Source organism: Labrus bergylta, chromosome 22 (assembly GCF_963930695.1).
Source record: "Labrus bergylta chromosome 22, fLabBer1.1, whole genome shotgun sequence".
Lineage (NCBI taxonomy): Eukaryota > Metazoa > Chordata > Actinopteri > Labriformes > Labridae > Labrus > Labrus bergylta.
Genome location: NC_089216.1, coordinates 16,555,615 through 16,627,703, shown reverse-complemented (window position 1 = coordinate 16,627,703; position 72,089 = coordinate 16,555,615). Strand labels below are relative to the sequence as shown.

Genomic DNA, 72,089 nt, shown 5'->3' with positions numbered 1-72,089 from the left:
GATCTCGTTTGTTTTGTAATAGAATCTTAAACTTTAAAACAGAATTTTGGCTTTTAGACCCAAATAAAACATGCAAGTTATTTAACGAGCTGAACAAGACTACAGACGGTCAGTTTGATAACCCATTAGATAAGCTAGAGTGCAGACAGTTGACAAGGAGACAAAGGAGGTTGAAAAGAAGCGGTAGATATGATAGCTTCGTCCAGTTTACACATGAAAGATTGCACGCAGTTCCAGATTTTTGGTGTAAAAGTCATATATAGATTAACTTCAGTGATGTTTCAGTTTATTAAGGCTGATCATTGACATTTGTTTGCATCAATCCTCTTAACTTAGAAATAATTGAAATGCATATTTTTGCCCCGACAAAGAGGTGTATTAAGATATGCACGTTGGTTGTGCTGCACAGTCTGAGACAGTGTTGTAGCGATGGAAGCGGGCAAGAGAAGTGGTTCAGATAGAAGTGATTGTACCCGACCTAAAAAGCCTCTGCATGTTTCTAATAAGCTCCACGAGCAGAAACGTGCTCAAACTAGGATCAATATTGGAGATGCTTTTGAAAAATGGAGAGAGGTTAGAACACAGAAAGGTTTACAGACCGATGCAGAGCTGGATAAACACTGAAGCTTCAGTGTCCACCACATGGTGACCTGTGTGAGCATGGACTCTAGAGAGGAGGGGGCGGGGCACAGCTCTCTACAATGTTTGTTCAGAGTACGGACTGCAGTACTCGTTTTAAACACTAGGTGTCAGAGTTACATATTGCTACTTGAAAGTAATTGTGAAACAAACTATTGAACTGAAAGACTTTTACAATATGTTCAGCATGTACATTTTTCATGTGATTTTGATTTGTGACCATCAGCTGCTGTTATCCAGAAGTTTTACTTGCCAGTAATTCTGCATTCACACAACTTACTAACCAAACTACTAAATGGTTAATCACAAATTCTGACTACTTGGCAGAGCATTGAGCACACACAGTCAGATTTTACCAAAAACAATTAGGTAGATCATTCACTACGACATTAAAACCCTGCATGGTGAACTATCATTTAATAAAAACAAGACACAAGTTGTAAATTTCTCGATGACGTAAAGCTGAGTCATCATTTAAGACTCCAAAACCTTAAAAAGAAATGTAACTGTCCGTCGTTAGAGGGTAACAAGTGGATGAAATATTAGACACACCTGAGGAGCAAAACATCAAGATACATTTTAATTTTAGAATCCGGAGTGGATGAAAAGATGGTGGATGAAATCAACAGAAGAGAAAAGAACAACGTCTTAAAGCTTTTAGATTCTTGTTGAGTGTCGAGACAAGCAAACCCCAATAAAGCCGTAGAAAAGAGAGCAGGAAAGCCAACAGAACAGATACATGTGTTTTTGGAAGATCAACAAAGCCTCCGCAGACGTTTACAAGGTGTGTGACACAATGAGATTAAATGAAAAACCTGATATAAGGCTTTACCCACACAAAAGGGACCAAGGTTGTTTTTCTCGAAGTGCTAATAAAGCCAAAACTTCTTTAAACATTAAAAGGCCACTGCATCATTTTACAGTTTTCATTTGATCTAAATGCATCGACCTAGCAGCCACATTTTGTCACAAGGTCACATATTCTCCTCCTCTTCAACCAGTGTATTTTTTTCCCATATTTTGGGGTCTAAATGGGAACAATAAGTGTTGGACTCACTCTAGTAGATGATTTATCCGGCAGCTGAAAAGCTGCAAACTTGCCTTTTTGAATTAATAAATCCAATCAAATATGTCAACTACATGTGCCTTTTTTTGTCTGACAACATTACAGAGAGAATCCCTACAGAAATATAACGTTTTGATAAGGTACAAACGTATTCATTAAGGCAGAAACAGCTGTTACATCGTTCCCATCAGTGCCACCAAACTCCATTGACAAAATTGGTAATTTTACCTCCCAGAAGAAGGGAGTTGCTGTGCTAGGGCTGCCACCATTGGTTCATTTCAGTAATTCAGATGTTTAAAATGGGTGTCAAGGATCCTAAACAATATTTATAAATCACAAAACACTGATTGAGGCAGTGGTGGATAAACACATGCAATGCACGCTGCTAAGGTAAAATAAGTGTTTTTATAAGAGTCTGGTGGCCGCAAAGGGAGTGATGAAGTGTTTTTATTTTTGTTTCAAGATTCAAGGGTTCACTATGAATCTGAAATTTGTTACCCAGAATTTCTAAAAGCTATCTCATGGTATGTTACTTCAACCCATTAATGAGATTGTATAATCCTTCAAATACAATGACTAATGGACAGATCAGGACCTGTTCTAATACCACACTTGTATCTGTCTTTTAACTGCAGCAGCTGATTCAGAGTGAATAAATGGGGAGTTGTCTCAACATTAACTATATATGAAGCGTCAGCGAGATGCAGAAAGCTGCTGAAAGCTGCAGAAAAGCCACAAAAATTCATCCACTCTGTGAGAGCCACCAAAAGCCCTCTCATCAATCAGCCAAACACATCAGAGACTTGGTCGAGGGCCAAAAGACACCTTGGCAGGAGGTCTGAGTGTGTCAGATCACACACTGTCTGTTCTCAACAAGCTCGGCTATCACAAAGACACAGAGTGCAGCAGCAAAGAGCGGAAAACGAGATGCAAGCAGGGACGCAGTGGAGGGAAAAATCACCTGGTTTAGCATCCCAAACAGAGCAGATAAATGATGAAGATTAGATTAGATTTAGTCTAAACCTTGCACACTTTAGAAAAATGCAATAATTTCATTGCACCCAATACATTAAATACAAATGAATTATGTCAATTAGAAACTGCTGGGGGCGCTACAGGAAATTCAGAGGGTGACCAAAGTTTATTAGACGCATCTTAAAGGGCAAACAAATGGATTTACCAAATTTCAAGGCAATCCATCCAATTACTGTTAAGATATTTTAGTCTTGACCCTGCACACTTTAATTTTGTTGCTGCCAAATCATTGAAGACCCAAAAATGGTGTTCATTTTATACTGTTGGTGGCACTACATGGAAATGCAGAGGATCACTACCATCTTGAAGGGACAATGAACAGATGTACCAAATTTAAAGGCAATCTATACAATCATTGGTTCGATATTTAAATCTAAAACATAAAAAGAGAGCGACATCATCATCCTACCATACAGACATCGGACAACTAGCTGATTCTGATCTACCTGATGAGACTGTAAATAATTCAAAACTTATAGGAGTTTGGTAGAGCAGTGATTCCCACAAAATGACGCGATACCTGGGCGGTGGAGATCGCGGTTTAGGGGGGAGTTTGTATTTTAATCAAATGTGTTTATTTCCTCTTAATTAATTTAGTTTTTGCAACAACTTTTATCTGCTCATCTTATCCATGCACGCGCACAGACACAAACACCAGGAGTACGCCTCGCTTTTTGAAAAGTTCTGTTATTTATATTAGTTCAGCATCAGCAGCAAGCAGCTGAACATTAACATTATTAAAACAAAGCCATGAGAAGCTTCAGTTTTGATCGGAGCAAGACACCTCCATCTGTGCTTTTACGAGAGGGATGTGCAGACAGAACCTTCTCTTTCTCTCTGACGCTGATGTGATTCTGCTCTTTAGGTTTTGCTGCGTCTTATCTCCCCGCAGGAGTCGAGAGGGTTTTTTTTTTTCTTCCAAAAGTTTGAAAAGCGCTGTGTGCAGCAATTTTATAAATAAATAAAAAATAAATAAAACACGCTTGAAATATACTTGGGCGGCCCGCCCAGGTATCGTCTATGTGTGGGAAACACTGTAGAGGAAGTAGAAAGGTACTCCTAATATAAGACCAGACTCTCAGGAAATATATTTAACTGCAGATTACCTCAGAGGTGAAGATGGAAAAGCAACAGAGAGCATGATAGAAACAGCAGGAGAAAATTCAGATGAAGAAGGTAAAATCACAGAATCTTCAAGTTCAACCAAACTATGTGATTAAAAAAACAATCATGGTCTGTGTATAAGAAAGAGAACATCCGCTGATTAGTGGAGATTAGTCAACAGTTGTTCTTGGGGGGGAAAGATGGTCATTACCATTATCATTGCTATAGTTCATCAGCATGCCACAAAAGACAGTCAAGAGCTTCTCATTTTCCGGCTCAGTATTTTGGTAGAGCGATTTAATGTGATCAGCTACTATCTGAGCGCCTCCTGCCAGGTCAACTGCACTCCTGCCCTCATCTGCAAAACAAAGAGGCCAGGACACAAATCAACCACAAAGCAAAGGATAAAAAGTAAATAAATTAAAGTCAAACACAACCTGAAAAATACATGGGAAAGGAATATTACGTAAGCAGTACAAAAACATACAAATTAATGCAAACTAAGGTTGAAAATACATCCAAATACTGAATAAAACATTACAATTAACAAAATAATTATGGCCTCAAATATTCATTCATGGAAAACATGTTCACATGAGGCTTATTTTATAACTTTTTAAATATTTATATCCATGTAGTACAGCTTGGTTTAATAAACTTCAACATTAAATTGTTGGCCATAATGTTTTAACTTCTGCTGAATAATTTTGTGTGCTAACAGAATAAAGCTAAAGCTCTCCCTGCACAATTTAGGAAAATAAAATCACATTAACATGAACTGATGGTGGCGCTACAGCAAAAAGACAAATTCAGATCATCACCAAGATTGATGAAAAGCAACTTAAAGGGAAATAGTATGGATGTACCAAATTTGAAGGCAATGTGTTTTATCACTGAAGATATTTTGGGCTTAACCTTGCCCACTTTAGAAAGTTGTGTAAATAAGGTGTAAAGATTCAACAGAAAACTCAAAGTACTTGGTCTTTTCAGATTCTCTGATTTTTTTTAAAGGCAATTTAAAGGCAATTTAAAAATCTTGTTAGTTCACCCTTCGGTGACGTCTTTAAATGTTGGCTCATCTTTCTGTCATTTCTTCTCTTTGACTTGAATTGACGCAGCGTAGAGTTACAAAGTTCTAGCCTGCAGCCAAATCATTCAAACCCAAAAAACGACATAAGTTTGAAACTGGTGGTGGCGCTACAGGAATTTTCAGAGGGTCACCAAAGTTTATCCAAGGCATCTTAAAAGGGAAAATGAATGGACGTACCAAATTTCAAGGCAATCTATCCAAATATTGTAAAGATATTTTAGTCTGAACCTTGGACACTTCAGAAAAATGCAATAATTTCATTGCACCCAAAACATTAAATACAAAAGGATTACGTTAACTCCAAACTGTTGGTGGCACTATAGGAAATTCAGAGGATCACCAAAGTTGATCAGAAGCATCATTACAAGGAAATGAATGGATGTGCCAAATTTCATGGCAATTTCTCTACTCATTGTGAAGATACTTGGGGCTTAACCCTGCACACTTGTGAAATATATAATATTTTTGTTGCAGCCCGATCACAAAAATTACATTCATTTCAAACTGTTGGTGGCGCTACAGGGAAATTCAGAGCGTCACCAAAGTTGATCAAAAGCATCTTAACGAGGAAATTAATGGATGTGCCAAATTACACAACAATCCATTAAAGGCAAGGTGCGAAAACTAGCATGATTTTGAAAGTAGCATTCCCCAAGTGCACCGTCCACACCCACCCCCTCCCCTCTGTGCTCCCTCTAAAGCCACGCCCCCTCACTTACATGCACGAGCGCCGTTGCTCCAGAAGTGGACCTCAGCTCATCTCTTGCATTGCGTAGAAACTACGTTGTTTCATGTCTCATTCAGCGGCAAGTAAACTCACAGTATAGGTAGACAACGAGCAGGGAGGCGTCTGATTGGTTCATCAGATTGGTACCTCGTGGCAGACATTGGTCAAAGTTTTTAGAGGCTTACAACTGATACAGATGACAGATTTTCTTTGTTCCCTTTTCAGAGAACATGAGTTATTAATGTCTGTCAGGAACTAAAGACAATTTCAACCAAAATCTTATTAAGTGGATCTGGAGGAACCTGCCTTTCAATTATTGTTGAGATATTTTGGTTTAATTTCTGCACGCTTCAGAAAAATACAAGAATTTTGTTGCAGCCAAACGAAATACCGTCAATGGCATCAAAAGAAAGGGGCTAGTATCTTTAAAATGTTGAAGTAAGTTACAGATTATTGAGTTTGGATATGTTTAGTAAAATCAAGCCTTTGTTTTCAGGGTCTGTTTCCGGATCAAACCCCCTTTAATGACCAGTACACTTTACTTTGGAGAGACAATAAATTCACAGTACTGCTGACTGTCTCTCTGGGAGGCTTTGTCTGGTAGAACAGCTGCCAAAGGAAGCGTTACATGAGTCAGCCCGTTATGTACCAGTGCGTCTGCTACTTTCATTCACTCTCGGCTGCCTCAGCAACACAGCAACGCCATGTGGATGACATTTTCTGTTTCTCTTCTGTTAATGCTATAGCAATCAAGTTTTTGTTTTTTATAGCACTTAACCGACGTTACAAAGGGCTTTACGACACAAAAAACAAACAATAAAATAAATACAATGTAGGAATAAAACAGGTTAACATACAGATTAAATGATGGTTGATAAAAATCGTCTCGATAGAGGTGAAATAATCAAACTCCTTGATCTCTCAGCGTTTAAGAGGATTAGAGGTTTCTTACTCCTTAAAGATGAAATGTCAGTGTACACTCTAGAGAAAAGCAGTAAATTAAACCTTATTTCATCATGTCGGTCTGAATAGGTTTCCTTTTATCCTCCTGAAGAAACTGCCGCAGCTTCTTCTTCACTACATCGTGTTTCTTTAAGATGGCGAGCAGCTGCTTCTCCACACTCTCCCCCGTGCGTCTTTCATAAATCCACGCCAGCTCACGGAGACCTCCCTCCACTCAAACAAATGTCACTTCCCAGCAGATTCCAAAGATGTCCGGCTTTTCAACCCGAGGAGAAACCATGCACCAGAACTGACAGCTGTGATTAAAGCCTCTAAAGCTGGCCGCAGAATCAGGCTTTAACTCTAATTCTCTCTCCCCCCCCCCCCCCCCAGGTCAATTTCCAAATTCTCAACGGGTTCTCTTTCAACCGATAAGTTTAAACATCACTTTAAGATACAACATGAATAATTTTTACACTGAAATATCTGAACCAATAAAGTAGTAGCGCCAGTAGTGTGCTGGTTGGTGCTTGCGCCCCATGTACAGAGACTCTTATCCTCCAAGCGGGCAAACCGGGCTCAAGTCCGACCTGTGACGCATTTCCGGCATGTACCTCCCCACTTTCCTATCTCTAAAAAAGCCCCCAAAACAATGTAAAAAATGTTGTATGTTGTATGTTGTATTTTTTTGTTGAGTACCTCAAATATTTCCAACAGTTATCAAAACCAGAGAAATACATAATTTTAGAGATGTAACAGCGAACTCTTGTCTCACCAGCCGCCGTGACAGATACGACATGTTTATCGTCATTATTTGTGTTTAATAATGCAGCTGAAAAATTGTGCAGAACTGGACTGAAAAATGCAACTTTTTGGCTTTTAGGGGACAGCCGTACTCAGCTTGAATAAATCTCTTATGTCTTGTATTTAACTGCTGGTTATGTGTTTGTGGTATTGATTCTCGTTAATATGTGTCATCACTGTGTTTGTTTTCCTCCAGACTCCAAAATACAGCCGCTAATGAGGGTCAAATAAACACATTGATCTCAGAGTGTCATTTCCCTAACCACTGCATTTCCCTCTCTGTGTCTGCAGTATTTCCCAGCATGCACTGCTACAACCCTGTGAAAGGTTTCTGTCTGTGAAACACTTTATTGAAGATCAAAGCTCGGTGTGCTGCAACAACAATTTTACGACTGATTTTCCATTAGCTCTGTTGATGGTGTTGACGGGGCTCATGAGGGATTCAATGTTCCCTCAGAAAAAGCAAACTCCTACTTACGGCTGTCGTAACAGATGTTGCCAAGAGCTCTGCCGGTCTGCAGGAGAACCTCCTGGTCGCTGGAGTTTAACAGCTGAATGAGAGGAGGGATGAGACCGGCTTCCACACAGGGACTCCGAATTAACTCTGAGGGAGGGAGAGGAGTAACAAAACAGGTCAGTGTGAAAACTTGAAAAGTGAAACTTGTTCTAGGAAGTAAATACCACCAATCTGCTCTCTACTCAGGTAACTGGAGGAGTCTACACGACCAGGATATCCAAAAGAGATGAAATAAAGGAAAAGGAAAAATTGACGCTGATCCAAAACCAACATGGTCTATCAGCACATTCTTCCTCACCATCCTCCCCCATCCCCACCAAGCAGTCCGGATTGGTCCAGTACAGTTTGGTAGGGTAAATCCTGATCTTGCTAATGTTTCCACTTGGTAAGCGGAACATACGCCGGATGGGGATAGCCGTGTCAGCTACGTAATAGTGTGACATCATCACAGCAGAGCAACAACATGTAGCCCGCCAACAAATTCAATGAAGAAGAACGTGACACGGCAAACAAAGAGCAACAATTGAGGACGTCCAGCACAGGTCTGCACCTTTGAGGTCAAACATTTTTTTGTAGAAACATAAAAACCGAATGTATTCGTCGGTTTGGTGTGTTATCATGTACAGCAAGGTCTCTGAGTGCAACTGACTTGTAGTAAAACACACTCATATGTTGACATAACCAGCTCCTCTGAGGAAAGAATAAATTATCGAGATATCACGACAGGAGACTTTCCATGTTGGAGCTGAGAGGAGGAGAAGGGTGTCTTCCAAAGGCAAGGAACAAGTACAAGGAACAACTTTGACTTTCTGTGGAAGAAATACCAGGAGGCTTGCAGGAGTCAGAATAAAATAAATGTGGCTGTTTGCTTTCACACATTCAGCTTAACGCTAAAACTTCAGGAGTTTTGAGCATGTGTGAAAGTGCTATATGTCTTTTTTTTAGTGCCTCAATTGCATTAAAAAAAAAACAAGGTTTACAGCTTTGGGGGGGCGCGGGCAGACGGACGCCAACTCAAACACTTGAAGGAATCTTGGTGGTCAAGTGTTACTTTTAATGACAGCTGTCCTTTTCTATCGGAAAGGTATCCTTAAATGACTTCTTTCCCTGATTTCCGACTCTATCCACTATCCTATCCCTACAATAAAGACACAAAAAGCCCAAAAATAAATCGGGCTGCCCCCCCTCATGTAATGGTAGGGGAAACACTGCTATAGAACATAATATTCATCCAATCCACACAACTGGATGAATTTTTCACCACTTGTTAACAGGGACGTAGCCAACAGGATCATTTGCCGTCTGTAGCATCCTAATAACAACCATCGAGCTAAACTAGGATGCTTTATCACAAAGCCCCGAAAGGAGTGAGAGAAAACAGAAAGTGTTCATTTATTACGTCTAACACCAAGTATACAGCTCTAACTTAAAGAGGACATATTCTCCCCCTTCTCCACCTTTTCAAACAGTCCCCTGTGGTCTAAATGAAACATCTGTGCTGTGGTCAAAATATAACATGAATCAAGCACCAGAGGAGGTTTGTGACCCTGTATAAACCAGCTCTCTCAGAACGCTCCATTTTGGTGTGTGTGTCTCTTTAAATGAAATGACCCCCACCTTGCGAGAATAAAAATGGCCAACCTGTGAAAAAGTTGTGTTCTAGGCTGGGGGGTGGAGTCCATGGGTGGAGATACCAGGGGAGGGGAGGGGATTTTTTTTTTAAACCAGAATCCCACTGTGACATCACAAGGAGAGAAAATTTGAAACGGAGCATTTTTCTCTGTGATGTAAGACTTACGCAGACCACAAACAAAGGACTGGATAGGTTTATTTCACATTTTGTGGGTCTGTAGTTACCCAAATATATGTTCAGAAACACTGTAGAAGTGGATTTTTCATAATATGTCCCCTCTAAGACCAGAGACGCCATGTAATGAACGTGGAAAAGTTCACATTTTAACCACATTGTTATTTGGGCAGCCATGTTGGATCCTCTGCATTTGAAATTGTCTTTATCAACGGTGATTAATGCTAATCAGACAAAGAGGTTTGAACATAAAATCTCAGCTGGTGCCGCTTTACACAATCGAGTCGGTTCAAACTGTCAGACAGAAAGGCGGTCGTCTTTAGCCCAGCAGTCACTTGGCTGCTCGCAGACTTTTCCGGAAGCGGTGACAGATAAATGCCAGCGGGTTGCTGCCAAGCTTGGCAAACTGCTGGGGAGTGATCATTAGCTGCAGACTTGCAAGCTGCTAAAAAAAAACATTCATTATCCCGAACCTTTTCTTCCCCGAGTTCCATTCGAGACGGCTTTTTTCGACTTTAAAAGCTTCTCCGAGCTCACACAGAGTCATTATGAAAATGGAAGCTCTCTGACACAGCAGTTATGCAAGGTTTGAGTCCTTACACAATAACCCCTCAGTCACAGACAGCTTAGCTTTGAAATGCCAAGCAGGGTCGCTAAAACGATGCCCAGGTCTGAAACAGCCCGTCAGTCAAACCTGTTATTGTTTGATTCTTCAGATTTATCTTTTATACACGACGGCGTCACTTTACCATCAACGTATTCACAGAGAAAAAAACTAAAAAGGATGAGAGCAGGAGGAAGTGTAAAAACTGAAAACTGGAGGAACAGAGAGTCAGAGTGCTTCTGGGTTGAGAGGCTTTGAAAAAAAAAAAAAAAACACAAATCTCACCGTTTTTGGCCAACTCAGCTATGATGTTGGCTACTTTTGGAGTGTAGGAGGACTCAGGCTTTAGCAGGCCGGGGAGCAGGGGCAGGACCGCCATCTCCTGGATCTTCATGCTGGCCTCGGTGTCTGCAGGCAAAGAGAATGAACTGTAGTCACATCAATGCATGCTAAAGTCAAGGACGGCTGAATAATCACAGCTCTAACATGTACATATCATCCTGTAGCCAAATCGTACTGTACAGGTTTTTAAAATAAATGAATTATCTTGAGCTTGTTTTGTAGGCAAAAGAGGAGGTGATTCTGGTAATAGCTTTGCTTCAGCACCAGGCGCTGTCTGCTGTGTTGTTAAAAAAATAATAAAATAAGTAAAAGTCACAACTATAAAAATATTGCAGGCCGGCTATTTTTTCTGGCAGGCCAGTTTCTGACCCCTGACCCACAAACAAATGTGCTAAATACATATAAAAAGGGCGGTGCAATTAAACCGCGCCATTGAGCCACCCTGGATCACCGTGCAACAGTCCAATCATGCACTCGTAGTTTAGGATAATTCCTGTGAAAGGCCTCCTCATATGCTGATCACCTGATGTGAAAACTGACTATCGAGTGGAACTTTTCAAAACGCGAGTAATCTCATTTGAGCGTCTTGAGCGAACTTCCGGTGTGTATGCCTGTGTGTGCGCGTGTGGATAAGAGAACAGAGGGAAATAAGATGAGCAGATTAAAGATGTGTGTTACCAAAAGCACAACCCCATCGAGGAACACACAACTACTGGTACACAATTCGGCTCAGCAGATACTCAATATTAAATGTCTTGGATCTTGGATGATGGATGTTGATTCAGACTCTACTCACTGTTGTTGGCGAGAGCTTTGAGCAGGCAGTCCAGGCAGCCCTCCACGCTGTCTGTGGCGCTGTCTGAAGACGCTAGCTTCAGCTTCTCCAGGGCGTCACTTAGGTTATCTGGAAACAGAAACAGTTCATGAATAAAGACTGAGAGATGTTTTCATCTAGAGGGATGATGGCATTTACGTAACATATAGAAAGAGACAACTTTGGCCAGTATGTTTTTCAAGGTCTAGGATTGAAAATTTTGGACCTTGGTCCAGAACTTGAGGCCAACATGGTAGAACATCAAACTATTTTTTTTTTTTTGCAAACAAATGAACCAAAGGTGTGAGAAAACCTCTAAAGCTTCAAAGTGTGAGCAGAGGTGTCAAACACAAGCAAAAAAAAAAACACTCCAGCATGTTCTGCAGACCAGAGATAAACTGGCAACTGTTCAAATGTGTGCTGGGATCGAGTCCAACTACCTGCAACCCACGACAGAATGAATGGCAAAGAGATAAGGTGGCAGAGGAATATCTTAAGATGTTCATCATTTGAGACTTTGCATTCGATATTGATGTTGATTAGATCAACTGTATGATAGATATAGTGTCAATAAATTCACCTGCCTTCTACCTGTAGGAGATAGTGCTGGTGTATTAGCATGTTTTATGACACAGGGTACCAAACCAACAAATGTTTTCTGTCTTTCATTCCTACAGAAACTCCATCTCTAACCCAAGCTCCAACAAAACAGAGCACAACAGAAACCCAAAAAACAACTGTGAACCTAACGACAGACTGAGAATCGGAGCTGAGGTGGGATTTAAGCCTCCTGACGAACTGTTACAACACGCCCAGCTGTCAATCATGTCAGCTACGCGCCTTACTATGGATAACACGTATCGTTCATCAAATCAAAATGGAGCAGTTTAAAGAAAATTCCCCCCCCCTATACAGTGTGTGCCGATCGAGACATGAGCTAATCAGACCTATTTTGTTTTTTTTGTAACATGTGAGGGGCTGTGGTGTGTATGTGACTTCCTGTGCTTCTGCAGCCAGCCTCTAGTGGACACTCAAGAAACTGCAGGATTTTACACCGGAGGATGCCGCTTAGTGTGACTTTGACAAAAAAAGAAGTGTTGACAAATATGCAAACTGGTTATATAATTAAAGCAATAAATACAAAAAACAAAGAGTGCAATACAACAGGAAAATAGAAGCATACAGTTGTTTCTCCTTATTGAAGCACCCAACGAAATGTCCCACAAATACTTAGATTCTACCAACAGAGAGAAGTTCAGGAGGAAGATAAAGCAGCATGGTCAGCACTAAAGAGCAGCTATGGTTATGTATGCGTGTCTGTTTGTTTAACTGCATGCCGGTCTATGCCATATGGACTGATGGTATGCTGCAGCAGCTCTACAAACATGCGTTACAGTTGTCATCCATGTTTTACTGACAAACACCCCCCCCCCCCCCCCCCCCATTATTCAGTGTACTGCTGCTCTGGTTACATTACACCTCATTAACTGAACATGCTGTATCACTGACACATCTTACACTACAAACATACACAATGACATCATGCAGATTGACATACAGCGAGCGGTAAGGTCAAACTGAGTTCCAGGCCATGCTCTCTGGCTGCGAGCTTCATGTGGCCACACTCAGCGGTTTTCTTCCAGTTTAACTTCATGACTGAACAACGTCATCATCTCGCTAAGAGGTGAAATCAATTTATCTGGAGATAGTCGTGATGGTGATAGTTAAAATGTAATCAGTGTAACAATCTGTCCTTAAAGAATGCGATGCCAGGGACTAAATCAGCTTGATTCAATTGTTTCCTTTCTGAATGTCCAAACTGTCGGGAGTGACGCAGCATGAAGCTGCCCCCGACGCCCCCTTTCTAATGTCCTTTCTGTCGCTAGTGTAGACATGGACGAGGAACGAGGGGGCTCTACAAGGCACTAGCTTTTATCACTCAACAGAGCTTATTAGCTTGTTTGACAGAGATTGGAGATAACAGTGGATTAATAATATCCATGTCTGTGTTGAATGTTGAGCTTTGACGTTATATCAACCGTTTATTGACGAGCGTCTGAGCGTTGTGATTTGAGTCACCACTCTTCTGTTTGACCACCTTTAATACAAAAGCTCCGCATGTCAGAATGTATGCGAGGGGAAACTGAAATTCACAGCGCAAAGAAGGAAATATCTAACAGATGTAGTGTGGACAACGAGCGCTCCCATCGTGCACGATGCAACGATATCGTGTGTTGTTAGGACACGATGTTAGAGCAACAAAGTGTTTAAAAAAAAAACAACCTCATACAGTCTTTAAAAAAGGAGAATCAAGTTAAAGACGGCATCTGAAGGATGTGTATTCTGACACATACAGTATCTTGTTCTTGGCTTCTTTATATATTCAGAGTGGTGAGTCCACTCTTCTGACTTCAGGAAAAACAAACATGGAGGCAGACTTTAGTTCATGACCAGCGCGCCTACTGAGAATCATGGCTTGAGCGTATTTATTTCCCCTTTCATTTTCTCTGTAATCCATTATCAGGACGATGAGTGAGGAGACGGCTTCACTGTCAGCCACATGAAAGTGAACCAACGATTAATAACTGCTGCTCATCCATCCATCAAATGTTATGGATCAGTTCACCATTCCTGTGATTAATCAGCATCATTTGTTGCTCCTGACTCTGTGAGATGAAAGCAGCTCGTGGCCGTCCTCGGAGATGCTTGATAAAGATGCAATTTGTGATATTTGACAGCTGATCAACACCTCATCAACAGGCTTCATATCCTGATTAACAGTCTGATATCACACCTGTACATCACAGTAGTGCTGGGCGGTTTACCAGTTCGTATTGAATACTGGTAGTTCTTGTATGAAATTATTTTTTCATACACTGCAAATGCAATCCCGGTGAATGTTGCAAAAGGCTGTGTTCTCTATTGAGGGGGGGAAACTTTTTACTGCTGCACGGCTGAAGGGCACACTGGGTAGAGTGCAGGTACAACCAACTGAGCAACCTAAAGGGGGCAACACTTGCAATTTACTCCACCACCTCAGCAGAAAAAGCATGTCTTGAAAAACCAAGAACATGATCTGCTTTGACCACATCAAACAGCCCTGGTGAAAAAGTGAAACCAAAGACGGGTCGGAGGTCGCTTGAATACGGGTTTGCTCGCCCTCCTGCCTGTGCCCAAGCAAAAAGCAAATACTGCGATATACCATGAAACCGGTATAACTTGGATAAATACAGTGAGATACGTTGTTTGTCATACCTCCCAGCATTATAAAATATATCTTATGAAAGCACGCATCTTAAAAACCCTTTTCTTTATGAGCTACAGTCTGGTTTTGGCAGCATTTTAACTCACAATCTACAGTCTCAGCAAAACCTGAATAGGACTGACCCGTCAGGTTTGGTCCAGCTTCGGCCTCTAATTACTCTGGAGGCTGACACGCCGCTTTCTCGCTCGTTTTATCGATCGTAGAGAAGAAGATTCATTTTAATCATCTCAGATTGTTACAATAACACTGGGATTTCAAGCCATGCCAGCACAGTGCCTACAAACCAGATGATGATACATTGCATAATGATTGCAGACACTGTTGCATTGACCTGGTTGGTGCCGTCAGTTGCGGCGCGCAATGCACAGCAGCACACATCAATCCACAACGATAAGACACCAAATGAGAACATGAGGGATTAAACATTGTGTAATATCTCCTGAACTGTCGAAAGAAGATTGTTCTGGATGTCATTCTGAAATAAATGCAATCTGTTAACATGCATTTAAACTCAGAATGAACCAATATGAGTTTATAACCATTCATCAGTATTACAGAGAGCAGTGCAGTATAAACAGCAACACAAAGTGGGCTGCTGGATCCTATTGCATAACAGCTGTGGAGATGGAGGAGTGCCATCTACACCATCAGCAGCTCATCAGGGGGATGTGGCTCCATTCATTTAGCATCTCCAGTCCCAAATGAATCACATCAGACAATTAGACATCATATCTTCAAATTAAACACGGCTTCAAGGCGGGGGGATCACGACCAGTGATGGAGGAGAGAGTGGATGGAGAGTCAGAGAAGCAGCAGCTACCCCACCCGAGATCTGAAGCTGACACGCAGGCGCACACTTTAGCTAGTCAGCCTTTTTCTCCCACTAACGTTAAAATAACAAAACTAAAGTCAACAAAAGGCAATACAGTGGTGGAATCACTGTAAGGATGATTAGAAAACTGTTAACATTACATGGCTGCTAATGGGTGTCTTCATTCATCAGGAAAAACACATTTAGGGGGTTAAAATGAACGTAAAACAGTTCTTGTTAGCTGGGTAGGCTGGTGTTTCCGTTTAACTAGTTACCGTGTCATTTGGTGACTCTCAGTCGCATATATCGGTTGTTGTCGTAGTTCCCTTCTTTAAATTAATCTATATCTCCTAGGTTGTACCTTCGTTGTTGTAGATTAACCGCCCTTCAATTACAAATTACGAATTGCAACAACCACCGATACATTCTTCTGAGAATCATCAGTTAGCAGGGTAACTCGTTAAACCGTAACACTGGTTAGCGCTAGCTGGCTACGTTACTCACCCATCTCAGCGTGATGTTGATACGTATAAGAAACGGGGTGTTTAGCTCTCCAGGGCAGCTGGTAACGCAGTCGTACGTTGCTAGCCAGAGGCCACGCTTTCCCCTCACCGTCGTCCCTTAAAACGCCCCTAAATGATGAAACTGGGGGATTGAGATTAGCGAGCTAGCCGGTTGGTATGAAACGGCAGCAGGCTCCGGGGCGGTCGGGCAGTCCCGCTCTGATGGATGCTGCAGCGGCCTGTTCACCGGCTGATACGCGGTTAACACATCTGACTTCCTCTCATATCCACACCGACAGTCAGTCCTGCTGGCTGGCGCTCCCTTGGACGACTGGCTGAGTGTGACATGACACCATCAAGTCCGCCAACATGGAGTACCAGTGCCACTTCCGGTCCCAGCCTTCAAAATAAAAGTAGTCGTGAGAATAGAATAGATGTTTATTGCCATTTGCACAGGTACAGGACACTACAGGTACATTGGAATTCTTGTGCGTTTCTCCCTGAGCCAGCTTCTACAAAAAAAAGTTAAAATTATATATAAAATAGAATAGCATTGTAAGAAAAAAAAAAAAAGTAAAAGTAAAAATAAATAGGTTGCAGTAACAGCTAAGTGATTTAAAATAAACTGTACCGAAGTTATACACTGTATTAAAGCAAAGATATGATACGAAAAAAAATAACAAGGGGAACACTGTACACTGAAATGAAAATATAAATACATTTTCTTATTGCACACATATTTTTCACATTATATAATTGCACTGTTGTTTGTTTTTAAGGTTAATATTGCACACTGTGAGGAAGGATGTGGCTGCCAAACAATTTCTACCAGCAGTGGCGATTCTAGAGTCTGTTGGGGCCCTGGGTAAAATTGGGGGCCCTACAACCCACATGTAACACTCAGGATACAAAATTTACTTTAAATCAAACATGTATTTATAAATAATACATTTTCAAAAAAACAAGACATAACAAATTAAGATGTGACTCTTGGAGCTGGTGGAGAATTAATTAAACACACGACACAGAATGTTGATAACAGGTTGTGTATTTCAAAGTTCAATTTGTAACAAATAACAAAAAAATACTTGAACTTAATCAAGGAAAATACCACAAGTTAAATAAAAGAAAATAGGCCTTCAATTAACAGATTCTGAAGGGCACTTTTTACCCTCCATACAACATTGGTTAAATATTCCCAATTCTAGTCGTATAAATCAATGCACCAAACACATTACACGTACTGCAGTTATTTGTCATGTGTGTGCAGATGTCCAACGAATTCAAATGTTTATTTAGGTAGGGGAAATCCTACCACACCCTTTAACCAGATAGCTAGGCTTGAGGCCTGCCTTTTGAGGGAATCTTGAGTCTTTTGAAGTTGCTCCTTTAGCTCGCCATCTTCTTTGCTCCAGCAATATGGCCTGACCAGTGTTCAGTCCTGACACATTCCTCCTCAGCAGCACAGCAGCTCCTCAAGGGCTTGAAGTCTCAGTTCAGTTGAGTCCAGCTTTGTGTCCAGGGTTGTAAGCAGTGTTTTTCTTTCAGAAGTTCTCCTTGACTGTTTTAGGAATGACTGTCTCCTGCTGCCTTCTCACTGACTCCTTGATTGGTTTCTTGATTAGTGCACCTGGTGAAAGGGGGTAGATGCCTGTTGGCTGTAGGCTGCATCCAATTGGCTCAGGATTTGAATGACAGATGCTGTTGTCCAATGTCAGCAGTGTTACACACATTTATCACCATAATTTCTGCAATTGTCCTGAAGCTTACTCCCCTTCCCCTACAGTATTTTACTGTTTCTTTTTTCTCTCCTATAGACGGATAATTCCTCTTTATTTTCTATTTTTGGTAATCACACCAATAATGCATGCAATGCTTTGCAAGGCAACAAAAGTGGATGCTTTTAAACGGGGACCCTAATGGAGGTTTCCTACTGTCATTTTTGGGTCGCTGCTGTGGTTTTATGAGCCCTCAGGGACCCGCTACTGGTCTGGGCCCAAAGCAGTTGCCTGCCATGACTGTAGCAAGCAGTGCCTCCATCTGCCAGGCCCACTCTTTGGCAATCCAGTGAAAGTTTCTTGTCTCCTATCACAGATTTTTCTAAATACAATAATCAAAATGACTAATATATTAAAGTGTCTTAATGCAATTTGAGTTGAACTTACCTTAAAAAAACTATACAGTAAAATCTGCTCAGAATTCTCAGGACTACAGTCTGGGACATGAGGAATAAGAATCCATTGATATTTGAGTCATATTTAATATTTTATTTTTAAAAATCTGTGACAGGTGACAATAAACTTTCAATAAAAGTGTCATAATTCAATTGGAGCAGACTTTACCTTTAATTATCTCAAAAACTATACAGTAAAATCTGCTGAAAATTCAGCAGTTATTACTGATCGTCCTCATTTCCAAAAGCCTCTCTGCTCCTGAACTCAGCAGCGAGACCAGTTAATTAAAACGGCCACTAGGTGGTGCTGCTTCTTTAGAGATTACATCTGATTCTGAGGAGCTGTAGAGGTTTGACCTTTGACCGGATGGTGCTGCAGAGAGAAGACCCTTAGAGAAGGTATCTCTTCAATATCTCTGTTAATACAGCACAAGAGTGATGCAGTGATTTATTCTCCTCTGACGTCTTTAAATACTTTTTATCTCTTTCATCTTTGTCAAACTAAGTCATTTTCATACTCTATACACATTATTTTAAATTAATGTTTGGCTTATCTATTCCACTATCTTTCCACTTCCCCTCATTATTACTGCACAAATGGAGCCCTGGTGTACAGCACCCCCTGCAGGACAAACCATTTTAGATCAATGTGCGTGGTCATATGTGCACTGCATACATGCAAACCTTTTCTGGCTTCAGAAATCCCTGTTGAGTTTTTTTTTTGAGCTGTCTCAGCCAATTAAAAAGCTATGATACATTTAATTTTCTCTCCTCTGCGTATAGTCCCTCCGACTGCACGTACCAATAGTTTGTTCCAATATTTATAAGTAGATAATAGAAATATTTACATCATTATATTCTTGCATGCATGGCTTCTGTGTATGTATATAATGCATCCTGATCAAAAGTCATTGTCCTCTGTGTCAATGTCAGAGTCAGAGCAGGCAGGAAGGTGACAGAGTGATCGACAGCTCCGTCTGTTCCTGTGACTGAGACGCTGCACACGCAAAGTTCATGACTTCTGAGGGGGCTCGGTTTGGACAGCAGGATGTGACAATCAAATTTCTCCAAAAAGACAGAGTCAGTGGGAGCTGTTTGTCAGGAGGTTTATTCATGTTATGTACAAGCATGTGTGTCACCGAGGCGGTAACTGTCTGAGAATACAACAGAGTAGAAAAATGGATTAAGGTGCAAAAAACAAACACTGATGTACGAGACTGTACCCCTCCCCCCACACCCTCCCACACCCCACAAACCCCTCCCACAAACCCAAGCCATGAACAACAGCAGGTTCCCACATCGGACATGTCGCTCAGTTTGAAGCCACACGGAGCCGACGGGGGATCAAAAAGAACAAAACACTTGCAGATAAAAGTCCCCATGTGCCGCTGTCTTCACGCTAACATGCTGACTAGTGTCTAACTCACAGATCTGTTGGTTATCGGTTTGAAAGCAGGTTGAGGATAGAACATATTTACAAGACTGAAGAGGCGTCGGCGCCTGTGTGCAGCATGAAGTCCCAAACTGGAGCAGTATTACAGGAAGCACCTTGAATACACAGACTGCACAGAAGAAATGGACGTTACATATTGGTTCTAAAAGAAGCTAATGCAGAAGTCATTTCTTACTGCATTACTTCTAATGGCCAGCAGGGGGGCGACTCAAGTGGCTGCAAACAAATTGTCGGATTGTTATGAACCCAGGTGAGAAATAAGAGCCGTCTGCTCAGTAAACCTAACCAAAGCATGCTAAGAGTCTCAATCTGTCGTTACACGTCTTTTTTTGTAAATTTGAGTTCAGGTTTTGAGTCAAAAGGACAAAAACTATCTCAGCGACGTTCCAATCACGAGAGAGGTTTCCACCCTGACATCTGGATATGTCACTTAAAGGGCCTGTGTCCACTTGCCAGGTTTTTTTTCGGACAGAAAAGCGCTGGCTGTAAACCAGGGAGTGATTGGATGAAGCGTTTGTGCGCTGTGAATAAAAGCGCTGCATGTGCCAAGTCTCCATGACAACAGTGTGTATGGCTGACACTGCTCCACTGCTTTTGACTGTATGTTTAATTTTTTTTTCCCCTTCACCTTGAGCATCAAATGGAGGATGTTCGTCCTCTGGAGGATGACGGCCCCACTACCACTGACACGGAGGATGTGGGGACACGACGTGATCCACAGGTGACTTAAATACCAGGAAGTTGAACGATTTTCAACTAGAAGAGCTCGGAGTGGCTGCTGCGAACGCTCTTTCCTTAAGGGGAACAACTAAAGTAAGACGCTGCCGATAAAAACGTCAGGTGGACACCGACCCTCAGACACCCCCCCCCCCCCCAAAAAAGATGGCGACCGTCACAAACCAATAGGTTGATACGTCCACTCCTTTGACACAGTCTGAATACTAAACAATATCAACATGTTAGCAAAGCAGATACAGGGAAACACAAAACTGTAAAAAAGCACCATAACAATGTGACATTGATGGAATATTTGTGTGTGTGTGTGTGTGTGTGTGTGTGTGTGTGTGTGTGTGTGTGTGTGTGTGTGTGTGTGTGTGTGTGTGTGTGTGTGTGTGTGTGCGCGCATGAAGAAGTCTGGACTTTAAGACATTGGGTGCACACACACACACTTGCACACACAGTTCACAGGGTTACAGTTAACCAGTGACGTGATTGGAGGAGCTGGACTGAGGCTACTATTATCAGCCATGTTGGTCGAGGTTTGAGAGTGCGAGCTCTAAATCTGAGGGGAACTGTTTAAAACACACCAGAGTCCTGCTTTAAAACTGAGAAGGAACACGATTCAAAAATCTTCACGCAACTTTAACCTCATCTTTAAAATATAGATTTTGTGTTATTGTAACAGCTCCCGGTCGTAACGCAGAACTACAGCTGACCTCTGTGACTTATCGTGTTTATCGTGGTTTTATGTCTTAATTTGTCGGCTCTTTGGAATCATTTTGTTTTTCAGCAGAGCCACATTGATGCTCATCTGGTGCGTCTTCAAACACGCACCGTGTACGAGATCCGTCTAAGGGTCTGTGGAGCGCCGCTAATCGAGTGAAGAAAGCTTTAAATATATAGAGACATAAATAAACAAAGGGAAGCTAGTATTTCCTTTAAACATTTACAAATAAATACTTGGTTTCCACCTTTTTGAACCCAAACTGACAAAATGGATTTGAATGGAAAGAAAAGAAAAAAAAAGGTTGACTGCTTGAAGAAAAGAGCACGGCGGACAACAACAAGTGGCACAACTTAGCACACTGAGCATGCTCGACAGTAAAGACGTCTGTATGTTGAGGAGCCGACAGGAAGCTAAAAGCAGCGACTTGTTTTCAGGTTCATGTGGATGTGCTGAGCTCGTGTCCTCCTCTCTCAACACTCTCACACTGTAAGAACAGTCTTAAATAAATATATACACAATTTCTAAAAAAAAAAAAAAAAGAAAAGAAACAAAGGAAGTGAGACAGGTCTGATGTGCCGGGTGATGATTATGTGCCGCTCTTCTGCTCCCACTCCTGCAGAACAGAGAGAGAGGGAGACTCTGGGTTAGCAGGAAGCTACACACTTTAACATAATCACAGTCACACCCAGGGCGACCTCTGACCTTGGCCTTCCTGAGGACGTGTCCCCGGACTGTCGAGGGCTTCTGGGCCCCCCTGCCGGCGGAGCAGGGAGGCGCTGTTGACCGGCAGGGAGCAGGACTCCGTGTCGCTGGTGTCACAGCTGGAGAAAGGAGAGGACCCCTGAGTCCGTCGCGTCATGGCTGGTGACTACACACACACACACACACACACACACACACACAGATACACACACAGACGAAGGAAGGAAAAAGAATCAGCTTTTAGATCTACTGTAGAAGTGTTCCTGGGACCAGAATAACAATAGACTACAATGCAGAGGTACGGGGGTCTCAGGTGTTCCGACCTGGAGTCCAGACGAGCCTGTTTTGGGTTCGATGGTGAGGCCCAGGGTGACGCCGCCGCTCAGGGCTTTCTTCAGGCTCTCCTTCACCTCCGTCACCTCCAGCTCCAGGTTCACGCGCTCCTCCTCCTTAAGCCTGCAGTCCTCCTCCACCTTCTTCAGGCGCTCCGACAGCGACGCGAGGGAACGCTTGCCTAAAAGGAAGGAGAGAAGGGGATTCATTCTCTGAGTTTGATCACTTTAATAAAACTTTTGTATTTAACTCCTTTAATCAACCTCTTCTTCTTCTGAGTGTCTCTCTCTCTCTCTCGCTCTCTGTCTCTCTCTCTCTCTCTCACTCTCTCCCTCTGTCACTCTCTCTCTCGCTCTCTCTCTCGCCCTCTCTAGCCCCATCTGTCTCTCTCTCTCTCTCTCTCTCTCTCTCTCCCTCTGTCACTCTCTCTCTCGCTCTCTCTCTCGCCCTCTCTAGCCCCCCTCTCTCTCGCTTGCTCTCTCTCTCTCCCTCTCTCTAGCCCCCCCCTCTCCCTCTCTCTCTTTCTCTCTCTCTCTCGCTCACCAGCAGCAGCCTCCACAGCAGTGCGCAGGTCCCTCCTGTCTTTCTTCAGCTGGGTCAGATGGTTCCTGATCTCCTGCTTCCTCTTCATCAGCTCGTCCTCCTTGGACTGCAGCCGCTTGGCGTCGGCCTCCACGCGGTTCTTCCCATACTTAACCTGCTCTGCATCTGCACAGAGAGATCACATGTAAAGGCGCTGGAAACAGAAGGTCAAAGCACGATGAAAACGTTCTTAAGTTCGAACCGTTCAAATGTGGGACTTGTTGCACAAGCCGACCATGCAGTAGCTCTGTTGAAAAGTGCGCAACAAATAAGACATGATGTTAACGTTCTTTTCTATGCTGATGATACTCAGGTATACCTGCCTGTTAGAGCCACTCACCCAGCATGCTCAGTTCTGCTCATATGTTTTAAAACACAGGATGTCACTAAAGTTTCTGCAGCCCAACTCATACAAAGCTCAGATTGTCATGTGCTCCTTCACACCTTGCAAAACAGCTCCTGCCATCTGCTGGCTGCCCAGTGAATTACTGTCTGGTTCGATAGTAACTGAACTAGTACGGTCATGCAGTGGCGTCAGAATGAGTTTTAAAGTGGGGGGACCTCCCGCTGGATGACGTAGTAGATCCTCTTTATACCTTTATTTTCTGTGATCCGACTGCGTTCAGATAGCACCTGACCACTTACACGTACACCTGGTATTACTCAGAATCTCCAGTGTCCACATGGAGGTTCTGATCTGATCGCACTCTTTCCTGCTCAGCTCTTCTTCTACTACTTCTTCTACTCTGAGGCGATGCCAGCGAGCTAGTTCAACGTCAGTAAAAAGTCCAACTTCCACAGGAAGTCAGGACCCTAAATGAAGCCCTCTGACAGAGTTTTCTTAAACGATAAACTTTTATGATCTTTACTAGGGGAGTGAATAAAATGCTGCAGAACTGAGAAAAAAATGCAGAATATTCTCCAGACCGTCGCTTGTGACGCCGCTTCACTGTTAAGTCGTGAAACTAAAAAGTTTTACGAGGCAAAAGGAAACAAAAACCAACACGTGTTGTGGAAAAAAGGGTTTTAAAGTCGTTAATATCAGAGCGCTGGTGAGCATGAATTACCCAGAAACCCCCTGACCTCACAGCCTTCAGCAGTTATTAATTACACGATGCCTTTCCCTTACTGGAAAATACACTGAGGGTAACCATCAGACGTGTGTGTGTGTGTGTGTGTGTGTGTGTGTGTGTGTTGCAAAGAATCTCTCATAAAAACCGCTGCTGACATTTTCAAATTCTCGAAATATGAGCATTGTGTCACTTTCTCTGAATCCAGCATGGCACATTTTTCCATTCCGACATCTGGAGGAGTGACAACCCTCCTCGTTCACACATTAGGCAAAAAAAAAGAAAAAACTACTCCGCACCGCAAGGATTAGCACGACCACACTCCAGCCTCTCCCCCCCAAAAAATCTGGGCTCCACTCCTGAGACCTGCCGCGTCTGTTTGAGTCTGAAACCCTCGACCCTGGCAGGAGGTTTTCTCGAGTCTGACCCACTTGCGTCACACGTTTGGTCCTGAGGGTTGGGAAGCTTTTAGGATTTCAAGTTATTTACCAGCGCCTCTTCTTAAACCTCAAACCGTAACTCTCAAACCCTGCAGTTTCCAAGAAGCTGTGGAGCAGAGCTTTGCTTGAAAGTGAGGTGATGACGCCGTCAGTGTGACGAGACTGTTTTTGTTGCTACTTACTCGAGCTGTTGCGTTTGAGCGAAGCCGTCCCGTTCATGGCGTTGACCCCGTTCTTTTTGGTCTGGTTCTTTTGATCGGCCTTCTGTTTGGAAGTGATCCCATTGGTGGCCGCTCCTTTCTTTCCCTTCAGCTGATTGGACAAGAGAGGAAGAAAGACTTTTCATGTCAGTATCATCATCAGTCCCAAATCCCTCATCAAAATCACCCGTTATTTCTCCCTCTCCACCGTGCTCCCCCCCCCCCCCCCCCACACACACACACACACACACGTCAGTAACCTTGGTGTCATCTCAAATCGAACCCTCTCCTTTGACCAACACATCAAACACATCACCACAACAGCCTTTTCCCTTCACAGAAACACTGAACGCCTCCGGCCAATTATTTTTATTACCACTAGAGGGCAGCAGAAGACGCTTGGTGATGTTTGGGGGAGTCATTACATCTGGATCAATTCTGGAGCTCCTATCATCAATGTGATCCAGCGGGTGCTGTAATGCAAACCTCTCTGTACTCAATTCTATTTCTTACAGTTCAGCGGTTCTTTGTGGTCTTGGAGGCGATGTTAACACTCCCCCGGGACACGCCACACACTGCACACACATCAAAAGGTTGGCAGGGAGGAGGCGGAGCTCCAAACAACAGCATGTGGTGACTTATGTGGCTGTGAAGGCACGGTGGCACTTAGAGCGGGCGGGGTTTAAATATAAATCACACACAGCTCATTGGTTAAGGAGAGGAGGAAGGACACACACACACACACACACACACACACACACACACACACACACACACACACACACACACACACACACACACACACACACACACACACACACACACACACACACACACACACACACACACACACACACACACACACACACACACACACACACACACACACACACACACACACACACACACACACACACACACACACACAGAGCGCTTCACTCAGAGCGCTTGTAGTTCTCTTTTAATCAATAACATCAAGGCTGTAGGTGTTCATAAAGAGCTGGGTCTTTATCTTTTTCTTAAAGGTGCAAAGGGACTCTGCAGATCAGATAAAGTTTGGTATTTCGTTCCACCACCGGGGGGCGACAGAGGAGAAGAGTCTAGCTAGAGACCCTGTTATGAAGGGCCCTCAAAAGATAATTTCGTCATTGGCTGGAGGAAATGCCCCAGCTCCCCACCCAGAACACAGATACAGTCACCACCACACATGTACGGAGGCTCAGAAGCTTCAATTCTGTTTAAGTCTGTATTTTCTTTTCTTTTGTAGGAAAAAGCCTCTGACTGATATGACTCGAGTGAAGTCAGGGTTAAGACTTCACTCTCAGGGTTGGAGGTGAAGCACATGTCGAGTGTGTTTTCAAAGACTGAACATGGGAATGATTCCGACGCGGTCATGGCGATAATCAAATTACCTAGATCCACAACAGAGGGATCCACAGGCTGATGGGAAAGAGACAGAGGTAAGCATACGGGTGTCCAACATCAACACCTCATTTGGTGAGTGAAAAGTGCGCTCCTCCAGGAACAATAAACAACATATTCTCCCTTTTCCTTCAGCCTAACATCTCTGACTTTCACATGTTCACAGCTAACTTTAAACATGATGAAACACTTTGTTAAACACGATTCACTGACGGGCGCTAAAGCTGAAATATTCAAGCTTTCCTTATCAAAATAGTTCAAAAGACTGTGTGATGTTAGCGACAAACCAATGGAGGTGTTGTGTTAGCATGCTAATGTTAGCGCTCTTTAGTTAGCTTGTAGCTTCACCTTGCATTTAGATTGACACAGATCTAAAAACGCTTATGTGACATCCAAATAATCAGTGAGTATGTTCTTCTTGACTAAAACAGCTTTTATACACAAGGGGAGGAGCCAACCGTCCCGTCCATGTAAACACAGCTCTAACAACAACACAGCCAGCGGGACTCGAGCTTCTCACTCATTGTAGACAGTCATGACTCAGAGACACATTTAGACTGGATAGACTGGATTTCTTATGTATAAATGTTGCTTTGAAACCCAGAAGAGTCATAATAGACTTTGAAATGATTACCTACTGAACAGTCAGGTGTAAGAAAAGAAAAGGGAAAGAGTAAAGACAAAGAGTGTTAGTCACCTGCGGCGTCTCTTTAGCTTTAGCGTCAGCAGCAAGGAACTTAGAAGAGACTTTAGAGACGGGGCTTTTTTTAGAGACGGGGGTTTTATAGACAGCAGCAGAGGGAGAGGAAAGCTTTGCAGGGAGACGAGACGCCAGCTTGGGCGAGGGCATGTTCTCATAGAGGTCAGTGTTCTCATAGAGCAGCTCCTTTTTCAGCTGGTGCCCCCCTGTGCTGGGACTGGAGTACTGCACATCAGGGTCCTTGTGTTAGAGCGAGTGGGCATGCAAAGCAAGTAGAGGAGAGAAGGGGAGAGATATGAAATGTTCCAGGAAGTAAAGATAAAGAAGGGAAGAGAAGAGGCGGATGACAGAGGGTTAGGGTTAGTTACACTACAGTTTGAGTTAACAGTTCATAAATGACACATCATATTATTAGATCACATCGGAGGAGGGAAAAATGAAAGGTCACATATTCTGTAAAAAACACTTCATCATGTTTCTCTAACTCTAATATTTGTCTCTAGTCTGTCTACAAACCCCCCAATGATGAGAAAAGTCCATCCTCTCCGTCTTTTGCCTGCTCCACTTTTTAGAAAATGTGTGCTCAAACAGGCCGTTTGGAGATGTTCCCTTCATGACATCACAAAGGGCAGGAGCCCCTCCCCCAGGTGGGTGACACTCCCACAGCTAGGTGTTTGTTCTGCCCTCTGAGTCTGCCTTCTCACCGTAAACAATAGGACATGGAGCGAGAAAGCCTGAGTACACCCAAGCCCTTCCAGAGAGGGGGCGTGGTCAGACACAGCTCATTTACATATTTAAAGCTGCAGACATAGAAACAGCCTGTTCTGATCAGGGCTGAAACAGGGGGGTTTATAGACATGATCAAATACAGGATCAGAGTGGATTTAGAACAAGAAACTTCACACACATGTTTTGAGGAGCTCTGAGACTTATTTAAACTGGTTGAAGAGGAGGAGAATATGTGACCTTTAATGCCGTACTTTAGAGTGAACTAAGAAAACGACGTTCACTTTATAGCTCAGCTAAGAGTTTAATAAAAACAGTGAGCAGGTGCGTCCTTACCGTCCCGTTGATGGGCACATCATCGTAGTGCAGAGCCATACCGGAGGGGCAGGCGTAGCCATTGACCGGGTTGTCCAGGTACGGGTTAGGAGAAACCGCTCGCTTACTGGTGAAACTGGGATGAGAAATAGATCAATTACACCGTCACACACCCTGTGCATGAATCAGTGAATGCAGTAATGTCAGGATTTTAGGTCATACGGCTTCTTAAATGTGTTTGTCCCTCACCAGAAGGACTGCTTTGCGAGCTGGATGACGTTGGCGGTGGTCTCGACGTCGATGTAGTCGTAGTGCAGGGTGGCCGGGTCGGTGGTGGAGCCAGTCTCAGCCAATAAGACCCCCAACCAGCGGCCCATCATCTCAGAGGAGGACGCCTGGAGGAAGAAGGATAGGGTTAAAGACGTTCATCAGACAAGATCAACTGGAACTGCTGTGAAGTCTATTTGATCACTTTTAGGGACAAAAAAATGAAAGTCAAAAGATTTCTCCAGCCAGGCGGCAAAATAATCCAGTGAGGCAAACTGTCCCGTCTAAATGAACAGAATCCCTGACGTTTCTGCATCTTTTTAAAAAGGCCCACAGTGGTGTCATGGCTCACTTTTACACAAGAACACACAATAGAATGAAATCAGCGCTTTTAACTCACCTCCAGCACGGCGACCTCCTGGCCGTTACGAAGCAGACGGAAGGCAAAGGGGTGTTTGTTGTCGAGGCCCGGGCTCACCTCGCAGCCTCGGAGGGGCAGTGAGGCGATGTGGCTCTTCAGGTCGTCCCGGTCCTTGTGGAGGAGGAGCTGGTTGTCTTTCAGGCGGCACCAGCGCTCCCGCCAGCGGTTATTGGACAACACGTTCAGGTAGCCTGTCAATCAAGTCAAACACAGTCAGAAAAACAAAGTCAGGACTTCAATGTACATAAAAACACAAGAGTGTTCCTGTGAGGGGAATTATGTAAACACATCCCGGCAAATAAGATTTTAGTTTTTATTGAGTTTTAAGATCCTGTATATTTTGCATAAAACATAAATCCAGACATACTCCGAGGAAATGTAATCCTGTTCTTACCGTTTGGACTACAAGCAAAAACAAAACCTGTTTAGAAAGCTAACATTCGGCCGTTTCAGATTGTGTTGAAATCCTTTCATGAATCATTAAAACGTCCATCCTACTGTTGAAATAAGACAAGCATTCGTCACTGACCACAGTCTGTTTGAGGTTATAAACGCTCTTCCTGATTTCAGGATGCAGGTTATTTATGTGGCTGCTGTGACGGCTGGATCTTGAGAGAGTTTAGACGTTCAGAATCACAGGAATCGTAGCTTTCTAACGACATACGGCATGAGTGATTTTATAAACAGCGGTTGTGTGAATAATGGTGATGATGAGAAAAACCTGGCCGTCAGATCTCTAACAGGTGTTTATTATTATATCTTCTTAACTTGTTTTGCTCAGGTTCTCTGGATATGAAACATTTGAACAAACACTAGCTGACCCTCCTTCCTATCCGACATCTCAAGGCAGACATCTTTATTCTTACCACACGTGGGGACGTCTTCTTCGGCTGACGACGTCTGCTCATCCGTGGACGGCTTCTTCTTACCCAGCCCGATGATTTTGGTGATCTTCTTCCCCGCCCCCTTCCCCACCGTCCCGCTCTTCTGCTCCGACTTTGAGTTCTTCTTTCCTTTTCCTGATACAGACACACAAACACAGCTTTTTTTAATGTGATATTCTGACTTTAATTAAAGGCCTCCTGCAGACTGGAAGCTGTAGTGTCATTATCCAAACATGGGACGTTACCGAGAGGAGGCTCATGTTCATTTCTGTGGATTTTGCAATAAATAGCGACGGAGAAAAGAGGAGAAAAGAGCAGCATTAGACTCTACTATAAACAACCACAAGGTCAGAATCGCTTCCATCGGGTTTAAAGAGACCCTTGTGGGTTTAAAAAACGCTTTGTTTGTGACTTAGTGTCGGTTTGCAATCCCAGCATGCCCCACTGGTCCGAGTGGGATGATTTCAGTTGGCCTAGTTTTCATGCAAAGACAGAGAGAGAGAGAGAGAGAGAGGAATGACTTTGCACATTCTGCTGAGAGGAGGGATAAAGTGGAGTAAGCCGAGTCTTAAGAGTCGGAGTCTGCGTCCGTCTAAATGAGGAAAGGAGCTTCTGCTTGGCTCCCTTTTTTAAGTCAGTGCGGTCTGCGGCGTGTTGAAATGTGTCCCGTTTGAGAGAGAGCGAGAGAAAGAATAAGAGGAAAATACTTTTGGTCGTTTTTCGACTCGACTGTGAGGCAGAAGCGGAGATGAGACGGGGAAGGGGGGAAAATGAAGAATTCCCCTTCTCTGATGTCATCATGCCGAGACGCTAACGGCTAACGTCTGCAGAACACACACACACACACACACACACACACACACACACACACACACACACACACACACACACACACACACACAAATATACTGTACACAATCCCTGCCTCGCACAAATCTGCACCTAGCTGCTGAAGGCTAACAAACAGAAATCCAAACTGATGGTCAATTTTTCCCCACGCTGAAATAAGGTGACAGCTCTAATGGCTACTGCATGAATTTAATAGGAAGACGTCTGCAGGATGGAGGATGGAAGAAGAGGAGGAGGAGGAGGACGGGGAGAGAGGAACAGGAGGTGTGGGAAGAGGAAGATGAGGAAGAGGAAAAGACGGAATAGGAAAAGAAAGAGAAAGAGGGGGGGGATAAGGAAGTGGAATTGGAAGAGAAAGATGAGGAAGTTGAGGTTGGAAGAAGAGAAGGAGGAGGAATAGGAGGAAGAGGAAGAGGAGGTGAAGGAAGAGGAGAAAGAGAGCCCCCTGGTGGCCGGATCTACAAACGCTAATCCTTCAACAAATCAAAGCAGATGAGTTATCAAAAACTCCTCCTGAGACATGAGCTAATCACACCTGGTTCCTTTTTTGTACCAGGCTGTAAACATGTTCATTTCTGCTCTTTTGAATGGGTGTGTATGTGACTTCCTGTGCTTCTGCAGCCAGTCTCAAGTGGACACTCGAGGAACTGCAGGATTTTGCACTTCTGCATCGGCTTAAGTTTTTAACACTTGAGGAACGCTTGATGTCGTCTCATCTGAGGAGATAGTATCAAAATTTATTCCTCCTTTCTCCACGGTTTGACGGCGAAGATACATAAACATGAATTACACAACCGAGCCCATGAATCACCGCTCACCGCTCACTCCATAAAAAAATTACTGCTGAAGGTTTAAAATTAACCGCTGCAGGGAGATCTGTTGGAAAAATGAACCAATCTTTAAGAGGCAAAGAAATCAAGGATGAGTGTTCAATTTTGGTCGACGAGCCAAATAAGTGAGCTGCCATGTGAAATGAAAAGTGTCTCCTCTGAGAGTTGTGCCTGCTGAGCAAACAAACGGTGAATAATCAGAGACGGTTTCACACAAATCTCCGTGTTTTGGCATCTGGTTCTGCAGGAGGAGGATTATTCTCTGTGTAAGATTTATGTTACATAAATCTAAATGCTCATTCTTCATGCATTTTTAGTAAAGGTCGACCTTTTCAGAGCTCGCAGAGATTCATGAGACAGATTCATAGGGAGTCTTAAGATGAGGATTTAGCAACAGGGCGAGGTTAGGAATAAATCTGTGTTGGTTCAAGAAAAAACAATATTGATGAAGTCTGAGCGCTCTCTTAAAGGAGCAATACGTTACGCTGACACCTAGTGTTTAAAATGGGTACTGCAGTCACAATTCTAAACATTGTAGAGAGCTGTCTCCCCCCGCCCCCTCCTCTCTAGAGTCCATGCTCTCACAGGTCACCATGTGGTGGACTCTGAAGCTTCAGTGTTTATCCAGCTCTGCATCAGTCTGTAAACCTTTCTGTGTTCTAACCTCTCTCCATTTTTCAAAAGCATCTCCAATATTGATCCTAGTTTGAGCACGTTTCTGCTCGTGGAGCTTATTAGAAACATGCAGAGGCTTTTTAGGTCGGGTACAATCACTTCTATCTGAACCACTTCTCTTGCCCGCTTCCATCACTGCAACACCTGTTGACCTGATAACTGGTCTCATATCTGGTAAACAGAGGGGCGTCCAAAACGGCCGTGTGGGGGGGGGCCTTAAAACCGCCTACCTTCTCTGGTCCAAACAAATCCAGATCATTCAGGACCAGAATCTAAAGTTAGAAGGAGGACATACTGACTGCTGCATTGTTGTCAGAGAAGCCAGCGCTTCAACATGTTTACTTAATGTCTGATCAGATAGTAACTTTAACTTATACAGTTTTAGCTTTCTGTTTATCAACTGCAGGGAGATTATGAACGGCTGAGTTTACAGCTTAATTATGAAGAGAAGAAGAAAAGAAGTCGCGATAGAGTTCTACTCCAGAGTAAATGTTTCAGATTATTGGATCAAAGTTCCCGTTTGATTCTCACCTTGGTCCTTGCTGTCGCTGTGTCCGTTCTCATGAGCCACCTCACCGTCCGAGCTCGGTCTGTCGCACGATGCCTTCTGACAGACGCACACATAAACACACACACACACAGGGAAGCACAGGAAGGTAGAGAGTGAATAAACTGCACGTTAATGAAAAGGAACACGGACATTAATGCACCACCGCCTCGTTACATTGTTCACTGTGAAAACACACACGAGCATCTGCAACATGTTATGGATGAATAATTAGGCCGGCGTGTGTTTGCTGTGCCAGGTTGGAAGCTGTTTGTTGTTAAAGAGGCTCTGATGTTGCGCTCATTTTCCACCACACACACACACACACACACACACACACACACACACACACACACACACACACACACACACACACACACACACACACACACACACACACACACACACACACACACACACACACACACACACACACACACACACACACACACACACACACACACACACACACACACACACACACACACACACACTATCTTTCCAGCATTTACAGCTCTTTAACCAGCTTTTCCAAATGAAACTCAACGATGTGGTGTTTCCCTCGTGTGCCAGATGGAACAAAGTGTTTGTTTTTGGCAAACAGCTTTCACGAGCCGGAGTGATTGTGGTCGAATACGCCAAGAAACCAAGGGCCTCACGGAATAGACGTGCATTTGTGAATACCGGTGTTTTCAGACCAAACAGCTCGGGGGGGGCTTCTTGAAGAGGAACTATCCACTGGGGGGGTTCCCTGAGATCTACACACCACGGGGTTGGACGATTTGAACCTGAAAGTGACGCAAGCCGGCCAATGGTTACTAACTTGACATAACTGAAAATATGGAAGACGCTATGAAGGGAGATGTGTGTTTAGACGTTTTCACACCCACCGCAGGAACTTTTTCAGAGTTTTAGGAACTGATGGAACCCTCCTCCTTTTTTAGTGATTGTGCACCGCAGGAACTAAGAACTATTTTAGTTCCTAGAACCCCCTTTAGAGGAACCTTGTTAGCTCCTACCTGAGTAGGTACCACGGCGGTGCAAATGCAGACAGAAATAAAGTTCTCAGAGAAGGCTCTAGTGGATAGTTCCCTTTTCAGAAAGTCCCCCAGGACGGTTGGGTCTGAAAACACCTTTTGATGCAGCTACAGAAAAAGTTCAATCAGCCTCGTCTTTGGCACATCCAGGACTGGAGCAGCCGGTTGGTGGACCAAAGTGCTCTGGATGGAGCGTAGACACTTGTCAGTTCATTCAAAGACAGACTGAAAAAAAAGTCCCCATGGTGTGTGGTTCTCCCTCGTGGATAGTTCCTCTTCAAAAACCTGTGAGGCAGCAGCGCTAAGCACTGCTCCACCGTGCAGCCAAAAATAAGAATCCTTTACTCACATTTTCCTTATTCATTGCTTCTAACACAACAAAGATTCCAGTTTGCACTTTCAGGCAGCAAATCCAAATCCATCTGAACCCAACCCTAGATAAGTGCGTGTGTGTGTGTGTGTGTGTGTGTGTGTGTGTGTGTGTGTGTTTACCTTTTCCAGTTCAGGTTTGTGCACCGGTGATCCCGATCCAGCTCCGTCAAAGTCAACGCAGCCATTAACACACACCTCTCTCATCACCTGGAACACACGAGGAAAACACAGTGTTAAGCTAATGAGGCTACGTGGCGGTTCAGTTTTTTACTCTGCCATGTGTGAGCGTGATGCTAACACATGGGAGGATCCCCCGTACAGAAACATGTCCTCACGTTATCCCCACATAATTAAGCAGCTCCTTCCCTCAGCCTGGAGGCGTGCCTGCCTGGGGATAATGCAGCCCACATGTTACGTGAACTCTCATATCCCATCATGCAACTGGAGGCAGCCAGGAGACCAGCAGGCCATGCAGTAGATGGAGAGCGTTCATGCAATGTGCCGGGGCGTCTGCTACACATGTTAGACACCACAGGGTTTTTACTACGTCCTGATGCAATAAGGTCAATTAGACGGGGGGGGGGGGGATGAGATCTGCAGGGCTCTGCACGGGGCGCCAGTGTGCATTACCGTGACCTCGTTGGACTTCAGACCTGGCAACCCCACCGTCAGCTCTGGCAGTGGTGGGCGTGCAGTGGTAAGACGGGTGTGTGTAGATGAGCGGTGGGCAGCGGGAAATGAGATTTCAGTCAAACTGCTTTGTGCGCAAAACAGCTAATACACACATACACACACACACATATGCAGACTCTCCCCCCATCCTCTCCACAAGCATTCTGTACCCTCTCTGGTCGTACAGAACTCTCTGGTTTTGGCTCGGATGGAGCATAATTGGGGGAATGACAGACTGTGGCTCCACGGGTTTGGCTCAGCGAGCGAGCGGCTCAGGGGCCGGAGAGCGGGACAGACAGCAGCATCATGTCTATCCTTTCAGTGCGGCGCTCTGCTGCCAGAGTAAAAGGGATGCTACCTCAGTCTGATGAAGTGTTACAAATCTAACCCGAGAGGGTGGTGGGACTGTGTGCGATAGTTTTGGGTGATTCAACATAATTATCAATAAAAGAATATTCTGGGGATTGACAAGTGAGGCGTCTGAGAGCTGCACATTTCTCTTTTATTTTTTGTCCTGTAAAAGAAGCTTGAAGCTCCAGTGAGGAGTTTTGATCTGGTTATGAAACCGTCTGAAAATTCAAAACTGTTAAACTCTCTTTAAGCAAACATGACCATCAGAGGGAAGGTTGATTATTTCTATACAGATCATTTGAAGGTCTGTAAACGCTGCGGCAGGGTCGGTGTCAGACCAGGAGATTAACATCGCGACCTTTCTTTCGCAAAGTTTAACAATAAGTGATATCATTTGACTCTTAAAGTTAAGTAAAAACACATGATCACAGAGAGATGGGATGTGTTTATTTGTCCACAGGGGGCGCTCTGTACATCTCCTCTCTTTGTGATCCTCTCCTGTAAATGTGAAGAAAAGTCAGTTTCTTCAGGGTGATGTTGACCTCCTGGTCTGACAACGAGCCTGTGTGTTTCAGAGGAGCGGTATGTTTACAGTTTACACCACGACGGAGACGATGCCATTTTCAAGAGTTTGCGTGGCTTTGTAACAAGAAAGAAACATCATCATGTGGATACATACAGGAGAGCCATGCACTGTCAAATATTCTGCTGTGTTCAACAAGGATGCACGATGAGCTGTTCTGTGATTGCGGTGTTTGAAGGCACACTTAAGCTGATCAGCCATAAAAACACACAACAGTGAACAGGAGACTTACTTTCCCCGAGAGCCGGAGACAGTAAGAAGAAAGAGGATATCATTACATCAGGGAGACAAAGAAAAGCAGGTCATCCTGCAGCAGCAGCAGGCGAGAGGGAGAGGACAATATGGACATGTGTTTTCCATAAACAGGTCGTTAGCAGACAATGTCTGGGAGAGTCATCACTGGAACTTCTTCAGGTACTCTCCCAGCTTCTCTCTTCACACTCGTTCTTTTTCCCTCTTCCTGTCTCTAATAATCATGCGTCCACTTTCCTGAACACATGACTTCACTCTGTCACAAAGCAGGACACGTCGTTGGTCCCGGCTGATTCAACTAGGGAGGGAAATGTTGCAACAGATCTTTATTTCCATTTTCACTGCAAAAACGCTGTAATTGAATTCCTGTGCGTTCCTTTAGAGTTGCAGACGGGTGGACAAAGAAAGGAGGTCAAGACTTGAGAGAAGAATTAATAACTGTTAAATAAATACCCAGAGGTCAGAGCAACACGATAGGCAACACAGACACAAAGATTATCTCTCTGGCCGGACGCCACACTTTAACATCCTGAGGGAGCACAGAGCACAGGAGTGAGACCCTCCCTCGCTCTGCTGCTCATCACTCACAGAACCACGACTTTAAAGCAACAACATGGCGGAGTCGGGTTAGTGAGCTTTGGTGCCCACTGCAGGTCTCTGAGTGCAACTGCACCGACATCAAACACACATAAAGTGCTGTTACGCATCCCCCTCTTCTCTGCAATTTCTACTTAGTACTTACATTGATCAAATCTGACTCTGCAGGCGTCTTCAGCGCGTTGTTAGCTAACTGTTAGCATGTGTATTAAACTGTTACCATGACGACTAAAGGCCGTGGCTATATGAGTCCATTGGAGAGGATAATTTATTAATGCTAGTTGAGATGTGTTTGTAAGATAAACTCATAAAGCTAACTTGAAGATCGTTGAGGAAAGAGACGACTTCTCAGCGTCAGATGGATTTATTGATTTATTCTTATCGAACCGGAGACTTAGCTCGGGTTAGACGACTTTCTGCAGCCGGTGAAGGTGCTAAACATGAGACGACATCATAAAGGCTTACTTTGCATCACATTCTGTAAGAGCCAAAACTAAGATCATTTAGTTGTAGTTCTTTGTATGGACTGTAGGTGTCGCTGTGCGGGGACAGCTCAGGAATACGTTTTAAGGAAGTCACCGTTCAGGTCAGGGGAGTGAAGCCAGAAGAGGCCGCTTCAGCAAGATGTTACGCTGTCATCGTCATGACTTCTGAGTGACACTACACTTATATTTATCTTTTAGAATAAAGTGAGTCATTTGTAGGTGAAGATTTCAGACTACACTTATTGTAGTTCTGTCCTAACATGCCCATGTTCAGTTGAGGGCAATCCCAAAGGGATTGATTGGAATCATCCCTTACTAAACTGAATCCAGGCCTGTTTGCAAAGGAGGGTGTGAGCGCAGAGCTTTGGATAAGCTCATGGGACAGACGCTGTTTGCTAAATGTTGAATGTGTTTCTGATCACCTGACTAACTAAACATGCACAAAGACATCTGAAAGAAGCCGTTAGCGTAGACTTCACCAAAGTTTGGCTGGTGCAGAGGTTTGTGTATTTTCATGGATCTGGTTTAGACCGCCTGCAGGTACGACGGCCCCTGGGAGGTTACCGGCCTCGGCCGATCAATAAACAACAGCTAATTGCCACCAGGAACCGATCGAGACAAAAGTACAAACTGTTTGGATCTTTGCTTCCTGACGGCCACAAGCTTGAAAGAACAGAAAGTAAACATTGCATTTTTTTCAATCAATGGTCCGGCCTGTTGGGCAAAATGACCTGGCACTTTTTTATTTTTTTTATTGTTCGAGACCTTTTTCTGAGTAACATAAAAAAAAAGCAGCAACAGGGAGATAGAGTTGGCGGCAGCGAGCCGACTCAAATGATCTTAAAATAGCGCTTAGTAATGTATGAATCCGGGAAGGAACAAAGGAACAAGGAGAGCAGAGGTGAGGAGGCCGAAGGGGCCGTGGGGGTTTCTCTTAAATCCAAAGACCAGATGAGACCCGTCTATCCTCCTGTGACTGAAATAGAAAACACCCAGAGGAGCTGGCAGCGCGCTCAACATCAGGGGGAGAACGCCGAGGGTCGAGAAGCAGAGAAGTACCCGAGTGTTTTTGATGTCAGAGGGGCTGGTTTGTTTTTCAGACGGAGAGATCACAGAGTGAAAGAGAAGACGGGGGGGGGGGGGAGGAATGTGTGAGACAGAGTGAGCAGGATCAGAGGAATACAATCCCCAAACATCTTAACATCAGAGTGAAACCAGCAGAACCACCTATTCAGAACACAATCGCAGGATAAGGCCCCGTCCTGCAGAACAAGTCGGGTCGTTCTCTACTCCCGTTTATCTTCAGAGCTAAATATAAGACACAATGCAGCTTATGTTTTAACCTCCCTGACATCTAAAACTGCTCCCAAATACTCCACCTCCCTCTGAACTTTGACACAATGATCTGAGATCCAACACCAGCTTCTGTTTCAAGGAGAGTTCTGGTGTTTTTAGAACTGAACCACTTGTATTTTGGGGGTCTACATGAGGGTGTAGCATGCTTAGATTGTTAAAGGAAGGGAAAGCGGTCTTCATTGTGTCACCTTCAGCCACTCCTCGGCCTGCTCTTTGCTATGCACCGCCAGAACCAGAGCGTCTGCCCCCTGGTGGACGATCTTCAGCTCGTGCTTCTTCTTCTTGCCGTCTTTGGGGATGTGAGTGATGCTGCAGCCTGACAGGCTCAGCTCCATCTGAGGGGTTTGGTCTTTGGAGGACTTGTAGCACTGGAGGGGGGGGGGGAGAGGAAAAGGTTAAACCTGATGCTGCTGTTATAACAACAGATGTTTCCATCATTTTACATCGTAGCTCGTCGTGCCGATTAAACCCCCTCACCAGCAGTTTGTTATCTTTGATGACACAGAGCAGTTTGGTCCACTGGCCGAAGCGTTTCTTGCGCAGCAGGAACGCGCAGATCCGAGCGTCCTTCACCAGATCCATGGACGCCTCTTCAGACGGCCACTGACGCATCTTCTGTCCCTTCCCGTCCTCCTCCTCCTCATCGTACGACTCGTACGAGCTGCTCATGGCGTCCGAGTCATAGTCTGAGAGGGAAGGTGCAGAGGGCGGAAAGTATGAAACTTGACACACAGTTTAAGACGGAGAAGGTTTTGTAACAATAAGTGTTTCTGCAAAGGCTCCATTTCTTAAAAGGTTCTGAATCAAATATATAATCATTTTAAAACAACCTGGTCCATCAAAAGCAAAGCTAGTCGGTGCATTATGTGATGTAAAGTATAAATCAGGAGGTCACTCACTGGAGGTGATGTATTCAGGAGCCTTCCCAGGACTCAGAGGAACAGCCTCCTCGTAGTATCCTTCTGGTAGAGACGAGCTGGGCAGAGGAGGAGGGCCGCTGTTCGGAGGCTGCAGAGAGAACACAACTTTCTATCAGTCTGAACCTGAAGCATCATTTTCACCTGACATGCAGATCGTTTGTCACTAAAAAAGACATGTGCAATGTTACAGAATAATATGAAATAATGATTTCTTACAGGATGTGGTGTTAAACATGCAGCACTAAACGTAGCGCCTCTTCTCCTACATCAGGTCAGTAACTTTACCAGACAACATTAAAGTGCATAAAATATCCCCGAAAAACAATTTTCACGAGCACCATGACCATGCTGAGATGTCTGCAGACTTTTTCCCTCTTGTGGAAAGCCCCTACGATTCCCTTTCATTCCATTATTTGGTGGCAGCGTCGTGTTTTTTTCCGCTGGTTATTAGTGAGGAGGAGAAACTCCACGACTGTTATGAAGCTCAGTGTGCTACGGACCGTCGGTTTCAGCTGACCCAATAAGGCGTCATAGCCGCAGTGATGTCAGCACCCGTTGCCATGGAGAGGTGGAACATTAATAAAAAGGTTTGGCTGATGTGTTTTCACGGGGCTGACTTCTTCAAAGTGCAGAGAGTGTGTGTCACTGGACAGTCCGACATGACCATGAATGCTTTAATGAGAGAACGATGAACTTTTCTGTCAGAATTTAAAAGTATGTCAGGGAAGAACTGTATCTATTAGAGGAACTACTTTTTCATTATTACAAAGACAAACTGTAGTTTTCTTCTGGTCTAATATAAATCACTGGATGCAAGGATTGACAGATTTGTCAGCAAGTTTCTCATCACTTTGAGGTCATTTATTGAATGAGCGCTCGTGCAGTATGAGTCGAGGTTAGCTCTGAGTGTGCAACTGATAAATTCATTTTTCAGTATGTTTGGGTCCTGACACACCAAGAAGATCGTCGCCCTCGGAGCGACGGTGAGCGATTGTTGCCCTGGTTTTTGCCATGTGTCCAGCTCCGTTTCTACATTGCAACGTTGTTGCAGACATAAACAACCACAATTTCTGGGTCCATAACATCCAGCAGGAGTGCTGTTGATCTGTTTCTTGTGAGTCTCAGTTCAACAGTAAATGATAAGTTACACAGAGGCGTCACTCTGGATCACTTCAGCGATATGAACCTGAAAGGGAAACTCTTTTTTTTCTGGGTTTACTTCCAAATAAAGGGACTCAAGTTTGCTGAAATAACAACATCATGGTGCAGATTTGTAAAAAGCAAAAAGTCAAGCCGGTAGACTGTTTCTCCTGCAAACACCAAAGCCTGCTGACACGTGATTGGTCAATACAGCTCGACTACAAACAGAAACAAGAACACCTCACAAGAATCTGTAAATTGAGATGAGTCAGTGACGAAAACAAGACTTTATGTGGAACTATTTTGATTGGAAATTAGACAAAAGATTGAGCTGCAACCTTAGAGACTTTCCTATTTCTCCGTCACGCCCCGAGCAAAGCTCACAGGGTTAAAGGAAGATCATTAAATCCACTGTAAGAATATCCAAGTCTTTCTCTGTCTGGACTTAACAATGCAAAGCTGGACTCTCCTTCTCTCTCTCCTCCTGATCCCTTCGTTCATCCTGCCTGTGCATTTTATTCAACCATACGTCAGGTAGGAGCTGAGAGGCCTAAAAGCAGAAATCTTATCACATCTCCTCGGAGGGAAGCAGCGGCTCGGTGAACTCATGTTTTGGCAGAGAAACGCTGCCCTGCTAAAGTTCTCCTCCCGACCCGAGCTCTGAAACCAGAAAGTAATAAAATCCCCCGAGAAAAGAAGAGAGCGAAGGAAAGAAAGGCAAGGAAGCGAAAAGAGCGAAAGCACTCAAGACTAGAAACAATAAGTCACAATCTCAGATTTGAGAGGCGGATGTGAAAGTTTGTGTTGTTGATTCGAGGTCTGCGGCTTCATATCTCACATCCTGATGACTTCCTTTCCAAGATTTCTAAGCAGCAACACCATTAATAATCATGCAGGAGGCGATTGTTTGGGTACGCATTTTTCCCCGAGTGCAGCAGAATATATCACAGAGAGAATGTGATCCCACCGCTCTGCTATTCAATGAGTCAAAGCTGGACGCAGTGGGGTGATGAGAGTGTGTTTGCATGCTCTGCCTGCACCGACATTTATAAACACACAATCAAACGTTCTCTCAGACAACAGCTCGGCCGTATCACACAGGTTATATCTGCAGGTCAATCAGGCCTGAAGCTAAGGGAGTTCACAGCCGTCAAGATGCTGATAAACACACACTGTAAAAAGAAAGCCAGCGCACTAAAGTTCATAATCAGCTTCAAATGCTTTACAGATATCCCAAACATCTGTTCACAATTTGGTATGACAGCATCATATCCAGCACAGATCCTCTTTAAATGAGATCAGATTAGACGGATGGTTGAACAATATTGATAACAGAAGTGGGAGTGTCCTCAGATTTCAAATATTTTGACCGAATCAACTTAAAAGCTTTTATGTCACATACTCTCAGGTGTCTTTGAAGGATGTCCAAGGCTGGAGGCATATTTGATTTTGCGCATTATGTCTTCCACGTGTCCCCGCCGTCTGTTGACGCGGATGCAAATAGCAGCATATAAACGTTTGGGTCAGTGTAAAGGCAGAGGGGATGCGTGAACAGTCATCACAACAGGAGCAACAACAACGGCAGGAAGTTTTTAAGACAAGCTGACGGACAAGCTAATTCCAAAAATAGAATGATAGTAAGACGAAACCGATATCCGCATCTCTTCTCCCAGCACCGGAGAGCAGCCCTCCCCTGGCAGCCCTGCAGCATTTAGATCACCTGAAGGCTTCCAGAGAGCCGACCAATCAGAAGAGAGTGTGCACGTGGGGAGGGTGGGTCTTAAAGAGACAGCAGCTGAAACAGACCGTGTCATGCAGAGGCTGAAATGAGGGTTCTTACAGACCCCAGTATCAGATCAATAAGGAGGTTTTTGAGCTGCAGATCATGCAAAGCTGCTCTAAAGGTTTCACAGACTGACGGCATGAAAGGTGAACACATAGAAGATGGGATCTTTAAGGAGGAAGGATACAAAGTTTGGGTTACACCCATTTGCTTAATTAAAGCCAGAGATGGTACAGTTTATGAAGAACATGCGTCTGGAAAGTTGCAAATACCAATGGATTATTTCCATAGTGAAGGGAACCCCTAGCCCACATGAAGCAGCTTAATTCAGAGTTTGGAGGACCTTTTCATGTCCTGTCATGGTCTAAGGGCTGTTCCTCCCTGACACAAATACACGTTTCTGCAGAAAAGCACAGCTTCGTCTATGAGAGCAGCCATACACACAGGTCATGTGCATGGATGCATATCTGAAATGTCAGAATTCCACAGTCATAATGTGTAATTTGGTTGTGGTGAAGGAGTCCTGACCTTGGTTTGGATACTTTGAGTGGGAGGACTGTCTGCCTCTCTGGAAGCGGCCTGAAACTCACATCCAAACATTTATGCCAAGTATCAATTTTGCCCGGCGTAGGAGGACTGGACCTCAATAATGTTTCTGCACTGGTGCCAGTGGGAGGCTGGAATGGATAAACTGAGTGGACACAGGAAAGCCACTCCCTTACAAGAGGCTTTGGAGAAGGAGAACTGCATTTTCAATGACTATTGGCAAATGACCCATCGTAAAAGCACATGTTTCCAGCTGGAGCCCATCTTCTTAACTTCACTTTTCATTTCCAAAAATGCTGAATCAAACCAGAATTACTTGTTGCTGATGACTTTAATTTGCCTTGTCGATGGTCAGCAAATGGTTTGGTACAATGTCCTTGAAAGACTGACTCTTCTAGTTGAGTTATTTCTGGCTGTGACGCGTCACAGATAATTTAGGCTTACTGGGAGTGGGAGCATTTCAGCGGGCACTTTTCTGATTGAATCATCAGAACATAGGACCGAAGGAAAAAAGTCAACTAAGATTTCACGGTTCAGCTGTGCAGTGTGCCGTGTTGATGGAGAGCTGCAGCTATTTTGAGCATTAAATAAATAAAGCAAGTTAACCCCCGATTCTGTGTTCATTTTGGAAGATTTTGGTAAACTCATCTCTGGTGTTGGTAGCAAATTGCGACAGCTAAGAGAACTTAAGTTGTCTTGCTCTGTTTGAAGCCTCTTGACTTCCTTGTCCCCGAAAGTTAAAACAGCAGAGAAAGGGAAATGTAGTTTTTACAGCGACACACTGTACCAAATAAGACAAGAGTCTCAATTGTTATAAGTGATAGTGATGAATGAATAGTATAACAGTTGGCTCAAAATCATTTTCTGAGATGGATTTATTTAGGGTTACTGTTGTATATTTGGATTAACACCGTTGTATTTTCAAAGGATGGATGCTTTGGTAAAAGACTGTACCTTTAGATAAAGCTCGGTCTGCATTGGTACAAGGGACATTTAAATGCATATTTTTATTTCAGATTAATCAACTAGTCAAAGTTAAGAAAACTCTCAGGAAACAGTTCAAATTGAGCACAATTTATTTATAATTGTCAGCGGGTAAATAATGTAATGTGGTTTGCCGAGTGTGGCTATCAGTGGCTGTGCTAGGACTGCCAGCCTTCAGCTCTCCTTGCGGGTTACAGTCCACATGCCTGTGCTAAATGTGGCTACGTATGGCTCCAGTCGATGTGACAGTTTAACTTGACGCAGCCTGGATACAATTTTCCAGATCGAGATACTACCAGACGCGCTACAAGATGCTATTCATGCATGGGGCTTGTTTACATCCGGGCAGTAGAGCCAAAATAGAAGAGCCAATGACCAGGGCTACAGACCGCACCCCCTAGTGGTGGGTGGATGTGTTACAGCTTGGATGTATTATTTGACATGCATTGAAGTCCAACATATAAAATGTTAGTAATTGATTTGACAGATTTGTGATTCTGGTGCAGACAAGGGGTGAAAACGTTTATTCACTTAGTCGACTAATTTGTAACAAAAATTTATTCGTAAGCAATTTAACCAACGTTCGGAAGTGAAGGGTAAAATAGTTTGCTCATGTTGTACACCTAGATTTTCCGTCAACCGAGCCCATGTCTTACTACATTTGAAGAACATATTTTACATGAAAATAGTATAAATGAGTGTCCAAACCTTTAATTGCACCACGGTTAGAAAACTGTCCAAAGACTGAAGGTTTGCTAAAAGCTTAATTTATTCTGATTTGAGGTTTTGCTGAGGCCTACACACTTTTCCAGCACAACCCTGCTTTACAGTGATACATGCTCACATCTGGGAGCCGCACAGTGAAACCACAGTCTTCTACTGTTGGCATCTGGTCCGCCTGGCTACTTGTACAACTGGAGGTTAAGTGCCATGCACAAGGTCACCTGGATGGTAGTTATTTAAAAAGGTGGTGGTGTTCGATTTCCTTTTTTTGGACCAGAGATTTTTTGCAACTTGTCTAGCTCTCTATTTCCAAGCTGCTGAGTGCCACCCTTAGTTTTTAAAGACCATGTGTTTTTAATCTTGTCTCTTGTCTCTCTCACAATACTCAAAATGAACTTAGCAATGACCAAAGGTTTAAGATCAGCATACCTCAGAACCCTTTGAAATGGTTTCAAGCACTATCCAAGAATATGATCCTTGCCAAAACTTTAAAAACCTGCAGTAACACAGATAGAAGGACAGATGGGACAAAACGTGGACCGATAGCCATCTGCATACACCCCCTTCTCCCATGTGCTCCTCAAAGATCAAGCATGAGGTCAAGCCGAGGCATTGAGTTAAAAATTGATTCCAGACAGCGGGAGAAGATGAAAGCCCAAAGAGCAAAAGGCTATGGTGCTACCCATCAGCGTCAGGGTTTACTCAGTTTGTCCTGCTTTTGTCCCGGGATAACCTTGAGACAACAAGCTTGTAGACGAGGGAGTTAGGGTGATATTATGCAGCTGTGACTGCAACTAGAGGGAAAGACTGAAAACAATACTATACTATAGATTTTAAGCACGTTTTTCTGGTATATTATGGACATTAAAAATTGGCAATAACCACTCAATTAAACCTCTTCCATTAGAGCGTTTAAAAAGATTGTTCCTTTCAATTCTTGGATTGCCAAGTAAAGAACTCTAATCATTAACTGGTGACAAGAAATATGGCTGAAATCCCAGGACTATGCCTACTGAGCTATTTTATTTGTTGCCCATTTCACAAACAAGAGAACAATCAGATTTTTTCAGAATGCACAATTCAGACCGCAAGCAGACTTTTGCAAGATACTCCAGTATATCAGAATATTTAAATTGAGTGTTCTTGGTGTGTGAATATGTGAATATTGCTCAGATGAAGCAGGTAATGGGATACAACATTTGCTAGATATTGGCTATTTATGCACACAGACATCCAGGCATGCCAGGACAGTCCTTGCATATAAATCTGACCTATCAGTTGTAACATCCTGATAACAAACCACAGCATACATCATGTTTGTTTCAACAGTGGCAGCTGTCCAGGAACGCCACTGAAAGCCTCATTGTGCGGGAGAGGAACTCAATCCGGATGTCAGCTGATCGGGCCAACACACACTCTTTATATAAGAGCCCCATATATTCAAAAACATTTCAACACGCAAGAACAAGTATGGGAAGAAAATATGGAGAAAACCAAGACAAAGTAGACTAAGACACACACAGTAAATCTCTGATAAAAATCCCCTCTCTGCAGGACTCAAGGCCTCCTCCAAGCTGAAGACCTGCCAAACTCAACGATACTCATCTGAGTGTTCCAGCTCTCTGTTTATACATGAACCACCCAAGCTAGTGTTACCTCCAACAAAACAAAACCGTTTTCCCATTTTACACTCCAATCTAACCTACACTTCCCCTCCTTCACTTTCCCGTCTTCCTGCCTCAGGCTGGTATGTAGTGTGGATTTTGCGGGACAGGTGCATTCACAAGAGTGCACTTTCTGGCTGAAATGCCAGCTTGCCCGACGGTACTGTAAAAACAAATGGAGAGTGAGATTGGGTTGGGTCTTTCCTGCATTTCTCTCACCTCACAATGAGGTGTAAACGTGGCTCAGCAGCAGCTGGTGGGAGCTGGTGGTCCAACACTTTGGAAAAGCACTGGAAGGGTGGGGTGGCCCTGTTTTCACTGGAAGGGAGCCCTGCGTTATAAAGTAGGTCCATATCTGGAAGGGCACCCTCCTATTGTGCTAGAACTGAGTGAGATTTCCCATTGAGCCATTTGCCAACAAAGCAGAAATAAGGAATCACAGTCTGTCAGACATGAAGCAGACAATCCCAACATAACCTAACTGAAATGTGACTAGTCTTTGATTTTTGCAACCAGTAAACATTAAAGAACGTAAGAGATTTATTTTTTGACAGCACCCTGACTTCTTTCTCCCTTCTTGCTATGAGGCAAGTTTGAAGGTTTTCCCTGTGAATGTGTGGGTTCTCTCCGGGTACTCAAGCGTACTAACAGTCCACTTTGATCCCTGTGACTGACTGGTGACTAGTCCAGGGTGTACCCCGCCTCTCGCCCAGTGACAGCAGTGATTGGCTCCAGCCCCCCGAAACCCCGTATGGAAGAATAGCTATCGATCGTGGATAATGGATGGATCTGAAATGTTTCTAAAGGGGGCTAAGCTAGAAGCCAAAGCTTCTCACCGGACAATCTCAGAAGTAGCTCTTACTTTCTTTCCAGAGCTATGTGTAGTCATGAAACAAATTAAATTACTGACACCAAGCAAAAATAAGATCACGCTGCAGGATGGTTGGACTCAGCCCTTAGTGATAGGAAGTTCAGAGAATGGATCCAGCTGAGGTGATTGGGTGATCTAATTAGGATGCCTCATGGGCCATTGTTGGAGTTGTTGGAGGTATTTGAGGCATGTCCAACTATAAGAAATGAAAAAATGTGGAGGGTTTAAATGGCTGATTTTGACTTGGCTTCCCCTGGGCAGGGTGGAAAACATTGTCTATGTTAATTTGCATGTTGGAGAGTTGTGCATGATTGACATGTTGCCTTGCCAAAAAAAAAAAACGACCAAGGTGGCTTTTGCTTGTTCAGATCTCTTCGGCTCCAACAAGAGGCCAGCCCTATTATCCATACTTGAATCTTTGTAATCAGGTACAAGCAACAAGGAGTGACTCTTGATTCTCTAATGTCAAACAGAAAGTGACACCTACCATTGTGTAGCCTAGCTTGTTCTAGAGACACCACTTGCTCAATGATCTCAAGGAGACATCATCATCATCAACTTTTATTATTAGACTGAAGACAGTTATTAGACTAATTCAAGACAGTTTGAATTAGCTTTTAGTTTAAATCCATTTATTGCCTCGTCTTTGCTTCATTTAATTTGTTCTATCACCATTTTTCCATGCGATATCTATACAGACATACAGTACGGGAATGTTGCAAATGCATCCGTCACAAAAAGCCCAATAAATGTATCTATCAGACCTGGATCTAAACACTTGAACCACAAACTGTATTAGTACGCCACCAGACTGCAGAAATAGCTTCAGTTTTCCCTCAGTGCTTTATTAAGTCACTTCCATCACATCATGTGTCAAGAAAAGAAAAAATTCTGGCATTGTAAAGAGCCTTCAAAAGCACTTGAGTGTGAGTGGTGGTGGGGGGGGTTGTGAAATAGATTTTCCGTTCGTGGCCCAGTTTCTCACTGTGGGCTTTTTCCAAAGTGTTATGAGTCTGGCCCTGGCCGTTGTGCCACTTAGCGAAGTCTTGCTGCTCGCTACAGTTAAGACTTAATCAATCACCAATTTGCAACTTGTTTGGTTACCCCAGTGACAATGTGTTACGGCTTCCCTCGCAGTCTGTTAAACCCTGCGTCAAGCCCATGACACAATAGCGCTGATGTCACCGAAAGGCTTTGCTGTGGTTCACCAAGCCGCAAAGAAAGGGGAACCCCACGTTGGAATTAAGTGAAATATGAAAACAGATCCAGCAGCACCGAATGGAGACAAAAACAAATGGTTGTTTCTAAAGACGTAGGAAAGCACGGCTGATTCATATGCGACTGTGTGATCGGATGCCAGCACTAGCTTGACAAAGCACAGTGACACTTTTTCTTGCTTCAGTGTGTTTCCCCTTCAAGCTAGAAAACATTTGGTTTGGCGAAATACAGCCGGCCGATATAGTTCCAAATAAGAAGCTGCTGGTCTACGGCCACCAACACGGCGATGACTGTGGGTAAGAAACGGTGTTCAAACAAGAGACCACCCCAAATCTCTAGAGCTGGTAAACAAAACATACGTACAGGAGATGATTCAGGCTGTGTGAGGTATGGTCTACATTTGAATACAAAGCTTTGGCCCAGAGACATATTTATCCTCGAAAGTGCTCAGAAGGGAGGGGGGAGTCTGATTGGAAAGGAGAGAGGGGGAGGAAATGAATTCCAAATGGGACCCAGACTGCTATGGATAACGCAATCGGGTTAGTGTGTATACAGTACATCCATCACATGAACACACTTGTGAACGCTGGTAAACTTGTACAGGGTCTGTTTGGGGGAAGCCGAGGGAGGAGAGGAGGAGGAAGGGATGGAGGGAAGAGGGGGGGGGGGGGGGGGGGGGGGTGCCACCGCTCTCCAACGTCAACACAGATGGAAATCATTTGTGTCTCAACAAGAGGACTGGTCCACATTTTCCTTTAGCAGAGCTGCCTTGAATCCATGCGTGGTCCATAGGATGCAGCTAACGATTTGAAATAAGCAATAAAAACAAATGTCGAATTTTTACACTAAAACATCTAAATTAATAAAAAAATGATTAAAACCTGTCATATTTATTTTTTACGTCATTTTTTTTAAATCAAATATTTCCAACTGTTATCAAAGCCAGAGAAATCCTTCATTTTAGAGTTGTAACGGGATGTGTCTTGTCGCGGCAGCTTAATCGCCAAAGACTTATTTTTGCATATTTATCTTTTCCTAAACTGTTAATAAATCATTGTAACTCTTACTTCTCTCCTGATTGAACTTATAATAATTTTACTCCAGATGCTTCTCATGGAGGCAACACTTCCTTATTTTCATTTTGTGATTTGTGGCATAAAGAATGAAAACAAGAACAAAACATTCCCTGACTCAGCTCTTGAGTTTGTCAAAGATTGTTGCGTTTTTCTTTGTTGGGTTTTTTTGTACTCTACGTCTACTTGTTCACTTGTTTGCTTCGATGCAGCTCATTTCAACAAAAGTCATTTACATTTTTACTTTCTCCGCTCTTTTGTTCTGACTTCTCGGCAGCTGAATGAGAAGCGTTTATGTGGCCGAGGCAGCGAGCTTGTCGATGACAGGAATGTATTTCATGCCAAAGATAAAAGAGCAATATGAGCACGGCATAAATCTGACGAGTGAAAAGAGACAGAAAGAGAAAGAAGAGACTCTGTGAGACTTCAGCGGGATCTTGTCACATTCTGTGGTTATCACCAGTCTAATTAGAGCCAGATCTTATTCTTGAGGCGAGGGTTGTGGAGAGGACCAAACTGGACTTGATAAGATCCTGGTTCTCTTTGAGTCTATGTACAATATGTGTGCCTGAGCAGAGCCACCAGTCGTCGTCCTTTAAATCAGGGGTTCCCAAACTTTTCATCCCACGACCCCCAAAATAACGATGCTAGAGACCGGGGACCCCCTCTGTCCCTGGAAGTGGTTAAAGCATAACGTTGCACACAGCTGAGATGAGATTCAACTTTATTGTCATTACACATATACAAGTATAGAGTAACGAAATTAGGTTTGGCATCTCACCAGAAATGCAAATAAGCAGAAAGTGCAAGAGTCTGTGCTATGTACAGTAATTCTGTGCTATGTACAGTAATTACAAAATTTACAGATTTAGACTAAAAAAAGTGAATTATTAGGTATATATGGATGGCTGGATTAATGGGATGCTATAAATATAAATAAATGCTATAAATAAGTAATGCTACAAAATAAGTGTATTCTTAGGATTATAATATACAGATTAAGATGCAGTGAGCATGCTATACTAGTTTACAGATAATATAAAGCTGCTGGCACTAATGGGCCTTTCCCAAACACTGACATCAGAACAACACTAAAAAATACAACAGACTAAAAATAACTGAACAACATTTTTGTATTTCATTTAATTTCACAATAATGGGTAAAATATGTATTTTCAAGTCATTTCCAGTTTGTAATTGTTTTTGGGAAGGCATCTCGCGACCCCCCTCCCAGTGTGTCACGTCCCCCCAGGGGGTCCCGACTACCACTTTGGGAACCACTGTTTTAAAGCGTTGTACACTAACACACAGCTCAGACATGACTACATCACGAGTGCCGTGTTTATATAGACTTGAGGGATACTCAAGTTATATTTAATTCTTTTATTAGGAAAGACAAGAAAGTGTCATCGTCGCTTCATAAGTACTACGCTCTCGTTGCCACCGCCATGTTTGTATTGCTGATACATCACTTGGCTGAGGTCGCGTCTGGGCAGGAAGTCATCAGCGGTCAGAACGCTTACCTAGTTTGAGTGCGCCCTAAAAGTGTGATACTCAAGTCCACGAAGAAAGAGGCTAATCTCACTTTATTATTTCTTTCTACCAAGCGTGTAAACTCCTCCAGAAAGTCCACAAACGTCTTGATAAGTGACGACTTCTCTGTGAAGGAAGCACATTAAAACCGTCTGTCAGGTGGCCAAGAAAAGTGGAGTCAAAGAGCGGAATGCCTGACCCAAAAAGTGAACAATAGAAAGTCAGTATTTTGATGGTCACTTCCTGTTGGTGCTCTGAAAAACAAGGCACAAGTCTGTGACTGAAAGTCTGCAGGAACTTCAGAAACACCCTTTTCTCGTCATTAACAGGTGAAGCGAGGATCATTATTGTTCCCATGGAAACATTTTTAACCCTATGGTTTCATTTAGTCTAATAGGCTCTCATGTGTCAGGAGTCACTTCGGCTGCACGTACACTGAGTTCACAGTACACAAAACAAACGCACACTCTGAGGGGAGGGTCCCTGGGTGGTTCAAAGCAGACCAGTTTGAGCCTGATAAACCTAAAACAGGGCCCTGTGGCTGTCGATTTGATTAGTGGACATCCTGTTGGGTCTGCTGATCCCTAATGACATTAGTGTTTGTGAGAGAGAGAGAGAGAGAGAGAGAGAGAGAGAGAGAGAGAGAGAGAGAGAGAGAGAGAGAGAGAGAGAGAGATCAGCATTTTTGTCCTAAATAACGAGACAAGAAATACCAACAACATGTTTCTGAAACAGTTATAGAGATTTGATATCTGAACACTTTTTGTGTGCACAGTGTGAGAACATTTTGATCATTTGTTACAGAATTAAAGTAACTACTTTGATATATTTGCAGTTGATGGTGTCATCCCTTGGAGAATCGTCTCATTTGCCTAAAATCTGTGCCACATAAAAGCTGTACAATCATTAAGATTCTTTTATTTATGATGTGGCTCTAAAGGTTTTTCTCTTAGATTCATGATGCAGACAGCTGTATCTGACCCCCTGCTGCCTGTCAGGGAACTTTACACCACAGGTATTCTAACTTCATGATGTCATTAGATTTACAACCCGATTACATCAAAGACAGACGCTTTAGCTTGCTGCTGGAAAGAAAAAAATAAGATTCTAGTTTTGAATTTAAGTTAGTGTAGATTGATTTTAATCGGGGCTGTCAAATTATACATTTTTTTAAATCACGATTAATCGCATGTTTGAAATCCCATATGATAAATTGCATTACAAAACAGTTTGTGTCACGCCCTTATTTTGGTACTGTCTTAAGCTGAGGGTACTTCACTTCCTGTTAGGAAGTTTGAAAGCCTGTGCGCTTTTATTTTTTAAATAAAGTAAGGCCCTTCCTGTAGCTGGAAGGTTAGGACATGAAGTTAAGCCCAGAAACAGGAAGTGGTTAGGGATCCCAAACTGAGGTCAAACAGCTAAAAGGAACGGTAACAAAGGTCAATGTGTGATGTCATCAGGTGGATGTTACTTTGGACTCGTCAGCTGAGCTGTCTGAGAGTTTGTTAAAGAGAAATGAGACATTCAAAGTCCTTCTTTAACATCACTGAGACTACAGGGAGACACTGAGGACGACTATCTACGGTGAGCCTGAAGGGACAAAATAGAATGAGATTTAAAAAAAGAATGCATCAATTTCGGAGCTTAATTGCATCTTGATCGATGACAGACTTTTTTTTTATAAATATGCACGAAAGAAAGTCGAGCTGCTGCCTCTGGGAGGGCGGTCCTGATTCACATGGCTACATCCACACTTTAAGATCAGTGTGACAACTCTGTATCATCACTGAGCACTTCAAACGGCGTCAGACTCCTCCAGAGTCATTATTCCTTATATAACACTGAGTAATCATCATGGCTTCCACACACAGGGGCATTGATGTAGCATCTGAAGCCGCAGGCTCTCGGTCGTGCGGAGTGTTGGTTTGGCTCGCCACCGAGGCTTGACGGGTCACAGACAGACCGTGGCCGAGGCCGTCTCTTCCTCCTCCGTACTTCTTCTATCAGAGCTCTCATTTCTATTTACTGCACTCTCTCACCACCAATAACTCACGCCTGACGCTGGATGAAATATTCACATTTGAAAATGAGCGTTGAAGAACGGTGTCCTCTGCACTAAATCTTCTTCTTCTTTGTTTCTTTAACTCCTCCGCCCCTCCTCCTTTCTCTCGTCCTGAACCCGTCTCTTTGTTCGAGTCCGTTTCTGCAGGCGGGGATTCATGCAACTCTAAAGGGTGCAGAGTTATTCCCTCCCCGCCCCGACAGCTTCTCCAGAGGTCAGTGTGGAAATGTGATGAATGGTAATTTCAGAGCAGACAGACAGCTACAGAGAGACGGCGAGCTGGAAGGAAATAAAAGACAGGAGCTGAGTTTCCATCCAACTATATTTATGAGAGTTGAACTTTAACCACCCGGATTCTGCAGATCCTACACGTGATACTTCTTTTTTTATAATTAGAAACACTATTCTTACACTTAGAGGATATTGAATGATGCAGGCGGACACATCTGGAGCATCTCATGTCTTGTAGGTACCTCTGGATCGTTGGCCGGGAGGGACTGTTGCTATGTGTACCGTCTTAAGCTGAGAGTACCTTCCTTGCTGTTGGAATTCAACCGTGCTTTTATTTTGACATAAAGTAAGGACCTTCTTGTAGATGGAAGGTTAGGACATGAGGTTTAGCACAGAAACAGGAAAGAGGTCCAGGATCAGAACCTTGTGAGAACTGGTCAACGTATAGCCTAGCGGTTATGTCTTGCTCGCCATGTAGGGAGGCAAAAGTCCTCGTCGCAGCGTTCATGGGTTCAAATCCGACCTCGGCCCTTTGCTGCATCTCATCCCCCACTATCTCCTCCCGACAACGTATAGCACCAAGCGGTCCGGTTCAGCTCGGTACCCATATATTGGACTTTGCACCTTCAAAAGTTGGGAATGGTACCAAAATGAAGGCTCTGTACGGTCTTACTTTTTTGGTACCTATCTGTTGGGGCACCAAGACTACCGATCCGACCCTAAAAGGTCCCTTTTGTTTACTGTGTCCCAGTTCTTCTTCTTCTTCTTCATTGAACATGCAATTAATGCGGGCTACACTGCGTCGGGCTGCTATGATGTCACACTATTTCTTAGCTGACTCAGCTATCTCCATCTGGCTTACACTCCGCTTACCAAATAAGGGTACAGTTGGCGGTGGAAACGCAAACCAAGAGCAGGGTTTACCGTCCTGAACTGAACCAGAGCGCTTGGTGGAAACGGGGATCATGTCTCTCTTTGGCGGTCTTGTCTATTAAAAGGCAAAAAATGTCCCAAAACGTAATTAAAGTAAAACAGTCTCAGTTTGTTGTTCTAAGTGTCTGACGTGACAACGCTACAGAACAGATTCTGACAGAGAGAGACCTTCCCTCTTTAAAGTCAGATTCTTTAAACCACAAACAGCTGTTGTGTCACTCTTCTTCTTCTTCAAGGCAACCAGACTCCATTGACAAAAACAGTCATTTTACACGGAGGTTTGCTGCTTTGATGGGTGAGTTTGTTCATGTCATTGTGGGACTTTGATGTTCTGAATGGTGAGTTTGGATCAAATGTTTGTTGAACACGCAATAACACAAAAGACAAACGACCTGATTGGAGCAGCCGGCGAGCGAACACTCCCATACTCTCTGAGGTCAAACGCTTGTTTTTCTAAATGGGGTTTGGTTGCTTTGAACACAGTGATGTCATAGTGATGTCATGGTGGTTTCTCATTCTCTGTGTTGGGATCCGTTCTGTGATGTTGTCAGAAACTCTCTGAGCTTTATTCAGACTGCCAGCTCAAGGCGCGATCTTAACGCCACGTCTTCAATATGAAGGTCATGGAGGCGTAATGGAAAGAGGTGATTCGACCTCTGTGCCACCATCCGAGGTAGCAGCAGAGGCGTTACAGGGGCGAGACAGGGTCACTGTTAAGACGTGTTTGTGTATGTGGATCGCTGTCTGTAAAGGCTGGTTACACACACAACAGAGATTTTCTTATCTTGATTATAAAAACGTCGGAGAACCACAGACATTTGGGACAGTTTCAACACACTCCTGCCGTTTGTAGAAACGGTTCCACGCAAGATCTCAAAGAAACACGCGTGATGAAACGTGACTTCAGAAGAAAAAACAAACATGGAGGACGATGGACGTGGTCAGGGGGCTCAGTTTAAGTGTTTAAGTTCGCCGCCATTTTTGTGGGCTGTAAAAGTGACGCGGCATACGGGTGGTGACGCCTCCAGTTTTGCTCACGCTCATTGGCTGTTGCCAAGTTGTTAAATTGTTTCCATGCAATGTGAAGTTTTGTATTATTTACTGAGTCATCGTGCAGATCACATCTGAGTTGGAGTGTCAATAACATGAGGCGGGTTAATGCCGCCACTTCCACCTTGAAGGAATCAGACGAAGTAGGAACAAATATCAGCCTACTGAACAGGAGGTCCTAACAGGATACAGCACGCAGAGAAGGGACAGTCTACTGTCAGATTGCGTAGGAACCATCAGGTAAGAATCACATCCCTGTACATCTCAAAAATGTCGACTAAAGCCGTCTCAACTCCTGGTGTTTTCTCCTGGATGACAACCGGGCTATCAGCTGCATATAAAGGATCAGTCTCAATGTCAGGGAAAGTAAAAGAAAGGTTTTGCTTTCCTGAGTAAAAAAGCAGTTTTCTCAAAAGACAACAACAGCCGCTACAAAAACAAAAAGAGGAAGAGGAGGGAGATAGAAAGTGGTGAAACATCTCTCCTCCTCCTCCTCCTCCTCCCGTTCACTTTTCCGGGAAAACTTCGGCAGTGATTTCCAGACACACACTGGGGTCACCGGAGGAGGCTGAGGCCGTCGACTGGTTCTAATTACAAACTGCACTGTAAGGACTAGTGCTGCCTCGGTGTGTTTCTGAGTGTGTGAGAGAGAGAGAGAGAGAGAGAGAGAGAGAGAGAGAGAGAGAGAGAGAGAGAGAGAGAGAGAGAGAGAGAGAGAGAGAGAGGATGTAGAACAAGGTGTTGTGGCTTATTGTTATGGTGAGAAGGCTTTGCGGGCCATCACAGTCACCTGCTTTCTATCAGAGGCATCTGCTCCGACACACACAAACACACACACACCGCCTGCTTGTCCTCTCGCTTGCGCTCTTCACACACACACACACACACACACACACACACACACACACACACACACACACACACACACACACACACACACACACACACACACACACACACACACACACACACACACACACACACACACACACACACACACACACACACACACACACACACACACACACACACACACACACACACACACACACACACACACACACACACACACACACACACACACACACATTATGTCATAGCAGAGATGTTTGCAGTGACTGTCAGGGTGATGCAAGGCGCTGTGTGAGACAGGAAAACACATCGAAGCCATGACTCGTCTCCTACTGCTTAACAAGAGGCCGTAAAAAGAGCCTGAACACGGCGCACATGGTTTCCACGTCTCGCTGGATTACTGCAGCTGACACTCGTGACTGAAAACAGCTCCAAAGGAAGTTTAAATATGATGCTGCGTTTTGTACACACACCTTTATCTAAGAGTCGAGTATTGAACCTCGACCTGTGAAGTAACAAAGGTGGGGATGGGTAGCGAATACCAGTTCTATTTGGTGCTGGTACGTGATTGCCGATTACGTGATCCTGTCAGTATTTACACAAGTCCCTCTAATTTAAAGTGCTGGCTGTCAGCCAAACAAACAGCGGACTAGTCACTTCATTACAGGCTGCTTCTTTTTCTGTTGTAGGATTGAAGTCTTACCAGCCATGGATGAGGGATCTCAGGGAGGGGCATCTGAGGCGGGGCCGGCAGACCACTGTGGATCTCGGACTTGAATGACGGCTCTGAGAAGGAGTGGCAAGTGAAAGAAAGTTATTGACTGCAGAGTCCATAAAGAAACAGCGGGCATAAGGACCAAAAAAACGTATATGTCAACTTCAGTAGCTTCAACTTTAATCCAGGCTGAACTTGAACAAAACTTCAAACAGTGAGTAGCTAACCAAATGTTCTCATAGTGATGGGTAAATAATGTTTGCATGTTCCAGTAAATTCAAACGTTTGATAAACAGATAATATTCCATCTGGGTGCATTAAAAAAAAAACTTTTGCATTTATGACACGTGTGTGGTTCTCTGTCGTGCACACACAGGTTCATCATCTCACCTTTTTCTGAGAGGACTCTGTGCAGGATGTTGGACAGGTGCAGCTTCCTCTCTCGGACCCCGGCGCTCAGGTACTCTCTGTCCAGCAGGTCCAGGAAGAGACGGAGCTCACACACCAGCTCCTCCATCGCTGCAGCACAAACACACAGAGAGAAAGAACGTATTTAGTGAACATTTTTAAAAAATGAAAAAAATTAAGCCAATGCGGAAGTGTAAAAATCCTGCAGTTCATTGAGTGTCCACTAGAGGCTGGCTGCAGAAGCACAGGAAGTCACATACACACCCATTCTAAAAAGCCTGTTTTTACAGCAGAGATTAACATGTTTACAGTCTGGTTCAAAAAAACAAACAGGTCTGATTAGTTATTGTCATCATGCGCACAAACTGTACGTGGGAAGATTTTTTTTTAAGCAGCGCCGTTTTGATTTTGAAAATGATACGTGTTATCCATAGTTGGGCGTGTAGCTGACAGGTGGGCGCGATGTAACGGTTCATCAAGAGGTTTAAAACCCGCCTCAGCTCTCAGCCTGTTGTTAGGTTGACTGAAAGTTCGACTGAGACAACATTTCCAACATGGCGGCTGCAGATGAGCTTCCAGCGCCCCCTGCAGGAGCAGATGGCTGACGTCACTCAGGCTTCATCCATTAATATTTACAGTCTATGTTTTTAGCAGAAGTAGGAGGTCAAGTAGTGAGGAATTCAAGATTTAAAAGGCTGGAGACTTTGTGGAACAACTTACGGTAAGTCAGAGATTTGAAAACAAGAAGTGCATCACCGTGAGCACAGGACCAGCTCATTAATCCACCTGAACACTCCCTGTGTTTGAGTTAAAGCTGTTCTGAAGTTATCTGCTCTTTCATCTAACACTAAACAGACTCTGAACAAAAGCAACACACTGTTATACAACAGGCGAGTGTGCAGCCAGGTAGAGATGGAAAACAGAGCGTCCAGTCAGTCAATCAATCAGCTCAGGACAGACCTGGCAGCCCACCTGACGCACATTCTGCTGCAGAGTTCTTTCCGTCTGCTGGTGGAAAACAACGACACCGCCTCCTCCTCTCACAGAGCGAAAACATCAGGAGGAACCAGAAGTGGAGGTACACCTTCACAATGATCATATCTGACAGCTGGTTGTGATACGGACGGCTCTGCAGATAACAAACATCTCGCTGTGTTCCTGTGCAGCTCGAGCTTACAGTCAACATGTGATGGTATCACAGGTGACGACATGGTGCAGGTGAGCGGCTGCAGACTGAAGGAGCGAGTGGAGAAGAAGATGACAAGCTCAAGAAAAGCTGACTGGGCGGATATAGTAAAGAAGACGTCACGCAGATGTAACCTCGATCAAGATCAGTTAGTGAGAATTAAAGTTCAGCTCCTTCACATGATAAACCTTCAGGCTGAAAAAAACACATCTTCAATTCATTCAATGAACTTCCAGTCACAAGCCGACTCTCTTTGAGTACATTTCTGTGAATATCTGTCCAATAAATCAAGAAAAATATCAGAAATAAAACTAATGACAGGTGCATGGGTAATAAGCCCAAAGGAAATATTCAGCCGAGTCACACCACCTGAAATATTAAAAAAGAACCAGAAGGCCACTCAGCGCCTGCAAACCAAATTGAATGAAACTCTGGCACATGTTTACATTCTGTAGTTTTTATTCGGGCCAGACTGATTTTGAGTTTTTGATATTGGGGAGTAAAATAATTCAAAAAGATATATCGGCCAAAATCTTCCAAAGCTTGGATTTATGTAGAGATAGAAAAACTCAGCTATTGTATCAAAAAAAAAAAATCAGGTTTTACATAATAATATTGAAGCAACTTTGGCCTAGCTCTTAGATCACGCCCCATGCACAGAGGCCTTAGTCCTCCGAGCTGACGACCCCGGGTTCAAATCCGACCTGTGGCTCCTTTCCTGCATGTCATCACCCACTCTCTCTATCTCCTGAATTCCTACTCTATCCACTGTCATATCAAATAAAAGGCATAAAAGCCAAAACATATCAAAGCCAGAAGCAGAAGAGGTGAACTAATGTGACCCAAGTGTTAAATATCCCAGCAGTCTAAAACAAACCCCGTCCCTCCAGCCGCTCCACGTGCTGGACCAACGAGTCCGTCTCCATGGCAGGGACTCTGCGTTCCTGCTACTCTCCTCCAGGTACGTGATGAACAACAAACCTCTCCTTGTGAACACCACATCTGAACAGAACTCACACAGGTTTTCTATGATTAACCGTGGACAGGTGAGGCTGCAGCTCGCTGGAGGAACGCGGAGACATGTTCCTCTTGAAATCTGATATTTATAAAGTGCACGTTTCCAATGCATTCTTTTCTCAGAGCAGCTCGGAGGCTGGGTCCCTCAGCGTCTTTCACACATTCCTCACGTTAACCAGATGATTCTGCAGGAGAGAGAGGGAGGGGAGTACAAACCAGGAAGGAGGGAGAAGGAGGAGAGAAGAGAACGTGATGCAGAAAGTGAAGCAAGGAGTCAAGAGTCAAGATTATTTTTTTTCCACCTTGTTGATATGATGCATTTAGCATTTAGCTTGACCGATTGACTCACATTGAGATTCTGTTCAACTACACGTAGCATTGATATAAAGACAAATATTCTCATTATAGCTTCATATAGAGGACTCTGATGATGCTTCTGACACTTCTGCATCTTTGCCTCAGGAGACCCCCCCCCCCGCCCCCCCCCCCCATCCTGTCTGACAGGGATAGCCCCCTGCTGTGAGGTGTGAACGACCAAATCAGGAGGATATAAAGGGCAGTTCTCCTGAAATGATCTAAAAGTTTTCAGGAGTGCATGTGTTAAAAACGGCTCATGTCAATCAAACTCTGCCGGTGAGTTCTTTCAATTTCAGGTCATTTTTTGGGGACTTTTATTTGATGTCGAGGTGTGTGATAGAGTGGAGGGTGACATGTACAAAACAGAGTCAGGACCCAGAGTTGATCCTGCGACCAGTTCAACGAGGACTGAAGCCCGCCCACACACACACACACACACACACACACACACACACACACACACACACACACACACACACACACACACACACACACACACACACACACACACACACACACACACACACACACACACACACACACACACACACACACACACACACACACACACACACACACACACACACACACACACACACACACACACACACACACACACACACACACACACACACACACACACACACACACACACACACACACACACAATGTTCCTGTTTGAGCCAAGCTCTCTTCACTGCTCCATTTACTGTTTCACAGAGTTTTGTGCAACCTGTGCAATACTTTACCTCCACAGGGGTGGTCAAAAAACTACCCCTGTGTGTGCGAGTGTGTGTGTGTGTGTGTGTGCGCGTCGTTAAAACCATAAAGCCAGCACTCAAGATTACCAGAGTCGGCGAGGGAAAATCAAGTGGCACGGAGCGAGGAGGACCACCCTCAAACAGGGCCCGAGGGCGAGTAAAAAGTACCTCATCGTGCAAACAAACCTCCCACGCCCTTCCTTCAAAGACTCACTCCTCCTGTCTCACTCTCTCCTTTTCTCCGTCTGTCACTCCACTCCACCTCTTTTTTGTTGTTCATTTAATGCAGAATTTTGATTGTGCAAACAGCTTCTTTTTCACGCACACGGAACACGTTTAGGTCAGTCGTCTGATAGCTCACATATTCTTTCAATTATATTTACATCAGGGCAAATATAATTTCCTCTAACCACATTTGCTGTGTCAACACCACGCATGCATGAGAAATGATGGAAGCTCTTTCCAAGAAAAACAATGAATCCCTACACCCAGACGCTCCCACACACACACACACACACCATGAAAACACCTCGACATGTCGGAGGGATGTTTTCACTGCAAGGTATTCACACTTCCCGGAGCTCAGAACAAAGCGGGTTTTTTCCTGCGTGAGGTGTGTTGTGTGTTTTTTTTTTTCCTCAAGACGGCTAGGGTCATGTTTGGGTCTCGGAGAGAACTCGAGACCCCGAGGCTCCAACGCTGGAGTTGTTGTCGGTGCAAAAAAATGCATATGTGGGTTAGAGGGAGGAGGGGTTTTCTGTGCCATTTCCCAGAATACAGCTGTTCTGATAGACAGCTCACAGACTGAGACCGTGCCCCCTCTGTGTGTGTTTCAGGTGTCTGCTAACAGCAGTGACTTTAACACACACACACACACACCAAGCTGTGAACTACAAAAACATCTGAATCACTCGTCACTGCTCATCTGTTGACTCGTCACTGTTCATCTGTGTTTACTTTGGGGAAGGGGGGGGATACAGTTATTGAAAGATGCAGCTTTTCATATTACAGCCAGTTGTTGATTTTTAAAAGTACTGTCTTACTAAAAGCGGAGGTCAGGTTGAACAAACAGCAACGTTTTCTAGCTGCTCCCGAGGTGTTCCCAGACCAGATGGGATATATATTTGTTTAGTCAACCCCGGGGTCTCCTCTCAGCTGGACGAGCCCAGAGAGCCTGGACCAGGAGGCATCCTGATCAGATGCTCAAACCACCTCAACCGGCTCCTTTCAATGTGAAGGAGTAGCAGCTCTACTCTGAGCTCCTCAGCCTCCTCTCTAAGGCTGAGCCCAGACTCCCTCCAGCTGCTGGTATCTGCGATCTTATTCTTTCGGTCACTACCTAAAGCTCATGACGATCTGAAGAGGTGAGGGTTGGAAGGTGGATCGACTGGCAAATCAAAACCTTTGCCTTCAGGAGGTTCAGCTCCTTCTTCACTTCGATGGTCCAGCACAACGCCCGCATTACTGCTGATGCTGCCCCAATCCGTCCGTCATTCTCACGGTCCAAAGTCTTAAACTTTGCCTCATTACCATCCAATTCCCTGAAACTCTTACATCCCAGCTGTTACTGCTGGTCTTGTGGGTCCAAACCCACCCGACCCAAACAATCTGTCAAACCCAGTCCAGACCTTCTTACACCGATCAGTCGTTTAGACCACAAGAAAAATATGAAAATATGTGCCCAGCTTGAGGTGCCGTTTTAGTTTGGGGTAGAAAAGCAAGAAGGGTGTAATTTGTCACAGAAAGGTTATATAACATCGAAAGACACATCAGCAGACTGCATGTCATCTCCATCGCACGCCATGCCAGACGCCATCAAAAAAAATCTCAAAATCATCCAAAAAGTATTTTCATTCAGACAGGGAGGATGTCCGGGGTAAAAACCTTTTTCTCTGTTGCAGGTGATAGACCCCTCCCCCTCCCTCGGGGTCTGACACACGGCTGACAAAGCCGACGGATGCACGAGAAGCTCCGACACATTCGATCACCTCCGCTCAGTACTCTCTCTGTGCCTCTGGGAAACTTTTATTGCGCTGTGGGCTGAGCGTTACAGTAAGACGGTGGTTTTTCTTTTTCGTTAATTGAGGTCGGGTTTTATGGTCGGGCATCGTCATGGTTACTGCTTCCAGCGTGCCACCAAAACACAGCAGGCATGATTGCATAAGAACCTACACACACAAACACACACTAAAGAAAAGGCAATGCAAAGTTTCCAACAGTCCGTACACAGGAACGATACATCCACAGACGATACGCTTCAGCTGCTAAAATCACTTCAATGATTCTGTTCAAACTCTGAACGAAGACGTCCAGGAGGCAGCGATAGGAGGTCAATGTTTGCATGCTCTCTCTCTCTCTTTCTGCATCTGCCTCTACAACTTCCTCAGCTCGTCCAGTCGCAGCAGACGGCTATTCACAGAGAGTTTGCTTCTGCGCTCAGTTTCTGCCTCGTTGTAAGAAAGGCTTTCCTCGCTGCTATTGCAAAATGTTACCAAGTGTTTGCTTGGGGGGTGGAGGGGTGGGAACAAAGTTTGGGTTCATTGCGTGCACAGAGATCGCACCACTGGCGTGCAGACAGTCACTGGTGGTGTGCTGGTTGCAGGGTATAAACGTCACCCTCCCCTCCCCACTCGCTTGAGGTGAATATTTCTGAATATTTCCTGCTATGTTCTCACATCAGCTCACTCGGACTTTTTTCAAGCCGGACAGCCTAGCGGTTATGTCGCACCCCCATGAACAGAGGCTGTTGTCCTCATCTCAGCGGCCAGGGGTTCAAATTCGACTTCTGGCTCTTTGCTGCATGTCGTCCCCTCACTCTCTGCTCCCAACATTTCCTGTCTCTCTTCAGCTGAAGGCAAAGAGGCCACAAAAACAACTTCAAAAATCCACAAATGGAACCTAAAAAAATCAAACCCAGATAAATCAGTCTTCATTATTTTTGCTCCAAGAAGCCAAGTCTTCTGTTTTTTGATTTGAACATGTTTATGCTCATTGAAGCGTCTTTAAATTCTGATACATGTCATGGACAAAGTAGTCTACTACGTCCTTAACTTACTGCGTCTCAACAATCTTAGCTGCAAGAGATTTTTGTTAAATGATAAAGAACAAAAATATTGATAGCTTAAACCCAACTTACTTAGCATTTCAAGTTGTGCAGATTTCAGGGATATAAAGTATTTAGAGATGCTCCATGAAATGACTGAAATAGAAGCAATAGTACCAATGCAGGGGCTGCTAGACCATTCCCTCTGCAGGGCTGTAAGGGTTAAATACATCTAATAATCTCTCTCCTCATAGTCTAAATATTCTCTCCCTATAATTAGAAAAAGCCTTAAATACGGCCCTATAGACCGGTGCATATGGTCTAAACTGTGGGTAAAAAGCTGTGAATGTTGTGCAATAATTCCAGTCATAAATGTTTCATATACGTCTGCAGAGCCTCAACTTGGACGAGCACCAAAAGAGAGAGAGAGAGAGAGAGAGAGTAGTGAGAGCAGGCGATGCTGCATTAGTTTATGATGAAAGACTCTCTGTCTCGCTCTCCCCTCGTGTCTCAGCTCTGTAATTATGAGGTCTGTGTGTTTGCTTCGTTCCATCGGGCATGCCAAGCGATCATCACAGAGCGCGGCTGATTCCTATCGAACTGTACAGGTGGTTCACCGTACGAGCAGATGTTTCTCTGACCGCAAACGCACATCTGCAGAAAACCCTGATTTAAAGACACGACAAGAGGGAGAAGAAAGGCTTGGCGACGGAGGGATGGAGCGGCGCTGACGGAGATTTACAGAAGATATGAGAGAGGAGAATGAAAGGGGGTTAGTCCAATAGCGAGCTAAAGACAGTATTTGTGGAGAGAGATGATTCGCCCTTTGGTATCTCTTTTAAAAGATAATTAAAGGGTGCTTAGATAGAACCTCAGGCCAAAGACGGTGACTGGGGGGAAAGGGGAGGAACTTGTAAAGAAGCTCCAGCTGTGGGATTGGATCTACTGGTGGGAATGGGGGGGAATGTGGTTTCCTTGATTGGGCCGGGATTGGAAGCTGCCTTGGTGTGAGAAGAAAGTGTCACATGGTGCAGACGTTTCTCGTTAGTGAGGCTGTGAGGGATTCAATACGACTAAGACGTGGTGAGATCATTCACTTATCCACTTATGAAGTTAACCCCCCCCACATACACAGGGATGTGAATGATAACATTCACATCCCTGTGTAGGAATACATGTTGACGTGTCCTTGATAATCAAAGTTCTGTCGTTAATATCATCTTCAGATTCTTTGTATAAAAACAGAAAAACCTCACTGCATTATGAACGCCTTCATGAAATGATCAGAAAAAGGGTTCCACTCAGTCGGGTATCTGATTTTGAATTCTCCCTGAGTTAAAGTTGGTTATTGGTTCATCCTGACCCCTCAGAAAATATATCATTAATCCAGTCTATCCTGTGTAAATGTGTCTCTGAGTCACGACTGTCTACAATGAGTGAGAAGCTCGAGTCCCGCTGGCTGTGTTGTTGTCAGGGCTGTGTTTACATGGACGGGACGGCCGGCTCCTCCCCTTGTGTATAAAAGCTGTTTCAGTCAAGAAGAACATACTCACTGATTATTTGGATGTTACGTTAGCGTTTTTAGATCACGCTCATTCTGTGTCAGTTTATGTTCAATGTGAAGCTACGAGCTAACAATAGCATGCTAACACAACAATACAGGAGACAATTGCAGCTCAAGCTGAGGATGGGGTTGGAGGTGTGTCGCTGGAGGAGAGCGGACGCTTCAGTATGGAGGAGCTGTCGCCCAACAGGAAGTTTGTTTCGGTTTCATGCTGGTGCTCAAGGGTGACATCTACTGGATCAAAAAGTCGTTTTACATAACACATTAAGCCTCAAATATTCTTGCTTTTGCACCAAGCGTACATGTAGACAACTGGCTGTATAATGAATGTAAATGTTCACATACTTGCTGATGTACAACGTGTGTTACTGGAGGATTCCTCTAGAGGGAGCACCACATAAATTAGACAGTGTAAAACACAGAAGCAGAGATGATCTGTCGCCAGTTATTTTGGCATGCACGTTTGTTTCTATGCAGCAACAATGACACATCTTAGCTGCATACTTGATTTTAGATAACCTTTTAGATATCCTTTTCTTGATCTCACACATGCATGTCTGGGAAATCCTGAGATCTGCATGGACGAGTCAATCTGAGCACATTAAGAGTATAACTCGCTCAACGCTGTCTTCTAACCTTACGCCAGTGTCTCATCTTTAGAGGCCAAATAAAGTCCTGATTGTGTCTGCCAGCTCCGGGCCTTTTCATCTGTCAACACACATTATATACTGCCCCCCTCACCAGACACACCCATGTGAGAATCTGTGAGTCTGAGCATGTTTGACTCATTGACAGATCCAAAGTCAAGCCAGATCACCGTGCAAACTTTGCAGCTGAAATTTGTCCCGAGTGATTCCTGGACCCTTCCCTGAGCGGTTGTCGTTGTCATCTCTATCAAAAGGGTCTCTGTTAATCTGATAGGCCCCTTGCTGTGCGAACCCCCACAACCTAATTTGGCAAGCCACCAATACAGCTTTGCTCTCTTAATCCCAAAGGCTTTGTCCGAGACAGACAGCCTAACAAGCTCATCCTATTATATCAATAAGCCTGTTAAAGATGCCTGCTGATGCTGATCAGAAACAATCCCTTCCTAATTGTCACAAATTACCAAGACGACAATCAACGCCAAGATACAAAGATAGGACTAATTCAACTGTCAGCTTTAGATTTTCAGGCAGGAGTCCAAATGTAAATGTTTGGTTGATGATGTTAAAGCAGTAGGCTCATTGCCATTTGTGTTATAGCTGAATAAACTTTCCTCTTTGGCATCAGGCTCATGTTGTGCTCGAGCTCCTGATCCTTCTCCTGTGTTTTTCCAGATGGATATTGACAGAGAGGGAAGGCAGCAAGGTCTATGATTAGTCGGCCTCCAGATTTAAGTCTCTGTTCCCGCATGCCATCTTACTGACGGGTCAGCTTTGGAGGGAAGGAGGAGAAATTACAAACTGGTTTCTCCTTATCCCTCCTCTTTGCTTCTGGGATTCATCCTCCAACCCACCACCTAAAAAGGAGGGAGGGGTGGGGGGGGGGGGGGGTTCACGTGTTTGACACATGAAAGCTTTTAAACTTCAATCATCATTGGGGCAACGAGGCTTTGGGAGCGAGGCGGAGAAGGGGAAAAAGACCCCCAGCTCTAAAGCAGGACCAAATGGGCCAAGTGGGCCAGAACGGTGACACCATGTACCCGTTCTGCCCACATCACACACACCCCGATTAATTGCTCGTGGAGTCAGGGTTTCCGTGTGGAAAGCTGCAATAATAAAAGGTTATAAACACTTAAACACTTGTGCAATTTTGCCCCCAAAATATAGCACCCCATAAGAGTGTGTGTGTGTGTGTGTGTGTGTGTGTGTGTGTGTGTGTGTGTGTGTGTGTGTGTGTGTGTGTGTGTGTGTGGATTCTTCAGCAAGGACCTGCTGAAAGGAATCCTTGACTTGCAAAAGCAGCTGGATGTGTTTCCAACACCAGCTTGTCAAGAAAAGTGAGTCGGGGTTCCACAGACCAGTAGATCAACAGCTCTTCTTTTCCCGTTTCCCCACAAAATGCTAAACCCAACTTTCAGCTTTGGCCCAGAATCATACCTGTAAATTCTTGTTGGTCAACAAAGCTGTCAAGTCTCGTTAACAGAAAGCGATGTGCACAAATTGCCGACTTAACCAATTGATTGTCATCACCCTCACTGGTTAGCACAGGAATGACGAGTCGGCTAAATGTTGTTTCTAAACTGAAACACATCATCTCGCCACTACTCCAGGTCTCCAGCTCTGGTTAACGCACTGCTCTACTACCAGGATGTAAACCAGAATCATCTGTAGCATGAAGCTCTTCGGCAGTGTTTTGATCTTGAGTATGGAGATAAAGTTGTATGTAGGTTGTGTCAGATTAAACAGATAGACTTGTGGCTGGTGGTGCTGCCACTGCTAACGTTGACGACCCTCATCAGACACTATGATCCCATGTTAAGCCACGTTTAATCAACTTTGAGTGTTCTTTCTTTACTTCAGACTAGTCAACTAGTGTGAACTGAAATTAGCTTTTTATAAACGGGGAAAGACGTCCCTCAGACAAAGGCTGCACAGCTCGATTAATTTGAGCTCCTTTTTGGTGAACTCTGGCTTCAGTTACTGTCCTGCTGCTTCCCGCTACTAGAACCTGACCAGTACAGAGTGTGTGACCTGTAAGCCAGGATCAGGACCAGGATTTCTCTGATGTACACCCAACTACTTAGGGTGGAGCACCTGTCCATCATCTCAGCTGAGTGGCGCTTAAAACGTATCTTTCAAGTAAAAGGAAGCTGAAATCTGGCTACCTGGTGATGAAAATCAAATCACCCGAAAAAAATAAAATAAGACTTTTCTGTGATTATTTTTAGGCCCAAAAAAACCAGGCCAAAAGTACGCCTGAATGAAAACATCATGGCGCAGAATGGTTAGAAGGAATGTCAGATGCAAGATGAGACATGTACAGCTTTTACAATGCACGAATGGATTCAGCTCAGACAGTAATAACGCAGGAAAACAAAACCAAAGCTGACTCAACATTGTGCGAACGTCTCCCTCGCATTGAATAAAAAGTCTGATCTGCATAATTCACGTCTCTTGTGTCACTTCAGGACGCTGTATTCGCATTCCCTTGGTAAGTCATCGAGCTGTGAAAACATTGAACATAACTGTGGGACCACATGTACAACAATAAGACCTGCTATCAGATGATAATATCAGTCTCATTTATCACTTCAGAGTACGTTCCTTGTTCCAGATGTGTGTAGCCGACAGTATCAGGATCCTGAGTAAACAAGGGGGGGTTTACCTTCTGCTACATACCTGCATATTGGTCGACTTAAACTCACATTGGTTTAACCCTTGCCCAAATCCAAAACCAAAACACAATCTGCTGTGTTTTTCTGTGTGCCGCGGAGATGTGATTACAAGCCGTCTACACAATGAGCGTCTGTCAGAACCTCACCAAGTGGCGGGCAAGAGAAGCCCCCGCCGGGCCACCTGATACCCTGCAGCTGCTAGCGGAGGTCCTGTTGTTGTAGGACTCCATTCACTGCTCGAGAACGAGACATCGGAGATATGGAGCATTTGTGTTGTCATTCCAGGATCATCTTGGGAAACCTCTCTGGCTGCAGAGTGGAGTTATCCCCGTGTTGACCTGGACTGTGTTCTACATCTGACCGGCTGCTTTAGCTGTGCAACGCAGCACTAATGTTCAGAACTCTTCTGATCCTTTTTCATGTTTCAGTGAAGCATGCAGAAATAATGTGCTGTTTATGTATCCAGATCGGTTGTCTTAGCAACGTGGAGGTAATGAAAAGCAGAACGTCCTGAAGGTAACAATGCCAGAAAAACAATGAATCAGGTTATGTAACAGTCGGCTCGGCTGTGTCAAAGAGCTGACAATGAAAACATCTCGCGAAGAAAAGGAAAGTTTCAGCATCGGCTACATGCTTGTCAGGTGAGTTATTGCACAGTAGGTCATATGGGAGTGAGAGTATTTCAAGGTAACTGATTATGACATCGTGAAGACCAGAAAGAAAGACAGACGAGATTTTCATCATTTCCATCAACACTTGCTTCTATTTCTGTTGTTTTACTGCAACAGCCCAAACTCAAATCACTATAAATGTACACAAATATTTGCGAGCCAGCTTGGAGTGTTGCAGGTATCTCTTGCATGAGGTCAGACCGGTCAGTTCAAGTTCTTACTCCAGACGATCAGCAACAGAGTCCGAAATAAAGCAAACTAAGACCCAGCTTTTCAAACTTTCACACCAGCGCAAACTTGGCAAACACACCAACACAGTTTTTTGCAGCAGAACCAAACACGTCAGGTGTGAAGACGCCCTTAGGTAACTTCTGGGATTTTCCGGCAAGAAATTCCGACCTCTTAAGAGAGCATTTTCCTCACGCATCACACAGTTTTGGCTCGCTTGTAAATGTCCCCGTGTGAACGCAGATAAACTGGCAGTAATTAAGCAACCATGAAACAATTTGGTCGATGATTCAGACCAGAGCAAACGAACTAGGGGTGTAAAAAACGCCCCCGGTGGATGTAGTTTGCATTTCTTAATCCTTTTTTTTCATTCTTAATTCCAAGCTAATTGCAGGTTTGTGGCTGTCAGGATTACCCTCTAAGTCAGTGGTTCTGAACTCGTCTGGCATCAGGACCCACCACCAACTCCTCACTGACAAATTCTGATATTTTTCAACCAAAAGTTGGTGCAGTTTGCAGCTTCCGTCAAATGTTTTGTACCTCAGATGGAAGCAAGAAACTGAACAAAGAGCTTGACAGAGTGTTGGACACCAGTTGTTTTCCAGGTACATGCTCTCGACCATGCTCTTTGGGTCCCGACCCACCAGTTGAGAACCACTTCTCTAAGTGATACACGGAAATCACATCACATAAACAATGTCATCATATCTTAGACAGAGATCCAAAGAATGCATGCTACACATTTATGAGGTATGAACTGGAGCATTAAGTGAAGCCACATTAAATTACCAGATAATTGAATGGAGTTTGGCGTGCAGTTCATCCTGCACAGACACTTGACAACCAACCACAACCCTAATGACACAATCAAGAGCCAACTGTCTCTCCTCCACAGAGTCTCCTCCCTCCCTCCCTCCTTCCCTCCCTCTCTGACTCCCCCCCCTCCCCTCCCCTCCCCTCCCATCCTGTGAGAGCCAACATTTTATTAACCTGGATTATTTCAAACTGTGAAACCTTTCATACATTCAGCTTTCACAACATAAAATGACAAACGTGTTCCGTGATCACATTGTTTACAAATCTTCATCGGGGAGTGTGTGTGTGTGTGTGTGTGTGTGTGTGTGTGTGTGTGTGTGTGTGTGTGTGTGTGTGTGTGTGTGTGTGTGTGTGTGTGTGTGGAAGCGTGCACGCGCTGTGCAAAGGTAAAACCATCAACTGTCTAAATCTTAATTTTACTGAATTCATTTCCTTTTGCGCAAAACTCATTTTGAATCAGAGACGTCGCGTGGAGTTGCACCCTACAGGCATGCATTTTTTCAGCGCGTGGAGGTGTGTGCAGCGCGTGCGTACGTGACTGTATCAAGTAGCCTAATGCAAAGCAAAACCAAAAACAAGCTATTCAATATAACTGATCCAAACGAAATGACAAATGGATAGTTAGGAAAATAAACTGTATCATTCTTGAATGAAGTCACTGCATTCATTCTCCAACTTTTTTACGTTTTTCTTCACCTTTGAGGTTTCTTTTTTTGCAGGTTAAAGTGGGCTACAATATTTTAACTACCACAGTCTTCATGCCTTGAATATTCAGAAGGTATAAAAGACTTAAGGAATACTAGCCCAAATCATGAAGTGGGCAAACAGCAGAGTAAAGAGGTAGAAATACAAAACGGAAACGTCAGGTACTCGCGGCTCATTATAGGCCAGTTCGGATTTTGATGGTTTAATTTACATATTTAGTAGAAAAGGTGCGTTTACGTGACTTTTACTCCTGTGGGGATAATCCTCAACCCCAGTTTGTTTGAAGTCACTCACCCCTGCTGGAAGTGAAAAGAAGAGGGTCGCTCCTCATCGTGAAGTCAGACTCATCTAATCCGCCCAAAGACTCTCAGGAGCAGACCAGTAAAATCCACACACCACAGAGACCGGACGTTTGACGTTCACGCCGTTTGTGTTCCTTCACTTTCCACTTATTCCTGCTTTAAGAGCGAGCCGGCCGCTGGAGAGTCTCCGTTCAAACTTTTCTCCGGATCCTTCTCCTCCTCTTTCCTTTCCTTGCTCCTCTGCTCCTCCCCCCTCTCTCTCTCTCTCTCTCTCTCTCTCTCTCTCCTCCTCTCTCTCTCTCCCGCAAACTGCCTGCATGGAGAGTTTAGATGCGTTCAAAGACCATCATGAATTAGGCAACTCAAGGCAACCTCAATCCATGCCCTGAGTATGGATATTTATAAATCTGGATTTTGCGTAATTAAGGATTTGATTAGTGCTCATATTCACTTTTTACTTAAAAAAAAAAAGGTTTGCGACATTTCTACAATTTTTTGCAATGGATGAAGCCTGAGTGACGCCACCCGTCTGTTCCTGCAGGGGGCGCTGGAGTCCCATCGATGGCGGTCTCCGTCCTGGAAATGCTGTCTCAGTCTAACTTTCAGTCAACCTAACGACAGTCTGAGAGCTGGAGCTGAGGCGGGTTTTAAACCTCCTGACAAACCATTACACCGCGCCCACCTGTCAATCAGGTCAGCTACACACCTTATTGTGAATAACTCTTATCCTTCATCAAATCAAAACTGATGAGTCATCAAAACATTCATCCCCCCCTTACAGTGTGTGTCGATCGAGACATGAGCTAATCAGACCTGTTTGTTTTTTTGAACCAGACTGTAAACATGTTCATCTCTGCTGTGAAAACTGTGGGGTGCTAGTAAGCCTTGTGGTTGTGGTGTGCTCGCCTCATGTACCTCCTCCTCCAATCAGACGACCTGGGATTACAGTATTATGATAATCATAACAGTTGCAGTAGAGGGGCTCAAAAAGAGATACTGTTTATTTCTGCATTATGATTGAATACTGAACGAGAACACAACATGGTCTACTTTTTAGCACATGGATGCACATTTTACTGAGTGTCCTTGAACGCATCATTCTTCTCCACATGTGAAGATCATTTTAATTATAGCGCTGCATGAGATTTCAAAACTCTGGTTTGAGTAACTTTAATGTGTTCATCACTCAGCTTCAGGGTAAATAACATTTAGAAGTAGTTCACCTCTGACTCAGGATCATTTTATTTTACAGCCGCTCTGACGTTTAGCTCATCTACAGGAAACCTGTACATCATTGTTTGTGGGGATCATTGAAATCTGAATGATTCAGCCTCTGAACTACTCCAGAAGTTTTGTCTATCAGGATAAATTCAAACCCTGTGACCTCACAGCTCCTTCAGATGACTCTGAACCAGGTTTAGTTACACTTATCCACAAACCGGGGACTAAAAAGAGGCTAGCTTTCCTAATTACACTCCATTATCATAAGCTGCTGACTCCCCTCATCCCCAGGGGCAAGAGCCAGTCTGAGTTCAATATCCCATCTGCCACCAGGAGGGGAAGGAGGGGGAGGAGGAGGAGGAGGAGGAGGAGGAGGAGGGGG

The 72,089-nt window shown here is 44.1% G+C and overlaps 2 protein-coding genes across 3 annotated transcripts in view; both read right to left on the bottom strand.

Annotated features, from left to right (window-relative positions):
• Nucleotides 1-16,431, bottom strand: part of rap1gds1 (RAP1, GTP-GDP dissociation stimulator 1) — a 28,501-nt gene extending 12,070 nt beyond the window's left edge. Inside the window, exons 1-5 of one of the 2 annotated variants that reach the window (XM_020643587.3) lie at nt 16,072-16,431; nt 11,474-11,581; nt 10,621-10,743; nt 7,886-8,011; nt 4,056-4,202 (exon numbers count right to left, since the gene is read on the bottom strand). In XM_020643587.3, coding sequence (XP_020499243.1) covers nt 4,056-4,202; nt 7,886-8,011; nt 10,621-10,743; nt 11,474-11,581; nt 16,072-16,075 — 508 coding nt within the window. In that variant the 5' untranslated portion in view covers nt 16,076-16,431. The remainder of the gene's footprint in view (nt 1-4,055; nt 4,203-7,885; nt 8,012-10,620; nt 10,744-11,473; nt 11,582-16,071) is intronic. The other variant, XM_020643588.3, reaches the window with a different exon arrangement.
• A 4,296-nt stretch (nt 16,432-20,727) lies between these two features.
• On the bottom strand, nt 20,728-70,712 carry afap1 (actin filament associated protein 1). Its single transcript, XM_020643620.3, is given in 19 exon segments — nt 20,728-21,756; nt 21,846-21,897; nt 21,899-22,011; nt 22,169-22,359; nt 22,722-22,886; nt 24,453-24,582; nt 26,590-26,832; nt 27,655-27,769; nt 27,883-28,028; nt 28,301-28,512; nt 29,188-29,340; nt 32,091-32,166; nt 33,636-33,722; nt 38,000-38,179; nt 38,289-38,497; nt 38,711-38,819; nt 56,098-56,180; nt 56,500-56,628; nt 70,479-70,712. Coding segments are annotated over 19 exon segments (2,457 nt in total). The 5' UTR covers nt 70,516-70,712; the 3' UTR covers nt 20,728-21,729.
• Nucleotides 70,713-72,089: the final 1,377 nt, after the last annotated feature.